Source organism: Trichomycterus rosablanca, chromosome 2 (genome assembly GCF_030014385.1).
Source record: "Trichomycterus rosablanca isolate fTriRos1 chromosome 2, fTriRos1.hap1, whole genome shotgun sequence".
NCBI classification, from domain to species: Eukaryota; Metazoa; Chordata; class Actinopteri; order Siluriformes; family Trichomycteridae; genus Trichomycterus; species Trichomycterus rosablanca.
The window spans coordinates 29,776,019-29,836,966 of NC_085989.1; the positions used below are offsets into that span (position 1 = coordinate 29,776,019).

The 60,948-nt window shown below is 38.3% G+C and overlaps 2 protein-coding genes across 2 annotated transcripts in view; both read right to left on the bottom strand.

Moving 5' to 3' along the window:
• fam133b (family with sequence similarity 133 member B) overlaps positions 1 to 4,571 on the bottom strand; it is a 10,052-nt gene extending 5,481 nt beyond the window's left edge. Inside the window, exons 1-3 of the mRNA XM_062990688.1 lie at positions 4,457 to 4,571; positions 2,286 to 2,383; positions 1 to 52 (exon numbers count right to left, since the gene is read on the bottom strand). The exon at positions 1 to 52 is cut by the window's left edge and continues 27 nt beyond it. Coding sequence (XP_062846758.1) covers positions 1 to 52; positions 2,286 to 2,383; positions 4,457 to 4,480 — 174 coding nt within the window. The 5' untranslated portion in view covers positions 4,481 to 4,571. The remainder of the gene's footprint in view (positions 53 to 2,285; positions 2,384 to 4,456) is intronic.
• A 4,662-nt stretch (positions 4,572 to 9,233) lies between these two features.
• Positions 9,234 to 60,558, bottom strand: cdk6 (cyclin dependent kinase 6). Its single transcript, XM_062990690.1, has 8 exons — positions 60,096 to 60,558; positions 58,287 to 58,638; positions 53,622 to 53,757; positions 42,728 to 42,895; positions 20,142 to 20,251; positions 12,187 to 12,237; positions 11,928 to 12,063; positions 9,234 to 11,001 (listed from the first exon to the last, which is right to left on the bottom strand). The coding sequence occupies exons 2-8, from the start codon at positions 58,505 to 58,507 to the stop codon at positions 10,852 to 10,854; spliced, it is 972 nt and encodes a 323-aa protein (XP_062846760.1). The 5' UTR covers positions 58,508 to 58,638; positions 60,096 to 60,558; the 3' UTR covers positions 9,234 to 10,851.
• Positions 60,559 to 60,948: the final 390 nt, after the last annotated feature.

Sequence of the window (60,948 nt, forward strand, 5' to 3'; positions counted from 1 at the left end):
CAGAGCTCTTGATCCTTTCTTCTTCTTTTCCAGCTGCTCTTTCACCTCCTCCCTGAAGGAGGATAGATATGATCCAATCTAGCACCACATGCTGGCCATTTAACTTCTATAATGTGGTAATGTAATAAATCTGATTGGTCTAGCATCTCCAGAGCATTACATACTAAACTTATTTATTGTTTTTGAAAACTAACGAGTAAACCACCATATTAATACATATGGTTTTAGAATTGGGAGATACACTTATCGGCCATAACATTAAAACAACCTTCTTGTTCCTACACTCACTGTCCATTTCATCAGCTCCACTTACTATATAGAAGCACTTTGTAGTTCTACAATTACTGACTGTAGTCCAACTATTTCTCTACATACCTTTTTAGCCTGTTTTCACCCTGTTCTTCAATGGTCAGGACCCCCACAAATCTACCACAGAGCAGGTATTATTTGGGTGGTGGATCATTCACAGCACTGCAGTGACATAGACGTGGTGGTGGTGTTAGTGTGTGTTGTGCTGGTATGAGTGGATCCGCTCACTGTCCACTCTATTAGACACTCCTACCTGGTTGGTCCTCCTTGTAGATATAAAGTCAGAGACGATCGCTCATCTACTGCTGCTGTTTGAGTTGGTCATCTCCTAGACCTTCATCAGTGGTCACGGGACGCTGCCCACAGGGCGCTGTTGGCTGGATATTTTTGGTTGGTGGACTATTCTCAGTCCAGCAGTGACAGTGAGGTGTTTAAAAACTCCATCAGCATTGCTCCGTCTTATCCACTCATACCAGCACAACACACACTAACACACCACCACCATGTCAGTGTCACTGCAGTGCTGAGAATCATCCACCACCCAAATAATACCTGCTCTGTGGTGGTCCTGTGGGGGTCCTGACCATTGAAGAACAGGGTGAAAGGGGGCTAACAAAGCATGCAGAGAATCAGATGGACTACAGTCAGTAATTGTAGAACTACAAAGTGCTCCTATATGGTAAGTGGAGCTGATAAAATGGACAATGAGTGTAGAAACAAGGAGGTGGTTTTAATGTTATGGCTGACAAACAAATGAAACCCATGACATTATAATTTCATTTCATTTTCACCAACCCCTTTAGTCTGGTCAGGGTTGCAGTGAGTCAGATTCCACAAGGAAAAACTGGGTGCAAGACAAGAATAGCTTGGGCTTAGCCAATCATGTCAGTGTAGACCCCCAGCTGACCTTCTTGACACAACCCTCCCATTTTTATCCAGGGCTGAAACTGTCCCCGAGGGCACACTGACAAGTGCACCTCCCAACGGCATGGCTGTTTCCTGTCTGTGCAAACGTCAACTGGCAGACAGCATCGCCATGATTCGAACCACAGATGCCAGGATCTCAGGGCTAGTGTACTTAACAGTTGCATTACCTGAGCGCCCCTTGGGCATAACATTAAAATAATATTTAATAATAATATTTCCAACTGATAATGAGAAAAAAGTAGTAGCCATAAAGCCGTGTGAAACTAAAGTGATTTAGTTTCGTTTGATACATGGTTTTCTGTATTTTTAAAAAGTATAATTTAATGCCTGATGTCAGCATAGTTTTAAGATCTACTTCTTAAAATTTCAGGGTCAACAGTGTCAAAAGGTGTTCTGACTAGTGTGCTGTCATTTAAAAGCCTGAGTCAAACTATGATTATTAGACAACAAAACCACATTTATTTTCTTTCTTTCTTCAGCATTTTTCTTTAAAACTACAGGACATTAAGTTTTCAAAGTCAAAAACTAAATACTTTTACTCCCGCAAGAAAATGGCTTTTTTTTTTTCTTGTTCATTTTATGGCATTTTTCTGGTCTGTTAAATTGAACAAATAATTACGAAATCTGATCAGTAGAATACACTTATATACTTAAAATGACTATCTTTTTATTATGTCTTTAGAATCATGCTGTTGTAATTATTGGGGTGCACTTATCAGTGTGATTTTAATGCTGGTCCTAAGCCTGGATAAATCGGGAGGGCTGTGTCAGGAAAGGCATCTGGTGTAAAATCAGTGCTTAATCAAAAATGCGGATCAAAAGTTAGTTTTTCCCATCTACCATACTTTTTAAAACACATCCCTAAAAACATGTTTCTGTAACCTAGCCACTGAGACAGAAAAAGATGTACAGAACATGCTAAATGTGATGTCAGAAATCTACCATGTCTCTGCACACTGGCAGCTGATTAAACATAACACTCATAAACCTTGTTTAACTAAGTATTTACTTATTGTGCTGGATCTCTATCACAAGTTAACACTACGTACCATGTTGGCCGAGGCCTGCTGAGATAGTCCTGAATGGTGGGACCGGAGAGAGGTGTAGGTCCTCTGGCTCTAGCAGCAGCTATTGGGTTTAGGTAGGGCTGTAACGAAACACAATTACTGACATTAAGGACACGTTGTCTTCTGCATGTCCAAGGTTTTCCACATGCAGCCTGCAGACTTTATCTAGCCGAAGAATTCTCTTCTAATCATTAGGTGGCACACCATAGTTAGTCGGCTTTCACATGATATGCAGCAAAACTGCTTCCTGCTGGCTGTGCCACTGAGCGCCAAGCTTAAAAACAATATACAACTTTGACAGTATTGGCAGTTTATTCACATGCACTTAATAAAATGAATTAAAGTTTAAAACGAGATAAAAAAAAAAGAGAAAATTAAAAACAGCAGAAAAATAAAGTGGGTTGATGAAACTTTATTGTTTTGTTTTCCCCCCTCACAATATCATGCTTGATATAGGGGTGATTTAAATAATTTAAGGTTTTGTAAAACAGTAAGGATCAGTTTCTCTCCACCACGTCTGTGGTTTGCTTCTGTTTACATCATGTAAAGAATCTGTTTCTTTGGCAGTTCTTTTTAAAAGGTCAGAGACAAAATGGGTTCAATCCGATTGGATATTAGGCACAGAAATAAGCAGTAAAATCAGAGTGTCAAAACGGCATCAAGAATGCACAGTGGCAAAGTAAATGGCAGCGCCTCACTCCATAGAAAACAATGGCACAAACCGTGCAACGTGGTCTGCCTGCCTTATGCAACATTGTGGTACTGTACTAGCACCAAGAGATGCTCAGGTCAAAAGCTTCCTCACTGCCACATTTATCTGTAAATAGATCTGCATTAGATACATCCTTTTCACCAAAATGTTTAGGTATGTAAAAGAATCCACCAAAGGCTGAGTCTTTGCCAGCATGATAGTTTGTGTCTCACCACTTTGTGCCAAAAGTTTTGTACAAGTAAAAAATTAACACAAGTAATTTTGATCTTTCACCATCTTACATAATACTGTTAAAAGATCCAGAGAAATCTGTCTGTGTAGGACAAAGGCTGAAACCTTTGCTGAATGTGTGTGTGACATTAGAATTCTAAGACAGCATTGCATGAGACACCATCATGCTACTGTGATAATTATAGCCACATGGGTTTAGGCATACTTTGGAAAACAATTGTCGCTAAACACAGTCCGCCACTGCATCAAGACATGCAACTTGAAACTCTATTAAGCAAAGAGAAAGCCAGACATCCATCTTATCCAAACTGGCATAAATGCTGCCAAGTTCTCTAAGCCTGAACTCATCTCACATGGACCACAAGACAGGGGGAACTGTCACATTTCAAGGAACCATCCAAATTCTTATCAGCAAAAGCCTACTGAAATATTTAACACGTGAAATACCAAAAATACATGAAACTGAAAATAGAAATAAACAACATACAAAGAAATCCAGGACTGATGAAAATGATATTCATACTATAAAAAAACCTTGTCATACACTTGTTTATATTTTGCATAGGTTGTTGTATGTTTTTTTTTCCAAATTAATAACACTTTCATCTAGGGTTTGGCCAGTGAAAATACTGGAAATATTTTCTTAGGTTTAATTAAAGGTTTGTATTTATTTTAGTTTTCCGGCTCGTTTTCTTTGAGAAATTTGAGTTTTGGTTTTATGTGCTCATAAATCATTTAACGTCTGTAAGTTGTTGATAGCATGGTACGAAAAGATCGTTTTGGTGCTTAAGTAGACTATTTCTGCATTATAAATGGTTCTAAGTAAAAAACATAATAATGTAAACAATAAGTCATTTCTAAATTAGCTATGGTGCAGTAAAAAGGCACCGTTAATTCAGTCAGAGCTAAAAGCTAAGCTAGTTAGCCTAATCTGGTAAGACATGTAGTTATGACTGATATAGTAAAGAATATTCTCACATTCTTATTTAACACCATCAGTCTGTTTAAAGATTTTCCAAACATAATTCATGTACATCAAATAACTTGCACACATTTGCAGAAATAATCTTTATTTAATTCTAAGCTAAGCTAGCTGGGCCTCGCTGAGCTTTAGTTTTGCCCCTACATAAAATAGGCAGAATGTGTGAAATGTTATCTTTGCACTTACATGATTATACATGATAATGTATTTCATGATATTAAAACTTACCACTCTGTTATCCCGCTTCCCCATGATTACAGAAGCTCCATTTATCACACACAGTGGAAGTTACACGCTTTGTTTACATGGCTGCTGCGGTGGCATCGCATCTGAGGAATGAGAAGCGTTTTGCCACCTAGCAGTCAGTGGGGACATTACAATCATTTATTTATTTGTTAATTGATTTATCCATTAATTTATTCATTCCTTTATTCATTGATCCGTTCCTTCATTTATCAATTACTGTATTTATTTATTCATTGATTATTATCCATTATTTTATTTGTTTATCCATTTATTCATAGTAAAAGTTAAAAGCATTTCACTCCACCTGGGAATCGAACCCAGGACCTTCTTGCTGTGAGGTGAGTTTAAGATTTTAAGATTTTCTATGAATGCATTTTTCCCAGTTTTCCTCCCAATCTAGTCTTATCCTGTTACAAGGTTGTAATATCACCTCTACTTCTGCATACCTCCACTCCTGTTCTAGAACCACAACAGTCACACACACACACACACACGTGTGCAGTACCGATTGTTTCTTTTCACCTGCTTGAGGCAAATTCATATATGGTTCAGTATCACATATGGAGAGTTACGCACCGATATCCATTATTAGTCTTTGTGCAGGTGCCATTAATCAGCCAGCAGAGGCCGTAATTGCAGCAGTTATGAGGAATCCCCTCCAGCAAATCCAAGACAAGCCAATGATCATCCATATAGGCACCTGACTTGCCTGTAGCAGAGCTAAGATTAAAACTCACAAGTTTGGCGTGTTTTACCAATGCACCTGAGTTACTAGAACACTGGACAAAAATTTAAATGCAGCACAGTTATAATTGTTCATATTTATGCAACCATATTATTGTTAGTTCCTAATTAAATTGTACAGATTATAGGTCAAATTAAAGCTGGAAAAAGTTCTGGTCAGATTTTTTAAACGACACAAATACCTGGCATTGAAACAGGGGTGCAGAATTTTATATCCAGTGTGATATGTAACATAAAATTATGCAAGACAAAAGAAAGGCACTTTTTATTTAACTTTTTAAAGCATTTTATTGTATCATGTCATAAATTTGTCAACCACATCAGCTGCTGAAAAAAAATTAACCATCTATCTACTAGCTTACTAAAACCTATAGACATAAATGAAGCACTGAGCAAATCTAACTCTTAGTTCATCTGTATGTTTAAAGGCTGTATGACTGAAAAATAGCGATAATGTATAAGTGACATCAGCAATAAAATATAAATGCAAAAAAACTGTCTATTTCTTTTACATTAAGCATGAAAAATCTGAGAAACAAAATACAAACAAGTTTACACTGTTTGCTTAATTTTCCAGTGAAATACAAAAGCACATTGTGTGGTGCATGCTAAAATAAACATGGTTATGAGGAAAACAGAAAAACAATCAGATTATATTAAATACATTTCAGCATACAGTTTCTAACACACAATAATTGGGACATTTCTTTTAACTACAGATAGTAAATAATTATATATAATTATATAATTAAGCATCACCACAAATGCTAAAATTATATAAGTATATAGTTTAGCTTTGCCAATTTATATATAATTTATATATAAACTGATTAAAATGATTTCAACATAAGAACTAAAAATAAACATCTGATGTGTGGATTTTTTCTGTTGTCTGTTTCTGTTTTTTGAAATACAGATTTGCCTCATAGATGACTTTTTCTCAAGTTGAAACAATACAGCATTGATACCAGCCTAACAGACAGGTTTTATGTTTATGCAACAATCATTTGCAATGTATCAGTAATACAATCCCAATAAATAAAATACAATGAATAAAAGTATTATTGAGGGCAAAGTATATGGAGCATAGTAAAAACAAAGTACCATTATTCAGTAATAAGATACAAAAACATTGATAACAAGATTTAATAAAACAATCAGACTTGATTTCCAATTAAAGCAAACAAGTACAATTAGTTACAGTTTATTTTATTGTTTTGTCACTGTTATGAATTCATATTGAAAATTTCAAATATTGAAAACAATATAGCAACCCAATCACACATTACTTTTTGTTTTCTTTCACAGCAGAAAAATAATGAGATTGGTCATTTCAAGGTGCTGTTTGTGTCAACATATCAATTTATTATTAAAAATGTACATTCCAAGCCTTGAACTCAGCTATTACAGTATGATCTATGAAATTTGACTACAAAAAGCATACTTAGTAAAAGCCACAATCAAAAGGCAATTACTCTTTTGACACTAAAATGCCCACTGAAATCATAACAGGCCTCTTTTACTGTCTGGTGGGAGCTGGAAAATGTTTTACTGGTGGTAGATAGTTGGAACGCCACTGTAGTACTGAGAATACTGAGTTTGTTTTATCTGTTTAGCTTTGTTAGAAAGTATTAAAACATGAACTAACAAAAACATTTTTAGAAATACTTTAGGAATGCACTACTCCAAAGGTCAGACAGCCTATGAACTTTTTTTAACATGTTAGTACACTGTATGGCCAAAAATATATGAATAGTTCAGGTGTTTCAGCCACCATTGCTATCAAGAGTATAAACTTGATCATTTACATGTATCCAGCTTTGTGGCAACACGTGAAACTCTAGTACGCAGCACAGCACTCTGACTTCGTCCCTACTGAACAGCTCTGAGATGAATTGGAACATCCATTGTGAGGGCTTCTCGTCAAATATCAGCACTAAGGTTGGTAAAGCTGGAAAGGACAACTACATATCAATATAGTTTTGAAATGGGATGTCCAACAAGCTCATAGTTAAGTCTCCATATACTTTTGACCACATAATCTTTTGTTGGTTGATTGGAAACACAATTAAATTAAATTGACAGGCTGCTGCAATGTAATTACTTTGCTGATAAACATTGTTATGGTTGAAAATCAACTATAAGGCTGTATACCAAAATCTTTATTTTGGTATATACTGTATGTTGGTATATATGAGCTTAATAACCTGATATTTGTGCCAAATCTCAGATCCATTGGATTTCAAGGAATTTAATAAAAAGCAAACTTAACTTTAACTTAAAAGGTCTTACTCTAAATCATTTTTGCATCATGCTGTTTACACCAATAACAAAACAATCAGATAACTGCCTCAACCAAATAATGATTGGATTATTATTATGAAGGTGCACACACAACCTATGCTACTGACGTGGTTTTTAATGACATTGACATGGAACTGAGGTTCGACGCTGCAAACTAGCATAAAAATGCCAGTGTCCGGACTGCACAGCAAATATGTGACACAGATTGCTACCAAGATTATTTTTGCCAATTTGATCAGAATGTTTCCATTGTTGTCCCACAGAATGTTGTCCACTGTTAGTCAGGTACACAGATACTCCTGTAATAGTGCTACAGTGGGATATGGGCAAATCAATATATTCTATTTTACTAATGCAGAAGCCCCTTAAGATAAATGGCTAAATGTCTTCCAAGAGTAAATTGATCTAAACCATCAACACAACTATATGACTGAAAGACATATGAGTCCAACACATAGGTTTTAAGTGATAAAATGGCTAGTAATACCAGCAATCTAATGAATATTTGTGTAAATACAGCAATAAATAGTCTGACAGCAAACATTTATTGCACTATATTATGTTAATTACTACAGTAAATAGTTTGCAGACTAAATTTATTATTCACTAATGTTACCTGAAATGTAATGAATGTAAAACTACAACCATAAATAGACCTGAGAGTGGAAAGTGGAATAGAAAAAGTTGTAATTATCAGAAGTTTTAGTCCTTGCTATGAAGGGATAAACCAGATCACAGAGAAGTTGTGACATTGGACATATCTGATAAGTACCAACCAATCTAAAAAGTTTACTAAGATCCTGAGTTTCTGAAGGAAGCACCAGTGTGTATTGTGGTGAACCTGTGATTAAAGTCTATAATACAGTGACTGTGTAGCATCTCCTTTGTTTAGTCTCCTCTTTAGACCAGGCTTCTGGGCCACAGCCCAAAATTTGAAAGCAGCATCCTTTCATCTTTCCTTTCAAGCCTGGATGCATCTGGGAGCCATTTGGCCATCATCTGTCAAAGTGGTCCTTAAATATTGGATCATGTACGACAATAACAGTAGCAGAAAAAAGTCTTGTGGGCCGCATACATGCATTAGCCAGCTATAGCACAGAAGAAGCGGCCCGGGGGAGGCATGTCGTGAACCACTGATGTATCCATATTTTAAGTGAAATGTATAATGGGAAAAATATTATTTAAGGTCTGAATGTACAATCCTGGGAATCCAGGAGGATCTGAATTCCAGCAATCCCACATTTATCAAATCACCTTCTAAACCTTCTCATCAGCGAACCCTTCACGTCACATTCACATTTTCTAAAGCTAGTCTTTTCTACCTGCTTAAACATTACTGATCATCTACTACAAATCAAACCACTTGTCATTTACAGCTCTTTCTTTTTTAAAACAAACAAGTCTAACAGTAAAATACTATTAGATGCCCAACATGGGGCATCTGTCTAACTACATAAACAAGTTTTTTACAAGTTTTTATACCATTTTACCAACAAGGTACATACATACAGTACAAAGGTTCATACAAGTCCCTACACCTCAAAGTCAACTAAAATTAAGACTTGAAAAAACAACCACAATAAGTTAACAATCAACACTGATATAAAGAACAATAGTGTAGCAGTGATGTAGCATTACACTATAAGATATTGTACAGTTGCAAGAAAAAAGAAATAAAACTTTGTAAACCCTTTGAAATATCCTGCATTGCTATTCTAATTACTCATAACAATCTACCTAAACACACAGATGAGTGTACTTTTTATGTCTTTATTTAATACAATAGCTATCAATTACAGGTCACGATAGCAAAAGTATAAAAAGCTCTGGGCAATTGACTTCTTCAGAGGTCAAGCATTCCAAATGAATGATATGGTGGAGATTGGAGGTGTAATTTGTGTATTGTCCTGTTAAAATTTAGAGCAGCATAAAGCTGAAAAGACAATTTTTTATTATCTAAGAGGGTGCTAATCCTGACAACCTGTCTACAGATGAAGGAACCCTTCAAATTTAAAGTGCTACTCTCAATTCAAAGTCAGCCTTCCACCAATGATGATATGAATGGCACAGTGTGCAATGCAGAAGGATGTGAAAGTAGCATGTGTTAAAAGCAAAAGACCTGCAAAAATAGGCTAAAATCTTTAGAGCTTGCTAAGTCCCTATTTATGTTCCTACTATTTAAAATAGTGGAAGGCCACTTTGGGAAAAACAGTGCTTTCCAAAAAGAAAGACAGAACGATTTAATAAGCAGAAATGCACAAGGCACTGCAGACTCAACCTCAACCCAACTGTGAGGTATAGTGGTGGATGCATCTTGGTTTGAGGTTGATTTTCTTTATAAGTTGCCAGGATAGCTTGTAATTTTTGAGGAAACAATGTATTCATTAAAATGGTCCAAAATTTCTCATCACCATTAAGTATCTAATCAGAAGCTGGACATTGATGCTAATCCATTTAAATATATTTTAAACCTGTATTGTGAACAATTAATCCATGTGTTTAAAAAAAGACATAAAAAGTACAATTGTTCGTGTGTCATTAGTTTATCCAAAATGGTTTATCCATTTTCAAGACTTGGAAAAAAATCAAACAACATTTTATGAGTAATTAATGCAGAAATCCATTTTAAATTGTTTAAACTTCTCTTGCAAATGTATAATATCTGAGCCATTTTTTCAAACAAAGTTCAGTTCTTGACTTGGACTAAACTGTTGATTGGTGCTAGGCTTAGTCTATGGGTAGAAACCCAGCCCACAGTGTTGGGTCTGTCCATAGTGGACACTGTCACCAAAGCTTTGACACTGGAAATTGGTAATTAATGCCATGAAGGTCCACACAGATGAGCATTAGCTTTGTGGTGACAGGCAATTACACAAAATGATTAGACCCATGATTATAGGAAGTTAAAAAGCATGATGACAACAGTTTTACAGTTTTTCCAGGATGTACGTGTGAGATTGGGTCAGTCGAAGGCAGTGAGCTTGATGAGTCGAGGCAGTGACCGAGTTCTGGCAGTTTCATCATGACAACACTGGTAAACCAAAGCAATCCCTGGCATTGTGGTGTAGCAGCCTCCGTATCAGGTATGTGGCAGTGGAGTTTACTCTGAATAGAGGGACTTCCAATGTAGGAAGGTAGGCAGTGAAGCAGCTTCTGACATTCTTTACATGTCCTGGGCAGTGACAGAAAAGGCCTGCTGCAGTGAAAATGCATCGACCAAGATTTGCTCTAATACTTAAAACCTAAAAGCAGCATGTAACATGGCGATGGAAGACAAGTTTAAAACAGGCTTAGGGTCTGTGCTGGTGAATCTGTATTAAAACAGTCTTTTAAGCAGCTCTTTCCTCCAGGATGGGCTTTTTGCTAGGAATGGGTTGAGCATACAGACTCTTGCTGGTGCTATCCAGACTTTGGAAGTATGGATGAGACAGAGCTTCATATGCGGATATCCTCCGAGCTGGGTTGAATGACAGGAATCGCTGAAAGAAAATAAGAACATTTTGTTATTATGCACGGTGTACTTTAAAATTAACACCATAAGGAGTTGTAGAGTAAGTACATCAACAGATATGGAGGAAAGCTTGTTTCCAGTTATTGGCTGATATTGTGGATGGCCCATTGCAGTACCATTCTATTTATCAGTTAATACTGATGTGCAGTTTGTGTCTGCCAGAGCTGAGTTTGTTATTTGGAAAAGGGTGTAACATAAAGCATTAATGCCATGATCTAAAGCACTTCTAGAATAACCCTTATTTTATTATTTATTTCACTGGTTTATAGCCAGTGTCTCTATGAAGCAGGAGCATTGCCACCCGAGTTTTCTAATGTTTGCTGAGGACAATATAGACAACATTCCCTGTAAGGTGAATGTTTCTTTTTCCTGGGCAGGTGTGTGGAATGTGATAACTACTAAATAATGCGCTCATCCATCCATTCTGTTGTGCCTCTAGTTTTGGTTTAGTTTTTAGTTTCTACTAATCTTGGTGACATTTTAGCCGCTGTTTTGCCTTGGTTAAGCATCCTGCATATTGGGTTCATCCTCCAGGTCTTGCAGGTATGGGGCTACACCTGCCAATTCAGTGGCAAAGCCACTCACTCGGACTTACTCTGTTACAAATTGTATTTATTTTAATTATGCACTTAAACTGCATGCCATAGTTGTGTGTGTACTTTAGTTTTATTGGTCTAGACATAATTTGTTTATAAAGTAATATTGTAATTACACCGAATTGTCTTATGATGGTAACTGACTTAATACTGCCAGCAGAGCACATATTGCACACAAAGAAAAATCACTTAAGCACTTCTGCACTTTGAATTCAGATGTGTGTTATTGAGTACTAAGGTTAGTAACTTAATTTAGGCATGATTAACCCTCAAAAACTTTAATCTATGCAACACTTACAAGTAGAAGGGATTTTCCCAGCTCATCCATATCTGGCACCAGGTCTTCTATTGGTTGAGAAGGGCGAGGGGGGAAGGCACTCTGAGGCAAACCTACTTCCTGGGGCCAGTCTTCCGGGGAAGGAACTCCAACCACACTGGAATAAGCAACAACATCCAAATGATTGTCCCCATCATTACTTACCATTAAACATTACTAAATTTTGCATTACTGATTCATTTGTAGCTCAAAAATATCTGGGAATAAAAACTGTACTCACTCAAAAATCTTGCCTAATTGGTCAACATCCGAGTTTCCACGGAAAAGGGGTCTGAAAGAGATAAAGATAAGGTGCAACAGTTAGAAATGTAACCCGTAATTCTAAAATGTGTATACAGCAAACAAGTATCACAGTCTAAATGAACCTACAGGGAAAATTGTGTGTGTACATCAAAACATGCAGGCCACATTATAAACCACATTTTAATGCACTCTATTAACACTGCATACTAGTGGCTCTCACAGATGTAAATTTTCCATCCATTCCAATAAAAAGGAGCAAGAAAGGAGAAAAATCCCCTGGAAAAAGCCAGTCAGATCATACAGCACTACTGATGTAACAAGCGATGCTAAAGTGAATGCTGTAGTTTCCTGGCTGCACTGAAAGGAAAAGAGGACTGAACTGAGGGCTTTTTCAGCACATGATTGGATGAAGCACCACACATTCCGGAGTCCTGCTGACGGGACCGCTACTGGTTTCTGTGGCTTTGGCCTGTTTGGATGCCCCTGGAGGGGCATGCTTCCCTGGCATGTGCGCAAATTCCAATCAGCAGCACTGGCTTCTGATTCCAAACCTTATATACTATGAGGGGGTGGAATGCTGTTTATTTGTGCCTTCTGTTTGGGGAACAGCAATAAGCTACGGAAATAAGAGATAATCTAGCCCATTTATGATATTAAGCATCGCTTATATATTGCTTTATATTACAGAAAATGTTTGTGGACAATTCATCCAGGAGCTTAAAATACAGTAGACATATTCTAACATTCTAAACTAATATCACACAAACCATTGGACAACTTTATTAAAAGTATTGATTAACCAGTCACAGTTCAGGCTGGAAATGAAATGTGAACCTCTGGGGGAAAAAAAGTCTCCAAGTCTCTCCAAGAGTTTGCTCTACTTAGGAAATATGCTTGTTTGACCCAAAATTAAAGGACATTAAAAAAGAAGAATTGTATTGAAAAGAAGAATTGTAAAGATATAAAAATCTACAAAAACATCAACTATCCCTGGGAGAGTGCATCCAGCAAAGGTCACACCATAAGCACACCATGCAATGCTGATGGAAGAAAACATACCCCAAATTAACAAAAATATTGCAACTTTCCTTCCGGCATCCACTATAAGAAAACAACTGAACAACAGTTACATGTATTGCTTTAAGGGATCATTATAAGCAAAATGGTAACAGAAAAATACCATCAGAAAACTGGATAGTCTTTGTTCATTTAAAAAAATACAAGAAAAGCCATTTTTGGTCTCCAAAACATCAATGCACTTCTCAGATCTGCGAAAAAGACTTTTGGGACAATATTTTGCATATATCAAGGATATTTCATCAAAAATATATTGTTTGGAGAAAAAAGGTACAGCATAGCAACATCAAAAATGATCCATACTGTAGAGTTTGGTGAATGGAACATCATGATTTGGAGCTACAGATTTCAACAAATAAGTTTTACTTAATTTACAAGTAAATAAATTGACTTTTAGAAAAATGTTTTGGACAACAGTTCATTATTGGTGAAACAATACATTATGTTTACCCTATGAAGATCAGAGAACGATAATTTATCTCTTATACCTGCATGGCAAGAAGTGTGACCAGGCAACTGTGATTAGTATCCACCAATGGTGGTCAAAGGTGGGAGAAGACACAAACTGCTGACAAGTCAGTGCATCTAGTCCTTTTGTGTATGGGGCAGAGTAGTCAAAGGCCAATCAAAGAGCCAATGCTTACCCCGCCCACCAACAAAAACACCTGGAATAGGCACAGAGGCGTTGGAACTGCACATCTGAGCAAGGGAAGAAGTGTTATAATATAAATTATTATTGGGCATTAAAATATTGGTCTAAAAACATTTAGGTATTCAAGGAATGTATTTGGAAATGGGCCAGACCGCCACGTGGCATAAAACCGGTTAGAACTGGCTGAGTGGAAGCCTGGAACAAAAGGAATACCTTATATGGAGTAGTACTACACCTGGCCACTAGGGGGTGGTGGTAAACTATAAATAAGAGCTGCGCGCTCTACACGTGGTCTGTTGCATCTCTTCACTCAGAGGCTTCAGAACGCAGCTGCTTTGTGACTTGGAGGACGAACCAACCTTTTCTGAATAAAACTTTTAAAGAACGTCACCTAGCTTCCTGATAAATTCGGATCGATTCTAACAAAAGATCCACGTTCTAACAGAAGCTCAACTTCAAATGCTCAAAAGAATGCTGTTTTTACCAAGATCATGAGGATGGCCTGGAATGTCTGCATCACTCACCAATGGGAGATGCACCAGGAGGCACTTTAGAATGATCCACCTCACAACATGCAAAAGTTAAAAGACCTGCTGGTAATGTCCTGGTACCAGATACCAAAGGGCTCCTTTAGATGCTTTTTAGAGTCCATGTCTCTCCGAGTCAGAGCTGTTCTGACAGCACATTAGGCCGGTGGCCTCAGTACACTTTACAGTAATAAAACATCTAGGATTCTGGCTGCTGCTACTCTCTATTTTTTCACCAGAGGTCGCCCTACTACAGGATGACCATAAATGACCATGAGTCTTCACAATCCGAAACAGTTGAATTCTTTCTAATGATACGAAAAGGAAGCTTAGACCAATTCTTCCATTCTTTCTGATGTGCACTTTCTTCACTAGTTCTCAAACTGGGCAGTTATGCTGTCTACATCTACTGCTTGTTATACATAAGAATTTTTGGGTGTCTTTATTTTAGATCTTATGGAATCTTTACAACGCATGATGATGCACCAATTAGTAGCTTGATTAGTCATTTGCCAAAGCGAAAAATCTATTGAATTGAAATGATCGTTTAACACTGCATCTTTTAGACAACATGATGCATAAATAACATGATAAATTGTATTAGGGATTTGTATTAGGGAAAAGGGGATGCTTAGGTGGCACAGGGATACATTACGCTAGCCCACTACCCCTTGTAGTATCAGTAGGTCAGAAGCCTATATAAAGATATGATTGGGCATGTCTGATGGGGAACTGGGGCACTTTTTGATTTTGTGAAGACCTGACCCACTGTGACCCTGACCAGGATAAAGCAGTTGTAAAACATGCCCAAGAAAAAACAAAAAAAACAAAACAAAGATGCTACCACCCCAATACTAAGAAGTGCAGATGGGATACAGTCACAACACCAGTGTATTAATTTTGTATAATTTTTAGCATTTAGCAGTATTTCTGCTAAGGGCTCATGTGCATTTATCCATTTGCAGTTGTGTGGCGGAATTAAAGCTCCACACTTGTTTCGGATGTGCATTTTCAACTATTTAAAAGCATCATGCAACTGTAGAAATGGTAGCATCAAGCAGGCTTGAGTGGACACTGCCAAAGCACTGCAGCTGAGTCACACTCCACGTGCCAGTCTCTCAACCACATTCCACCCTGACAGCCACAGGAATGTCTGAGCATCTCATGTGTGAGAGAATAGAAAAGAGAGCAATTACTTTTTAAGACGTTTGTAGGATGTGTAGACACAATGCATGTACGCATTTGTGGGAAAGTAAACAAGAGTAACTTCTTAAGAAGTATATCTTCACATGACACATTCAAGCTTTGGATTAGTGGAATGTCAACAACACTTTTATTATCATTCATACACCTCGTGACTAATCAGTCAGCAATCTAATGATACAGATACAGACTTGCATGGAGGGTTATAATTCCCATTAGCTTAACTGAATATTTTACTGAACCAACACAGCATTCAACTGAACTGAGCTGCCCAGCTGAACTGCAAAGCTCAAACTTTAGAAAATAGCTCTCTAACAAACTTAAAAAGACAGGAAATACAACACACATTTAGCTATGATCAGACCTGATCTACTTAAAAAGACATGCTCCCAATATGTAATTTCAAAAGTAAATAACAACTATTTCAATAACCCTTTAAAAAGCCAGACAGAGCATTGCTAGCTCAGGTGTGCCATGTCTCCGGTGACTATTAAACTCACATTAGCGGCATTGTAAATGCAGCGCAATTCTCTTAGAACAGAATGGAAGCCGTGGAAAGGTTTGTCCCAGGTGCCTTTTAATCTGCAACAGGTGGCCTTTTTAAAACTATTATAAATCACCTACAGGAGAGAGACGGAGAGAGAGAGAAATCAAAGCACCTCCTTTTAGGCCTCTAGCACTTTTGGAGTTTGGCCAGGAGACCGACATGATGGCTTTTTAGGCCTTTGTGTTAGAGAGACAGGCCTACCTGTAGCACACCTCACATTACACAAGCTACCAATGACCTGACTCGTGTGAACACACCTCTTAGTCAGTCTGTTTTAATAGCTTATACTCTTTTTTGGGAGGCTCTCCTTCTGATTTTGGAACACAACTGTGCTTTTTTGTGTTACCCATAAGAGCAATAAGCCATGAACATAAAATCCTGGCTCACAGTTGTTATTTCAATTTATTTAGGTGCTGAATGAGGCTAAGGCAAACACTTTTTGATAGACCTTGCTTTGTGCTTAAGGACCTTTTCAAAGCTCAAACAGAAAACAGGCCTTTGCCACAAATCTGAAAGCATAGATTATTAAGGAATTGCATTGTATGCTGTAGGATTTTCTCCACAACACATAAAGGACGGCAGAATGTAAGGAAATTCTAGCTTGAAGATGGGTAGAAACAAAGACATAGTATGGCAAAAATAATCTAGGTTGATATTATTTTAATGGTCTTTACAAAGTGATATTTTGTAGCCTAACACTACATAGCTGGGCATTTAGACTCCAGAATTACAGCACGTATTGTTAATCAAACATCTCTAGCAAGGCAGAAATCTGGTAAACGTAATTATGGGACTTGTGGCATCCTATTATGGTGCTCCATTGAAAGTCACAGTGCTCTTCAGTCAACATTTGCATGCCTGTGTAAAGGCTGTATTGCAGCACCTGCTAACAATGGCTGAATTAGCCACCCTGTCAAATCAGAGAGGAGGTCTACATACCTTTGACTTTGTGTACTATTCTGAATATTTCCTAATTGGATACTTTGTTATTTTAAATTTCAGGTTTAAAGGCTGAGGTCTGCATGAGTAAACAGACAGTTAGGATGTAAACCACAGGATATGTTTAAGCGGAGCTGTGATCTGGCCTCGCCTTTACACACTTTACCCTCCTCATGGTGTTATACACACGATCAGCGAGAGGAAGACATCGGCCCCCGCATCCTCCCCAGCACAATGAGGGACACTCAGCCAGACATCAAGAAGGAAACGCACGTGCACCAAGACAAATTTGGTATACATTACACATCACCCACGCTATTTTATTATCATGTAAAACCCACCTGGGGTCTTTCGGTCGTCACACAGTGGGGACATGTGTCTTACTGGTGGCAGTTAGGGGAAGGAAATTCAGATTGCAGATTGAGCTTGCCTATTAGAATCCTTCCCTCCTTGTGATTACTTATTTAGCTTAGACAACACTGTATTTCCTGGTGCACAGCTGCAAAAGAGGTTTGAGAATCTTTCGCAATTTTTGAATTTCTACATAAAATGCGGTCTGATCTTTATCCGAGTCATAAAAATAGATAAACACAGGGGACAGTGCTGGTTTTTTGTTTATGGCTCTGGAATGGTGAGGGTTTAAATCCTATGTGTGGCAGGCTGCCACTGTTGGGCCCTTAAAAAGTCTTTTAACACTCAACTGTTCAACTAGATTGTAAGATGTTAAGATTGTAACATTTATTAGAATATGTTAATTAACCATCTATAGTATAGAATTCTATAAATCATTGTATGTAATAAACTGTGGCACCAGCAAATACATGTTGAGCAGAATACATCAGTAAGGATGATTTTTAGACTGTTCTGGGAATTGCAGGAACAACCGTAATAGATTACGCAACTAGATGAAGACTGCAATATTACCCATTTAATTTTTTAACATAAATCATCCAGTTGTACGTTTACATGTTTTTGTCATTGTCTTTGTTCATCTCTTTTTAGGCCTCAAACAAAATGTATGTACAATGTGTCCATAACTTTTTATTAATTCAAGAGTTTCTTCATTATAGTTGACTAGGCCTTGTGTTGTGTGCACCACCTGTGGGTTTTTTTCAATTACTGATTGTCATTGGTCACTGAGCTACTAATATTTCTAACACAGTGATTATAAAGAGCATGTGAAACATGGAAAAACATATTAAAAAACATATTAAAAAACATAGTAAAAATTTAAAGTTTTAGAAGCACATTATAGGGTGCATGTAATTGTTCCACCATTAAATATTGTATTCATGATGACACTCACTGTATCAGACGGCACAAGGAGCAATAAATAGATGCTGTGTCCGCAAGAACATTTGTGAAAAAGTGTGCCAAATTATGGAATATACAGTGTCTACAATGGTAAGCTCAGTCTTCCAGCTGAAGCAGTGTATTCCTTCTGCTGTATGTGCAGCCTAATATAGCAAGTGTTGGATATTATAGCCAAATGTTTATGCTGAATAATTGCATGCACTCTGTAAAACAGTTCTTTTAGTTCTCATTTTTGACCAATCTATATGCCTTTATAGAGGTTTAATCCTGTATTGTACTAAATGTTGTTCTATGCTTTCTCCCAATGTCTTAAATGTCCCAAATACAGCTTTTCTCTTTTTGTATTATTATGTTGTGCTTCTGCACTATTTCAGTGATTATATGAAGTGGTCCTATTGTTTTTTTCATAAGACCATCAGTTGAAGGATCTCATCTCATCTCTCCTGTACTTCCAAAGTGTTTATATTTTTAGTACAGTGTTTAAGACTCACTTTTTTGGGGACAGTGGGAGCCTAGTAGGTAGAGCTGAGGGGTTGCCAACTAGAAGGTTGTGGGTTCAAATTCTGCCACCGTTAGGCCCTTGAGCAAGGCTCTTAACGCTCTCTTTGTACTGTACACGTACGTATGTACTGTATGTATGTATGTATGTACGTATGTATGACAAATAAAGGCATTTAATGTGCCCTAGATTATCATTATCTGAAATGTATTATAATAAAGTATAAACACCTTGCACTGTTGCCCTGAGAGAATATTATATTATTAATATTATATTGTCTTATTCAAACGTTCAATAAAAACATAAAACGTTCACTTGTTTGTGTTTTATTACTTCAGTTACTATAGAGTTTATTATTATAACTTAGATTAAGATAAGACCAAGTTTTGTAAGTAGCTATGCAGAAATCCTGATAATTGAACAGGGTTCAGACCTTTCTTATTCTTTACAAAAACTATTCTAACAATGTCACTCTGTGAAACAGAAGGAGGACTGACTTTTGCAAATGACAGAGGAACATGGCACTTGGACTCCTCACATGCCTTCTGCAACCACAGCAAGCAGTATTTCTTCAACAGTTTAACAACCCTAACTGACTGCAAAAAATGTGGTCTCTATGAAAGAGCTTTCTTTAAAAAGCTTATCTAGATTCCGTCAGAGCTCTGAGAAATAGTTGGTAATAAAGAATGGTTTGACAGGTCATGTTGTGTAGCATAGCTAACACAGGCTGACCCAAATTCTTCAAAATAAGGGACATTGTGATGAATATCAAGAATATTATTTTTTAAAAATACAGCTGCATGTTTATTATCCAGTTGGAGTGCCTAAAGCTGTACTTGCCACTAACTAAGAAGCCCAACACAGTAAGGTTAGATGGTAGGGTGTCAACTCAATACGTGTTCATGTAGGCATGTAATCAGTTAGTGAAATTCTAGTACACCTGACTATTTAATTTTATAAAGATTATACTCCAATAAATGTCTATGGTAAATATCACAGTTAGTCATTCTCATATTTTTGGCCAAAATCTTGCCGCTCGCATTGAGAGTCATGGCTGTATCACTTAATTTCAAACACATATGCAACAGTATGTGGAATTCTATATGATCTGTGGGTAAAGAGGTATAAAGAGCTCAGGGGCTAAGGAATGCTACTAGACATGTATGCGTCTCACCTTCTTCTGAACATCTCAGCAAAGATGCAGCCCACACTCCACAGATCCACTGGAGTGGCATAGCTGGACTGCAGAAGCACCTCTGGAGCACGATACCATAAAGTGACCACCTACAACAAACACATACAAAGATTAAAATAAAAGTGTGGACAATCATAACAAATGTTGTGAGAAAACTTTAGTTTGTTGTATTAGCTGTATTCAAAGAGATACAGGTTAAGTTTAGTAGCCAAAACCTTTAAATATACAATAAACTGCAAATACTGACTCCAATGGAAGTAAAGGAGCCAAGTTTACAAGAGGCCAAAAAATAGAGGTGTGTAAACTAGCAATGGTAATTAGATCTTTTTCTATTATGACTGACAGTTATACAATTTAAATCACCCTCAAGATGTCCACGCACACATTTATTAGATATTTCATACTTTCTTCTCACTTAAAGCCATGTATAGCCCTTAAACTTAGTGACACTTGCCTCAGCAAAACGCATGCACAATGTCCAGCCTTGGCAGCTTGGACACACAGCAGAGCAGCTACAGTAGGGAGAGACTCCAGACAAAACTCAATGACCCTGCTCCAGTAAAGTGGACGGTTTCCAGGTGCTTTCCCTCTCCAGTATGCCGTCCTCCTATGGGCTTGGAGCCCAGAAACCCTCAGGCTTATCGGCCAAAATCAGCTGCCCCTGTGTTTGTAAGCAAAGCCTGGGGTGTATGTCCAGGGTGCGTACAATAAAAAGTGTCAAAAGATGTAGTGCTAAAAGGATGTGATAATGCTACGTTCCAATAAAGCTAGTAAAAGAGACTAGGGAAAAAAACGAGGAATGCATCACACTGGCTGGGAATTCCTTCTGGAAACCCATGATTTTCCCAATCTTGAGTTAGAATAATGATGTCTTATCAACATGGTTGCTCACACTGTTAACAATAATGTCACAGTGATAATAAAATCCCACTTTTTATTGCAATTACTGCAGTGTTTAACCAAATATACAAATGTACAAATACAGTCTTTTAAATCTATTTAGATTTTGATGCTCAGACAGACCAAACTAATTAGAAGCTTTAGTTGTTGCATCCATATTTTTACTACTTTGCAGCTCAAACCTGTGGAGGTGGTTATTTAAGTAATTAAGTCAACTTGAAATGCTGTTACAGCAGAAACAGCAGCTCAGTTAAAAGGTAATAGGTCAAAACAATCCCACGAAAATGGGAACATTAATCCCTGACACAGCACAACAAATATCTTTACTATGTTGCATGTGGCAACAGACAAACAAAGGCATTTAATGTGCCCTAGATTATCTTTATATGAATTTTCTTTTTTTTTTTAAAGCATGATTTATATAAACAAACCTTTCGTTGAAAAAGCGGACTTACTACTTTTTGTGGCTTTTTATAGTGCAGGGCACCTTTACAACCACATCTCCAATCCCATTGTATTCGTTAAAACACCTTGCACTGTTGCCCTGAGAGAAGTTTTATTAAAACGTTCAGTAAAAACATAAAATGTTCACTTGTTTGTGTTTCATTACTTCAGTTACTATAGAGTTTATTATTAAAAGAACTGAAAGAACTGTAATCTTGGTGCATCACTGATTGGGTTTCTATGGTTGGGCAGCAACACACAAGCCTACGATCACAATCCGCAATGCCAAACAGCGCATTTATTTATATAAGCAGTTGCTTAGGAGTATCAGGTGCTCCCACAATAGTGAAGAATACTATTATTATTATCATAATTGGTATTATTATTGATTGTGGTGGTGATGCCGTACAAAAGTGATGGTTAAAATTGTACCAATAATCTTTGTCGCATATGATCTCAACCCTGAAGGAGCAGCTCTTTTAATTACATATTACGTATTAAAATGCTGTAAAACAGTAACACAATAGGTGTGGAAAAACCCAACACCGTTAGACTCTGAATCACTGGAAACATTTTCTTGAGGTATGAATCATGAATCATTTTGGTAGATTCAACATTTCTCCTGTCAAATCTATGTTGGTGGAGGTCAGGAATGATTAGCCCTAACGTCAACCCTGTCCGACACCTTTAGGATCAATGGAAATGCTGATGGTGAGGATATGAGTCTTATCACTGCTTCGACTTCACTAGTGTTTTTGCAGCCAAGAAAAAAGTGAATCTCAAGAATACGGTTCTAATGGAAAGCTTCCACTATGATAGCAGTAACGTAGGTCTAACTTCATAATAATGCTAATGTCCCCAAGTCTTTGTCCAGCGAGTGTATTTTGTGAATATATTTCAATACCAAGGGAACACATCAGTTAATCATTTTGACAATCTGACTTTAACACAGTGGCCACTTTTACAGTCTGACTGTCCAGATGTACACATCTGAGTGCACAATCTGTAACAACAGACATAAATTAGGCTTGCATGTGTCGGGTGTTATAAAAAAAGGTTATTTTAAGTGGTAGCCCACATGTGCTATGTTGACAATTTCTTGTCTGGGTCTTCCTGATTAAGAAGAATTGAAGAGGAAGTCACATGACCTCAACACAAGCAGATGATTCATTCTAAAATAGCTCCCTCTTCTACAGTGGGGCCAAAAAGTATTTAGTCAGCCACTGATTGTGCAGGTTCTCCTACTTAGAAAGATGAGAGAGGTCTGTAATTTTCATCATAGGTACACTTCAACTATGAGAGACAAAATGTGAAAAAAAAATCCAGGAAATCACATTGTATGGGAGCAATTGTAAGAAAATGGAAGACATACAAGACCATTGATAATCTCCCTCGATCTGGGGCCCCACGCAAGATCTCATCCTGTGGGGTCAAAATGATCATGAGAACGGTGAGCAAAAATCCCAGAACTACACGGAGGGACCTGATGAATGACCTGCAGAGAGCTGGGACCAAAGTAACCAGGCTACCATCAGTAACACACTACGCCGAGAGGGACTCAAATCCTGCAGTGCCAGGCGTGTCCGCCTGCTTAAGCCAGTACATGTCCAGGCCCGTCTGAAGTTTGCCAGAGAGCATATGGATGATCCAGAAGAGGATTGGGAGAATATCATGTGGTCAGATTAAACCAAAATGGAAAAAACTTTTGGTAAAAACTCAACTCGTCGTGTTTGGAGGAAGAAGAATGCTGAGTTGCATCCCAAGAACACCATACCTACTGTGAAGCATGGGGGTGGAAACATCATGCTTTGGGGCTGTTTTTCTGCAAAGGGGACAGGACAACTGAGCCGTGTTAAGGGAAAAATGAATGGGGCCATGTATCGTGAGATTTTAAGCCAAAACCTCCTTCCATCAGTGAGAGCATTGAAGATGGAACGTGGCTGGGTCGTCCAGCATGACAATGATCCCAAACACACCGCTCGGGCAACGAAGAAATGGCTCCGTAAAAAGCATTTCAAGGTCCTGGAGTGGCCTAGCCAGTCTCCAGACCTCAACCCCATAGAAAATTTGTGGAGGAAGTTGAAAGTCCGTGTTGCCCAGCGACAGCCCCAAAACATCACTGCTCTAGAGGAGATCTGCATGGAGGAATGGGCCAAAATACCAGCTACAGTGTGTGCAAACCTGGTGAAGACTTACAGGAAACGTTTGACCTCTGTCATTGCCAACAAAGGTTATGTTACAAAGTATTGAGTTGAACTTTTGTTATTGACCAAATACTTATGGCTTAAAACAAAACTATTTGACACAGAGCAGCACTAATTCAACAAAAGCTTCGATTAAATTAGAACCTACTTTGTCTGATTAACAATTTCAGAATAAAAGTTTCATTAACATGCCATTGTATTATGGAACAATTTCCAAATTAATTAGCATTCAGATTTCAGTTTGTTTTTTTCCAGAGTTTTTTTATTGGTTTCAACATCTGCTGATGTGTTGTATGCACTATATTTGATAAAAAATAAATGTCAAGAGACTATGCAGGCAACACTAGTAAAGAGATGCTTTTTGACTTCTAGGAAGAACCACAGCTGAAGTGTATCCGCTTTTCTCAAAGCTATGTGTTTGTGGTGTGGTCTTCTAATAACACACATATGCACAGTCTTTTTATATGTTGCACATGGTGTAGCAGTGCACGACATGCAAGCAAAGATTTACTTCAAAAACAGAACTGTGCAAGAATTATGAATGTGATTAAGTACATGATATTAATTTAGTTATGAGTAAAAGGGCTTGGTGACTCATTTTAAAGATCTTGTCAGATGATTTTTCTTAAGCTAGAGCATTCTTAATGTTTCAGTTTGACACTCATATAAATTAAACTGTCAAAACTGTGTGGTGTGACATTTACCCACAAAGGAGATTCTCTGTTAAAGAGTGCATGCCATCAACTACTAAGGGGGCACAACACTCTTCTTACTTAACTCTAAACATCTTAGTAAATATTACACAATAAAATGCAGTGGGTGCGAGGTAAAGAATAAAAATGCCTTTCCCCTGCATTCCTCACTAACTGCTGCTTTTTGTGTCCCCTATTTCATTACAACACATATACAACACTCTCAGATTTACTGGGCAGCCAGTTAAAAGGAAATTCCAAGGTATTTCTTAAAAACATATTTTACACATATTTCACATGGTTTATGACTTGTCATTTCTGAAGTGCATGCTGTCAAAAGTCAGACAGGCTGCAAAAACCCTCCCACTGTCTTTATAAGCACATAGACGCTAATTTAAAGCTACCCTGTCCATTCATTCCAAGCAGTATTTGGAAATTTGCAGTAGTGGCAAACATTTGTGACCATGGTTCTGTAAGGCCCATTCTACACTCTTTAACTGGTAATGGCACAGCAAATGTGGAGTATATGTATGTGTGTGTGTGTGTGATTGTATAAATTGATTTACTATATTTACTCATATTACATTTCAAATGTGTTGTTTGGAAACCAACATCCCTTTTATTATTCATTTCATTTTCAAGTTTTACCACTGCTTTGAATTAGCCAGTGTCGCGGTGGGTCCAGTTACAGACATGACTGCATGCAGATGCCAGAACAGGCAAAAACACCACTGGGTATTCAAACACTGCACCCCAGAAGTAGTGGGGTAGCATAATTTACTGCTGCACCACCGGAACAGTCATCATTAAAAATATGTCACTCATTAAAAAATGCAGACGTTTCTTCTGTTTGGGATCATTTTACATGGGAAGGTGGGTAGTGCCTGCAGCAGAAACATCTCTGCTAGGGCGGGATGACCGGACTATGTGGGTGGGTTGACCGGACTATGTGGGTGGGTTCTTCAAACGCTGTGTAAGGACCCTGATTGGCAGACAGAGAGGCGCCTGTGCATAGGTGAAATATGGTTCCGCTAACGATTGCAGGCGGGTCGGAGGAGGCATTAGAACCAATAAACCCCCCTTCGACTGCAATCAGGGATCCCCCAGCAGCGAAAGACAAAATGACTACACTAAATTGGGAGAAAATGCATTAATACAATAGAAAAAAAAGAACTGCTTCCTCTGTGACTGAGCAAATGACCACTACATTAACTTTTTTATTTTTCATAACACAAGCCGAGAGACTGAATACTGTGATTTTACATTATGTCCCACTCTACATGGTATGTACATGTTGAAACCTTAAGTAAAGGCAGCGTTATATCCTCCTGTAATATTACTTCGCAGATACAGACCAGGTACATTTTTATTGCTTTATCCTTTTGCTTTTTTACTGTGTAAATGTTTCAAATAAAACATCTAACCAGGTAAAGTACCAGGGTAAGCATGCATGGGTGAAAGAGACTTTCAGAGTTTATTTGTTTGACGTTCCCATGCTCATCGTAGTTAACTGGTGCTGCAGATCTCTGTGTGGCATTGCTTGCAAATTGGGGCCAGATAAAGTAATTCATCGCCGCTTCAGATTAAAGGACAGCATTCTGTGCATTCCTATCTGATGAGGTGGCGCTGGCCCACTCAGCCCGAAGGAAGAAGAAAAAATGAGATTTACAGCTTCTTATAGCAAAGCTGCAGAGTTTAGCTGCTGTACTGTACCACCCTGCACTTCACTCACACGGTTTCAGCTCACACACTTGCGCCATGCAACTCCAACCTCTTTTTAGTGCCTCCCCACTGGAATTAAAACAATAGACACACAATGTGATTAGAGCTAAGGTTGGCCTTTGGGCTTGGCCGTGAGCCTGTGTTTACATTCTCTCTCTCAAAGGAAGCAAAGGATGAAAGTCCCCTTCAACACAAAAACCTCCATCCGCATTCTTTTAGGCTGTCCTGGACACTTTAAAGGGACAAGTCTACCAACTTGGCAGAGGACAAAAGCATAAAATGAGCTTCCAGTGATAAGCTCTTATTTAATTACTAACAGATCTGAATAGAAATGATCCGCACAGCCAAAAGTATGTGGACGCTCCTTTTATTGATTGAGTTCAGATGTTTCAACTACACCTGCTGCTAACAGGTGTTTAAAATCAAGTACTGTATATAAAATAAATTATACTCTTTTCATTTAGTTGCATCAGTTTGAAGTCCATTAAGTTATAATTTGATGCGTTATGTTGTAGTCATTTCTGAGGCTTGAATAAAGCCCTTAGCTCAATCGAATTTAAAATATTTGGGATGAATTAAAAACATCGATTAAGAGTGGGGCCTTCTTATCCAACATCTCAATGTCTAATCTCATAATTGCTCTTTTAACTGACTTCAATGCTGTTTTTGTGTGGAAAGCCTTTCCAAAATAGTGGAAGGGGTTTTAGTAGGTAGGATGGTGTTGTGGGATGAAGGGCGGCAATTCTATATTAATTGCCATGGTTTTAAATGGTATGTCGACAAGCTTATGTTCAGGGTTTTACATATTTTTGGGTATAAAGTGTATAAACCTATAGGTGAATTGAGTATTCATTATCACAAAAAAAGAACCCAATCTGCAGGATGGGGGCAAAACAATACTGATAAACAAAAATGATAAACCAATTAACAAGTAGAAGACATAAAAACATCTGCAGCCTGCAATGGAGAATGTGAGTAGAAAAGGGGTAGTGCAGAAATAAAAACTGGTTGTCACAATATGCCAAGCTGTTCAGAGTGCTTGTGACAACCCTGTTCAGAAAAAACAAAGAATGATAACCCAGAACAAGCCAGGAACATCAATGCTTGAGTGGCACCCCACCACACCAGTTGGAGCCCACTCAGCTTGCTCATTCAGGGCGGTTCCCTTGTGATAAGGGAGGAAGAAGCCTTGGAGCTGGCAAATCTGTGAAACAGTGATAAATAGAAACACTTCCACCTGGAGCAAATTACCATTTGCAGGTGACTAGAAGACTATCGGTTAAGAGGAATGACAATCGTTTGGCCAGAAAATCATGATTTTTTAAGCGATTCTTTGTCACACTGCCAATCAAGATCATTACAAAAATCTACTTTCTTTTTGGAAAAGGTAACACCAGTTTTACAAATCACTGTTTTTAAGAAGCTTAACTTTTCCTAACCTCAAGTACTGTTTTGTGTGAATGTAAGATGAAACAGACAAAATTATGTTTTTTTTTAATCCCCATGTTTGTGTTGACAGGACCTAAATTTGAGGAAAATATAGTCTGGTTCTTCAAGGAACCATGTAGAAATTCACAAAAAATATTTGGCCCTACTAAAAATGTCATTAGAACCATAAGGTGTTATTTTAGAAATTTGTAAAACCAAAAATTCTTCCTTGAAATAGCAATTTATAGAACCAAAACTGACTATTCTATGACATTCCTTCAAATAAGGTTTTTTGGTATCCTTTTGCCAACTTTATTTCTGAGTCTACACTAAGCAAACCCAGTAGTATGTATTTACTTTCCCCTCCCGTCCTGCCATGTTTTGTCTTGGGACGTTTCATTCGGCACCTCATGTAAACACTATTGTAAAAGCCCTAGAGTCATCCAGGGGGTTTTCACCTCTCTTTTAAAAGACCATTTACAATAGCAGTCATTCCGTCAGAATGACCGTGGGGTGGAATATATATATATATATATATATACTGTATATATACTGTATATATGAAGTCACAAGTGAGCAAAGTGTGCAAACTGTATACAGTTAAAAAAAAGTCCCATAACTGCTGCCAAAGCATGCAGAGCTTACAGGAATGCTGTATGGGGCCCTCTCAGAGCAAACAAAGAGAGTACAGTCAGCCTCTCTTTCCCCTGTGCTACCACATCCGCACATCATTAGTCGGAAAAATTCCTGATATATGCCGTAATTTTTTGCTGGTACAGGGAAAGCTTTAACATCCAGATGCCATTGCTCCCCCTGTTCGGCCTTCCTCATGCATTGGCCAGTTGCCAATACAGCATTAACAATTTATCCAGATGGGGTCTAAGAGCGAGGACTCACCTCTCCCTGTGGACAGCTAGCAGGGGTCATGGTGGAAATACTGAATAAGATGCTCTACATGTCTGCTCTGTCATGTCGTGTGTCTATTCCCATACAAACTCAACCCTTCCGCTTTTTCCTTTTCCGATTTTTTTCTTCATTACTTTGAAATACCATCTTAACATTCCCAGAGCATGCTGCACGTGCTCTCCAGCGTGCCATGTTTTCTTTTTTTTCCAGCCATGCTGCTGCTTGTGTGGCTATGCAGAGTGAAAGCATATTGTTTGAGTCCAAGCTGTTGTTCTTACCTCACTGCACAACAATCCACTTTCAGTTCACTTATACAGTATATGAACTGCAATATTAAGAACACTTCAACTTTCTGGAAATAAAAAAAATATTTTTTATAATGTGAACTAATGTGAGTTTTCTCAGCTGGGCAGAGATGTTAATATTTATGTTAATGGAAAATGCTTTAGTATAGTAAGTGCTTGTCATGGCTTTCCATTTTCTCGTGGGATACAAACATCTAGGGATTTTTATGAAGCTATTTATAGTGACTTCTTTTTTCAGAACCTCTAGGCCCTGATTTACTAAAATCCCAGCCAAACAGTACTAATTTACTAAAGCAGTGTAATTAATTGCATTTGTGGTTGGTGTGCACAGTAAAATTATTTTATTCCTTTAGGTAGGGCATCAGTTATGGTACTGAATTATTGATCGGAAGGTCACTGGTTCAAACCCCATTACCACCTAATTGCCACAGCTGAACCCCAAAATCCTTGCTAGAATTTTATTTGGCTAGAGCTGTGAGATGCTTTGGATAAGTGTCTGCTAAATGCCAGTAAGGGTTCTGTAAAGGCCAGTAAATGCAGTAAGGGCCAAATGCTTTTATTTTGGACTTATGCTTGTCATTACAAATCATATAATCATCAAAACAATTTGAATATTTCAGTATTGTATTGTATAGTATTTGTTATGGCCATATTTTGATAGGTTGACAATAGCTACAAATTCTGATCTATCTTTAGTAACCACTTCATTCTAATCACAGTCACAACATTGACAACATTTGACACAGGGCAGGAATACATACTGGACATGGCACCAGTCCATCACAGGACAAGACACATGGGTGTAATAAAAAAGTACCTAGAGGAATCCCATGCCAGCATGGGAAAACATGCCACACAGACAGTGACCCGAGGCAAGCTTTTTTATTTTTGACATGAAAGTTAGGTTAAAGTTATAAAGTAACCAGGCATAATACCTTTATTTTTAATATCACTCACTGATGAACCAAAACATTAGAACCAGCCATCTAATATGCTGCCAAATCAGGTACATGACATAGACTCCTCCTCCATGACAAGACATCTGAAGGAGTCCTGTGGTATCTGACTAAATGATTTGTCCCTCTTAATGCCTTAATACATACAGTGGGGTCAAAAAGTATTTAGTCAGCCACTGATTGTGCAGGTTCTCCTACTTAGAAAGATGAGAGAGGTTTGTAATTTTCATCATAGGTACACTTCAACTATGAGAGACAAAATGAGAAAAAAAATCCAGGAAATCACATTGTAGGATTTTAAAGAATTTATTTGTAAATTATGGTGGAAAATAAGTATTTGGTCAATAACAAAAGTTCAACTCAATACTTTGTAACATAACCTTTGTTGGCAATGACAGAGGTGAAACGTTTCCTGTAAGTCTTCACCAGGTTTGCACACACTGTAGCTGGTATTTTGGCCCATTCCTCCATGCAGATCTCCTCTAGAGCAGTGATGTTTTGGGGCTGTCGCTGGGCAACACGGACTCCACAAATTTTCTATGGGGTTGAGGTCTGGAGACTGGCTAGGCCACTCCAGGACCTTGAAATGCTTTTTACGGAGCCACTCCTTCGTTGCCCGAGCGGTGTGTTTGGGATCATTGTCATGCTGGAAGACCCAGCCACGTTCCATCTTCAATGCTCTCACTGATGGAAGGAGGTTTTGGCTTAAAATCTCACGATACATGGCCTCGTTCATTCTTCCCTTAACACGGATCAGTCGTCCTGTCCCCTTTGCAGAAAAACATCCCCAAAGCATGATGTTTCCACCCCCATGCTTCACAGTAGGTATGGTGTTCTTGGGTTCTTCTTCTTCCTCCAAAAACGACGAGTTGAGTTTTTACCAAAAAGTTCCATTTTGGTTTTATCTGACCACATGATATTCTCCCAATCCTCTTCTGGATCATCCATATGCTCTCTGACAAACTTCAGACGGGCCTGGACATGTACTGGCTTAAGCAGGGGGACACGCCTGGCACTGCAGGATTTGAGTCCCTCTCGGCGTAGTGTGTATACTGATGGTAGCCTTTGTACTTTGGTCCCAGCTCTCTGCAGGTCATTCATCAGGTCCCTCTGTGTAGTTCTGGGATTTTTGCTCACCGTTCTCATAATCATTTTGACCCCACGGGATGAGATCTTGACCCCAAGGAAGATTATCAATGGTCTTGTATGTCTTCCATTTTCTTACAATTGCTCCCACAGTTGATTTATTCACACCAACCTGCTTGCCTATTGTAGATTCACTCTTCCCAGCCTGGTGCAGGTCTACAATTTTCTTCCTGGTGTCCTTCGACAGCTCTTTGGTCTTGGCCATGGTTGACTGTTTGAGGCTGTGGACAGGTGTCTTTTATACAGATAACGAGGTCAAACAGGTGCCATTAATACAGGTAATGAGTGGAGGACAGAAGAGCTTCTTAAAGAAGAAGTTACAGGTCTGTGAGAGCCAGAAATCTTGCTTGTTTGTTATTGACCAAATACTTATTTTCCACCATAATTTACAGATAAATTCTTTAAAAATCCTACAATGTGGTTTCCTGGATTTTTTTTTCCACATTTTGTCTCTCATAGTTGAAGTGTACCTATGATGAAAATTACAGACCTCTCTCATCTTTCTAAGTAGGAGAACTTGCACAATCAGTGGCTGACTAAATACTTTTTAACCCCACTGTAACGGTCATTAACCCAACATATAAAATATCTCTGACCATGACACACAACTGTTACAAGCTTTTTATAGGCTTTGCAGTGGACATTTTGGGTGGTCCTAATGTTTTGGGTTATTGGTATACTGTAAACCTACTAATAAAATTGTACACACAGTCCGCCTCATCCTCCCCCATTTTTTAAAGATTTTGCATAAAACACCAAAAACATTTTCAACATGTAAGTTAAAAACACATTAACGTTTTCATTCTGTTGGAATATTAAACAGGATGTAAGCACAGGGAAAAGCAAAGCAAATTACTAAATATACCCTTTTCTTAAGGACTCTTAGTGTTTAAGATTGAGTGCAACTGTACCATCACTTTTATGGTCAGTTCACCTCTTTACCATGCCAAAGACTTAGCACTGACACAGCCGTTCTGTTATTGCACACACAGGGTTGTATTCAGAATAGAGTTTGTATATGTGTGTATAAGCAGGTAATACTGAAATGATCACGCCAGCAATAGGATTGCAGAGAGTGTCTTGGATTCTGCTTGTGTGATTAAGTTTAAACTTAAACCCCTTTTCCCTGAGCCTTATTCCATCTACCAATAATCAGTGTTGATTTCAGTGCCACTGTTGGAGGTATCCACAATATATTAATAATAATGTATCACACAACATACTACAATTACAGTATGTAAATTAGATTTAAATATACACTATATGGCCAAATGTATGTTGACACCAGGTCTAGGTGTTGTATCCACAATTACAGATGTATAATATGAATTATATCAATTATTTGCTTTCAACTATGGCAACAGTTTAAAGAAATAGTTTGATGAGTTGGTGTGGAGGAACTCCTGTCATCCTGACATTAACTCTAATGAACACATCCGAGATGAATTAATGTCAACTGTGAGCCACGCCTTCTTATCCAACATCAGTCCATAAATTGTCACAAACACACTTCTTGTTAAATCTTGTGAAAAGCCTTACGAGTGGAAGCTGTTATAACTACAAAGTGAGGGGGATATTGATGTTAATGCCCATGATTTTAAAAAGCAGATGTCCAGCAAACTCAAGGTCAGGTGTTTACATACTTTTAGCCATCTCATTTATAAAGAGTTTCATTTAAACTCCATATTCTTTACATGATCTTAAAACGATCTAAACAGCAACTACAATAACGCAACATCCTGCACAAAAAGTCCAAAAAGACTTAAAAGGATTATTCATTGGTGAAGTCTGTGGGACATTTAGCAGAATTACTGTAAGTACAAAGCTCTCCCAAACATGGCTTTTACATAAATTGCATGGTGGCAATTTTCATAATTTAACTGGGCTGCTCAGAAAATGCACTTGTACGGCTGCATTGATGTAAGTTATGTTACAGACTCCAAAAATGGCTCATGCTACTTATTCCCTTTTTTGCAGTTGTCAAGTCAAGGTAAGGTGTAGGAACAGGAAATGCTCCTTACTGGATAAACACTGGTTGAACAGCAAAAGTTTCAATGGCAAACTCAAAACTAAAATAGTTAAAGGTTTGATTACTGGTGTTGAACATTAAGGGATTTCTCCCACCCACACTTGAAGATTAAACCAGCTAGTACATTCATTTAGGGAAACTTAAATGAAACGTTCAGTTCAGTATCAGTTCTAGGCTTTAAAATAGAAACGTTAGACAGTGGAATTATGTTAAATTACTCATTTCATAACTCGTGAGCTTGTGTGGCCCCACTGCTGATGACAGCATTGCCTGAGTTCTGGGGGTTTGAATTCCAAGCTGAGCTCACAAACACAGAAGGTGCATGGTGTTATGTGAACCTGGGCATTGAGGGGACACATGTCAGTGCACCCTTAGTGCCAGTACCAAAGCTGGATATATAGGAGTGTTTTGTCAGAGAGGGCATCTGGCATAAAAATGGTGCCAAATCAAACATGCAATGGTGGTGACCCTTAATAGGAGGAAAGGGAACCATTCATTCACTCATAACCCAGCCATAACCCATACCTGAGGTGGTATTGTCATGACGGCCGAAAGTACAGTGACACCGGCAGGGTTCTCAGATAAAACGTTTTAGCAGACCAGATTTAGTTGAAAAACAGGTTGCCAATAGGGGAACCAGCATTACTGTGAAGAAGAATCCGTGATAAATACACATTCATCCACATGGAGCAAATCAGTGCTCATTGAGGTGCAGGTGAATGCCAGTTAAGAGATACTAATTTATGAATCACTGGCACCTCCATGCGCCTCTGCAGACAATAAATGGAATGGCAGATAGGCATAAGTCTGCAACCCATGCCCCTCTGCTGATCTCCATAGCAGATTACCCTGCTACAGATATATTAGCTAATAAACATCTACTGTTCTGACAAATTATAAATGCTTCAGGTTTTTAGAAGATTGTTTCAGTGGCTTTCCGAGACACTTTTAATAAAGCTTGAACTCAGCTTTAAAGGTTTTGCACAAAAACCTTGAGCTCACAGTAACAGAACCGATTTTCCATGTGACATATCTAAATACATCTGGAAATGATTCCAGAAATCGCCTCCCATCAACATGCATAAAACAGTTAAAATGACTGATATATTTGTTCCATTTGATGATTAGTTGTGTTATCACCGCACTGCCTGTGAAAGCTATTAGACTTTAATGTGGAGAGGGTTGGTTTACAGAGGTGTACAGACTGTGTAAGATTTTGGGGGGAAAGAGCTGAAGTCGACTGGAGAGGCGGTGGTTAGGTGTTGCCAATATGAATTTATTCCAGTGGAAGAGAGGAAGGAAGAATCAAGGCCGAGAGGACCCACAGCAAAGGCTGCTGTAGAGTTTGTGGTAGGTGTTGGTGAAAGAAGGATTCTTTTTAGACCAAGCACTACATGGGCTGCATCACACATTTTGCATTGCTTGTAAATAGAAAGGTTCAGGTACAGTAGTAAAAAGGTAAACATCATATTACTTTTATCAACATCTTTCTTTGCAGCAGCATTGCTATAATTCAATTGTATTTAGCTAGCAAGCAAGCTTGTCCTAGCAAGCATAATCAGCCCTGCTCTCTTGGTAAGGAAATTGATAATAATCAGATCTGTCTCCATCCTATTTAAGCTTAATATCTGTTAATGTTTAATGTTTTATAATGTTTGTTCTTACAGCATAACTCTTAAACTGGTACTGACACAGAACATGGGAATGCTAAACAAATAGTTACCATTAACCAAACAGTCAGATACTCAAAAGCTCAAAATAAGTTAAGTCTGTCTTTGACTGCTAGTAGCCAACAAGTGTGAGCAGACAGGCAGGAATGCATGTTTGGGCAGCTGTGTTAACCATAAAACCTAAGACATGGTTAATTTCACTTTCAATTATATTTTTATTTTGTCTAAGCAGTGCCTTTATTAGGCTTTGGAAAAAAGCATAATTGTAGCAGCCAATCTGAGCATAATATTAGCCTTGAAGCTGAAAGGATTGTTACTGTCCAAGCAACAGCCAATCAAAGTTTAGAATGCAAGATCTAACAATTACATTTTTGCTACTGAAGCATTAGGTGAAGCCATGCATTTACAAGAATGAAAAGAATCCTGATGTAAGATGTTTTATGCAAGGTAGAACAATACTGTTGCTAAAAGCCACTAACAATCAGGGGATAATCACAAATAAATAAGGTGGCCAAAATAACGGAAACAAAGTAACAAATTAAAGAGACTAAAATACCTGCAGTGAGATGAGCTCCAATTGGCCATGACTGGATTTGGTGAAAGAGAGGAAAAATGAATACATAGAAAATAAAAAAGAATCAGTTGGGACTAGCAATGTATGTGCAGCACCCCAAACCCAGCAACAGGCGCTGCCTGCACAGGCCACCTCTAGGGCAATCTGCTCTCCCAGGCGGTTCTGTTGTGAGGCCTAAAAACAACTGGGCAAGTTCCCACAAAGAGATAAGTATGCTGGCATCACACACCAGCAGAAAACTGGACTGTAGCAAGCCTAGTATCATGGCTTCAGAGAAATAGCAGGTTTGCCAACAGAGGAGTGTCACGCTTCCCAAAAGCTCTACAGACTTATCCACGGTATCGGACACCAACTCCCAAGATGCACCACTCGGTCCTGTGACGCCGCTAACCAATCAGAACTTGATTGCGAGATCAGCCTCACCTGAGTTTTAGATTACTTCCGGTATAAATTCTCATTCCAATCTGTAACGTTTCAAAGAGCTGACAAGTGTGACAGAGAGAAACCAAACTATTTAACTCATTCAGCAGTTGACACTTTACATGGGTGCTCGGGTGGTGCAGGGGGAAGTCTGGGGGAAGACAATGCGGGTTAAACATGAAACTGATTTTTGCACTACAGTTAAAGTGTTGCTTTTAACTTCAGTAGTTATGATATACAGTGTGTTGTATCATTTTCACTTCCCACATCAATCCTTCACTTTAGAACAATCAGACTACTTTACATAAGTAGCAATAAAAATGCAACAGCAGTTTGTCATATTAAATAATTCAAGGAAAATCCCTTCTGTAACCCAAATCTAATGCAATGCGCGTGATGCCTACTCGAGTGCTCTCTTAATTGCTTTCATGGGACAATCTGGTATGTTTAGATTTTTTTCAGGCTGGCTCCAGGTAGGAGCTGGAAACAATTTATGACCCACACCATTAGTGTTACTTAATTCTGAGCTCAAAGCATGTGGAAGGCAAAGCAGCGCTTGGTACAATATCACCATCGTGGACAGTCCGAATTCCTTTGGCGAGCTGTAACCTAGTAACAACAGCAACCTCCCCTTTCTTCTGTCTGTACATGACCCAGGATAAAGACCACTTAATGTAACCAAAAAGGCAAGAGGAGAAAAAAAGAAACATGGCTGCAGTTTGAGCCTTTATGTGGGGGCTTAATGCCGTCAATCAAAGGTGGACAATGACCACCGGGAGAGTGGAGGCATTATAATAATCAACAATGCACTAGTCCCATGAGATTTATAGGGTCAGGCTAATCTCCACATCGATAGCACCCAATGGGTGGTCTGCCCAGTTAATTGCCCTCAGTCTTTCATCTACAGGCTGTAAGCCAGAACAAGATGACTGGCAGATGCAAAACAGCAGTGTGAATCAGCTTTAATAAAACGTGTTTAAAGTTATAAGTTTATTCATTTATTCATTATCTGTTTAACCCCTACTTTATTCTACTCAGCGTCACAGTGGGTACAATTCACTCGACAAAGGGTTGAAAACATACTGGAAAGTTCACCAGTCCATTACAGGGCAAGTTCTAAGTTTTTGTTGTTGTTTTTTTGCTAAATTTTGGATAACCTGGATATACTGTATGTCCTTATAGGAGAAAATTTTTTAATTAGCAGTACAATTTACAGTTGATCCATAAAGTATTCAGACCTCTTGACATTGTGTATTTGATTTTTTTAAATAGATATAATTGCCATTTTACTCATCGATCTACACTTATTTATATATAATGACTAAATTAAAACATAGTTTTAATAGTATTTTTTAAATAATAAAAATAATTTAGATGTAAGGATATGAATAGATATCTAAGGTTTTGAGTTTTTCTAATAGCCTTAGTCATTTTGAAATAAAAAAAAGATTGGCATGGCCTTAAACCTTTTAACTGTACATCCCAGGCAAGAACGGCCTTAATCAGGAAGGCAGGAGGAACCCAACAGTCACTCTGACAGCCTGATTTGAGTTTGTTAGGCAACGTATAAATGATTCTCTGCTGTAATAAGATAAGACATTAACTGTTTGGGCAGAACAGCAAGCACTGTGTGTAGCAAAAACAGGCAGTGCTTATTACCTAGCTTATAACATGCTTACAGTGAAACACGATGGTGGCAGCATCGTGCTGTGCGGGAGCTCCTTAGTGGCAGGGATAGGGAGGCTGGTTAAAAATGAGGGATACAGGGTCTGAATAGTTTTTCAGTTGTCAATTGAAATAAAAAAAAACTCTAAAACATTGTTACAGTCATTATGAGTGTCACCAGCACCACAACACCAGTTTATATTAAATGAATAGTTCAAATAATTTAATCCAGTTCACTTTAAAAATAAACATTGGCATGAAGCAGCTTAAAAGAAATATGTACCCATATACATTGCATAGAAGACAATGACTGAGGAACATTTTACTAACAGGAATTCCACACACATGTGGCAGGACATCCAGCACATTACCAACTACAGTGCTGCTACATTAATACTGACTACCAACAAACAGTCTTACTGTACAGACACAGGAGGTGAGATAAATCCTGTCAAAAAGGCTGCAGGGCCTGATGGGATCCCAGGAAGAATGCTCAGAGACTGTGCCCACCAGCTGGCAGAGGCGTTCAATAAAATCCAAAACATGTACAGTTCTTACCTGGTTGATCTTTATATGATATTACCATGATCTTTCTTAATGATTATAGGCCAGTAGCACTTAACACCTTTCATTGCAAATGTTTTAAAATACTGAGCTTAAAACATATCAAAGCCATCCTCCCTCCAACACTGAACCAGCTTCAGTATGCCTACAAGGCAAATAGTTCCACAGAGGATGCAATTGCCACGGCTGTTCACCTAGCACTGACCCATCTGGAACTACAGAGAATGTATGTCTGGATGCTCTTTATTATCCACAGCTCTGAATTTAACACCATCATCTCCAGCAGGCTAGTCACCAAACTTCTTGACCTTGGTCTCAGAAAATTCCCTGTGCATGTGATTTAAAGACTTCCTCTCCAACCACCTACATGAGGTCAAACTTGTCCTCTATTTTTCCGCAAGTCTGGCCCTCAGCAACGGAATGCCACAAGGATGTGTACTGAGTCCCCTCCTATATTTTCTCTACACATTGTAGCTTTAGAATACTATTTGGACATTTACCATTAAGAGTATATAGCTGGAGTAAATGTAATTTGAAAAATGTGGCAAATATAAACAAATACCAGATAGAGAAAATGAATGAGTTGAATGGTAGCTTTAATTCTAAATACTTTTTTGCAGTGATTGATTTACTTGTAATTAACTCTCCCAGTCTTGTCAGTTTTAGAGGGAAAACACTCTGCTTTACCACAAATTTAAAAACAATGTCCTCTGGATGTGTATTCTTGGTACAAGATCACTTTGGCATTGTACATTCTTATTAATTTGTTTTTAGCAGCTTCTTTATGCTGTCAAGTGGCTGCTGTGAATCCAAAACCTATACTTGGTAACACTGGGTGCAAAGCGAGAATATGCCCTGGATACAGTGTCAGTCTATAGGAAGGTATCAGAAAATAATTCCCTACTACCTTTACACTGCATTACATGTATTTTAAGTCTCTGAATATATTTGTACTGCTTTCACAGCTAGTTTTGGCATTACTGGCAGGCATGTTATAAGGCATTTCTTATAATGTCTGACTAAATGTGTGAAGCTTGCTAAAATATGGCCTGGTATGAGCAAAATCCCCAAGGGACATACCTTCATTCTTTATGTAAATTAGATAAGCAGGCCTCTCTGTAAATGATTCATCTAACGTGTCAGACACTAGTGTTTTTTTCTTAAGAGCCGGTCACAACTGTTCTCCCCTGCATGCTCTAGAAAACAGTCAGAACTGAATATTGCCCACCTCAAGGTAGGGTATAACTCAGCAGCAATGTTGCAACATGAAAGGGATATTATGAGAGATTTACAGTCAACTCAAAAATTACTGGCAGTCTTGATAAAGAAGGCAAAAGAAATTTGAACAATTTCTTAAATTGTAAAAAAAGAATGTTTTCATTTATTATTTAATTTTTAATCAGGTGGCACGAAGGGCAAAATGACCTTATTTAGTCAACAGTATGGGAAAACGTATACAATACACAAATAAAATAAGACCAAAAATGGTCATGACCTTTCTTCAAATCCCAATTCCAGAAAAGTTGGGACATTTCGTATATGATAAATGATGAATAATCTGGGATGTTAATCCTCTTGCACCTGACAAATGTAAAAAGAAATTACATGTTTACACTGACCAAATTATTCAGAATTTTAATGCCTGCCTTTAAATGGTTTAGGAACTAAGACACTAATTGTTGTAGTTTTGCCAGTGGAATTTCACATATTCTTACTTGATTCAAGACTTTAGCTGCTTAATAGCCTATGGTAGGTGTGGTCTGACTTTTTCAAATGAGGAGAGATCTGGACTGCAAGCAGGCCTGTCAATCACACACGCTCTGTGTCTATGAAGCCACGCTGTTGTAGCGCATGCAGAATAGACCTGACATTGCCTTGCTGAAATACCCATGGGCTTCTTGGGAAAAGACACTTAAGAGACCACTGTTCCACATAGTTTTAACTGGTTGCACACAAGTTAGCCTGATTGATAGAGGAGTCGTTATTTATTTGAGTAAATAAATCTGTGTTTTAGTCATTCTGTCACAGAAAAGAACAGCTAAAGGAATCAGTAAGTTTTTAAGACTGCTTTGACGTAAACATCCGTTACATGTATGTAAACTATGAACTTCAACTGTGTATTAGTAACCAATAAGTAAGTAAACAAGAAGCCAGTGTTAATGTGTTTTATTCATGTGAAACTGATACACACCCATTTTTTCAGTTAAGTATTTGCGTACACAGAAGAATATGATTCATTTATCTGGTCAGACTCAAAGAGGAAGTGTTTTTGCCACACTGGAAGCAGGTGAACAGGGGGATTCCAAACTTAAAGTAGTATTCACCTCTTTCTTTTAGGTTCTTTCTTAGGCTTTCTCACTTTTTCACCATCTCTCTCTACCAACGTCTCTGTCTCATTCCTAACTCTCTATCTCACTCACACTGTTTCATAGCAGATGTGAGGGGTATTTAGGGTGGAGAAGGGGTTTTCTAATATCTCTGGTGGATTCCCAGTTAAACTTACAGAAGCTTAACTGCCTAACCACTAAAACCACAGAACTGAAACTATACTTTAGCAGCCAAACAGAATTCAAGATAAAAAAAAGACATTGTTAATAAAAGACTTAAAGTTGTGCAATATTCAAATTGTCCTTTGTAGTATAAACAGCTACAGATAAGTGACAAATATAAAGGAAAATCCAGCATAACATGGTTGTGGGTCACTCCAAGCTGCCAAGAGAGCTTTTATGCTGACTGGCACATACAAGTATGGAACTGTATTAGAGACGTCATCCTCGAAGAAAACACACAGGATAAAAAAAGTCTGTCATATTAATTATGTGATCTGTCAGATAACTTTGAATGGATTTGCAGTGAGCCTTCCCTTGAAGGGGCTAAGTGACCCCATAAAATACCGATCGTGGTATATAAGTAACAGCCCCACCTAGACCATGAAATGAGCCGTTTCTAATGTAATATGCATTTTTAAGGTTTGTGTTTAGCGATTTAACATTTTTCATTCACGTAGTATTCAAGTGCCTTATGTTTACTGGTTAATCTGCGCTATGAGGTGGTCCTAGCAATCCTATGGCAATTTAGTTAGCAATCGCTTAGTCAAAATGTCCCAGATGTCAAAGTCAAAAAATGCTAAAAATACAACTCGGATAGCTGAGTTTGGAAAACTCCCAACCAATTCTGTGGACGCAGATGGGGGTAAGTCAAAACATGGACAAGAATTTACGAACATGAAGCCTCGCACCGTCACTGGATGTTCTAGGTTTATATTTAGCTATTAAGGTAGGCTGTGCTGTGTATTATATCCATTTAATTTATCATATAATTAATAAGTGTTATTTAATGACTGCCTTGTGGCACTTTTCTTTAAAAACATGGTCAGTTAAACTCTACTTATTAAGAATTACAAAACAAAATACATCACTTTTCTACATGGTCACCTTCCGGTGCATTTTCCCAGCGTCGTACCAACTTTTTAATGTCATCAGCAATAAATGTTTTTGATTGAGTACGTAACCACTGATGAACCGCTGCTTTAACATCATCATCACATGAAAATCTTCTTCCCCTTAAAGCTTCTTTAAGCGGTCCAAAAAGGTGGAAATCAGATGGCACTAAATCCGGACTATAAGTTCTCTCTTTCTCTCTCTCTCAAAATATAAAAGTGTGGAAAGTTTTTGAAATTCCTTATATATAAGTGACGGCTGATGTCCCTCCTCAAAGTGTGGTAAAGAATTCAGCTGCCATTGTTCTGATTTATGTTGCATATTTTATGAATTTGCGAATGAATAATCTTGAGGTCACTTTATTCTTCGTTCTTTTGATTTAAGATGAACTGTGTCTGTTTGGTGTTTTTACATGTCACGAAGCATGATTGGATGGTAACTGCTTAACTGTATCATGCCGCTCAGATATTCAGTAGTTAGAAAAGATGTCCCAATAAATTTCTCCATATAGAGTATTTAGATTTTCTTTGATCGCTTGCCAATACGCCTTACAGGGAAACAAAGTTCATACCTTTCAGAAACGTTTTACGTTCACAGTATGTGTTCATTTATCAACTTGACATCAGAGCCATCTTCAACTTCAAATAAATGACAGAGAGAATTCAAATATTCGATCACATGATCCATTTCACTCCCAGATAACTCTATAGGGTCGAAAGACGTGTAGCAGCCAGCTGTAGTCTCACTTTACACTTCATACACCTGCTTTTGAAATCACAACTGATAGGTAGCATTCAACTTTTCTGGTTTCTGACTGGGAGATATCCATGTCTGTCTCAGGGGAGTGGACGATCTTCTCATTCTGACTTACACAAACTTAACCAAAAATCCCCCATATATTCTGAGCTTTCATAGTGTGTGCCAAGTTCCTGTAACTTCTATCTTTGTACAAATATAGACCAGGGTGAATTCACAAATCAGAGAGGAAATGTAGGGAAAAGGTAATGTGAAGTAAAAGATTAGATACTGTATCAGACCTATGACAGGCTATTCATAAAGTGATCAGTGATTATGAGATTTATTCTTTACAGTATAATTTAAGTCTTGGCTAAATGTTCTGTTAATAAGCTCAGCTTTTTGTTAAACATACTGACAAAACAGCTGAAACAGTAACTCACCCACAAAAATACCCAAAATATTCATCATAGTCAGATATATATTATATCTCATAGTTATTTTTATATAAACATACCCTTTACTATTTTTTTATTTAAACAAACCCTTTACCCTTTATTTAAATAAAACCCCTTATTTAAATAAAAGCCTTAAATGTGCATTATGGGATCATCAGTCATTAGTTTTCATCAGGGAACATATCATATGAACTGATCTTTTAGCCTGTACAATCCACCCTATCAATCTCACCTGCGTCTACTAATATCTGAGCCAGTTTTAACCATGAATAAGGTAAAATTATAAGTGTCGTGCAATCTGACTTACCACTGAAGTAAGCGCCATCTGAAAACTGTATATGCGTGCCAGACCGAAGTCAGCCAGTTTGATCTGTCCTCCACTGGTGACCAGAATGTTCTGGGGCTTCAGGTCTCTATGAACCACACGGTGTGAATGCAGAAAGTCCAGACCCTGAAGCAGTTGGTACATCATATCCTGCAAAAACAAACACAGAAAACTCAGGTAATCGTAACAGGTCAAGCTCAGAAATCCTAAATATAGTCCAAAAGAGTGCAAATAAAGAAATTCCAAGGGATTAGAACAATATGTCTTGTAAACAAATATAGGTTGCAAAAAATAACAGAAAGCGGAACACAGTATGCATTCAGAATAAAAAATTAAGTACAATATATGGGCAAAATATTGTTGCCATTTCTCTTATTTTTACTTCTTAAAATATTTTCCCCAATTTTCCTCCCAATGTAGTCGTACCCAATTACCTAATTAGTATTTCCACCTCTACTGCTGCAGACCTTCACTTGTAATCTAAGAGAACCACAACCGACACATGTGCAGCACATGTGCACTTCTTTTCACCTGCATGGGGTGGGTTGATATGGAGATCCATCACACACATGTAGAGTCTTGCACCGACCCAAATTCTCCTCTGTCCCCGGTCAGAATCATAATTGCAGCAGTTATGAGAAATCCCTACAACCTTCCCTTTCTCAGATGAGCCAATAATACTCTACGTAACAGAGCTGAGATTCAAACTGGCTAGCTTAAAATGTCAGCAATGGTGGGATACCATGCTTAACTGCAGCACAACCCTCGAACCTTCTATTAATTAGAGTTTAGTTGTTTCAGCCACATCCATTGCTAACAAGTGTAGTAAATCAAATGTATAACATGGACCATCAACCTGGCCAAGTGGTTGATTGGGTCCAATTGCGTTTTCTGCTGTATTCAAAATCTGCTGTATTTGCAGACTTTATAGAATGGCTTTCTGTGTGTGGTACAGCTTTCTGTAAGGCTCTGTGTGAAAAAATATGATCAGAGGGCAGGCATGATAGTCTTAGCTTCTCTTGACCATTATGGGGTTGGTACAAGTGGCAAGAGAATTGCAACAGAGGAATTGGTAATAATCCGATTGTGTTAAATATGGAAAAAATGCAACAGATAAATGATATGCCTCCACACTTGTGGAGGTTTGGACAATACTCTTTCTTGTTCTAGCATGATTGTGTCTCTGTACAAAAGCAATAAGCATAAAACAAGTTTGTTGAGTTTGGTGAGGAGGAACTTATGTATTTTTGTTGGCACAGTGGTAATGACCCTACTGGATTCTACAGAATTGCTTTTGTCAGTTACACTGTAATGTAATGTTTTTTGTTATTCTAATTCTAGTTTTGGCCATCACGGTTCGTAAAGCTATAGATATCAGGATTTCTGATCTTGTGATCTGAAGCGGAAACCAGGACTGTATCCCTTTAAATCTGAAACATGGCAGATGTTGGTAACGGACATTGATGTGGGGCCGGAAAGACGACATGTTACTTTAAAGCACTGTTCTGCTGAGGATCTACTTCCCTGCAGCTGTCTCACAAGCACTTGCTCAGTCCGAGGGGCAGGCAGAGAGCCCCTGATGCCACAGACTCGGGGGAGAATGCAGAGGAAGGGAAAAATAAGAGACAGAGAACTGCCCAACTGCCATTTCCTCTGGTGGGACTTGCACAACAGTTAAAGAAAGCTGCTGGCTCTGGGGGCTGCTTTAAACTGTGATTACACTTAGAGAGAAAAAATAGTCATTAAAAAAACATTTGTTCAACCAAATGGTAAGAATACTGATGCAAAGAGACTTTACAAATGAGATGAGTCTTGGTAAACTGAATACTGAATCTATGTTCTTAATGAATAGTAAAGCTGCTTTGCTGCAATCTGCTTGGTATGACAGCAAAATGCAAGGACTAATTTTCCCAGTTCCCAGTTCAGGTGAAACCTTCAGATAATACAAAACATTAACTATACGAAGACATGTTGCCAACCTCAACTTTCAAATAAAAAAGCCAATTGCTTGTAACCAATCAAAAAGCCGGCCTTTCTTATATTCTTATGGATATTCTAAAAAACTATCAATTGTGATTGAAATAAACATAATAGATGTGGCACTTTCTTTCACTGGAACCTACATTGTGCTCCAAAATTCTTTGGTAGCCTTCAGATTTAATGAAGCACACAGTCAAGCCTCCAGTACAGGAAGCAGAAACAAAATACGAGGGATCTTCCAAAAGTTTCAGCACTTTTATATTTTCATTGGAAACAGTGAGGGTGGGAGCAGTAGTAATTGGTTGTGTCTGAGAGACAGAGAGCCTTTAGTCCGGATTTAGCACCATCTGATTTCCACCTTTTTGGGGAAAAAAGTTTTTCCATGTGATGATGATGTGAAAGCAGCGGTGGCATTAAAATGTTTTTGAAATTCTTAATAAATAGAGTTAAAGAAAGTGCTCCTGGGTCTCCTTCATCCAGATGATACAAATAGTGCAAGCTGACACTGTTGGATCTTGTACCATTTTCGCACGTGGCAGATAATTAATGATAATTATCATTGCATTCTAAGGGCAGCTTAGTGGGTAGCACTGCTGCCTCACAGCAAGAAGGTCCTGGGTTCGATCCCCAGGTGGGGCGGTCCGGGTCCTTTCTGTGCAGAGTTTGTATGTTATCCCCGTGTCCGCGTGGGTTTCCTCCCACAGTCAAAAAATATGCCACCAGGCTAATTGGAAACACTGAATTGTCCTATAGATACCTAGCCACTAGATGAACAAACCCGTTCATTGTAGTGCCGGTCCCAAGCCCGGATGAATAGGGAGGGTTGTGTCAGGAAGGGCATCCGGTGTAAATCCCGCCGGCGACCCCAATGGGAAGAAGCCGGAAATGCCGATCCCGTAACCAAAAAACGGGACAAAGGCTGAGGAACAAACTGAACTGAATCAAATTTCAGTATTTGGTATTTAAAAAGCTTTCAAGTGTATCAATAATCATGGATCTGGCCACAAGAAGTCATGAGTTAATTGATAACTTCACCACAGTGGAGGTCTTTGTCCATTGCCAGTCTTCTAGTCTGAACCTAATGTGGCTTTAATTCGATGTGACTGAAGTGAAAAAGGGTGACTAGATATTTGCGAGAGGTGTTCGCAGCCCTCAAATTGAACAAATCAAGCAAAAGCAGCTCTTAAACAACCTGCCTCCGAGACCTCACAAGTGACGTGGCTCAGGGCCCACCAGTCTATTCACTTCCCAACCAGCTGCTGAGTAATTAAAAGCACTAACACAATAGTGCGCACACTCAAGCAGAAAACATTCGCAGGCGGAACAGATCTGGTCGTGCCGAGGAAGGACGCGGGGCCTTTAATAATGCAGATTGAGGAGGCTAGGTCCAGGAAATGCATGTGTGAGAGTGAGGCCTGTGTGCCTGGTGGCAAGCAGAAACAAGGGCTCTTTCTAAATGCCCATCCAGCCATGACCTACCAGACCTACCAAGCCGGTGTGGCACAAGCAGGCTGGTACAACACCATTATGCTTTATAATTCCCTTTGCATTGGCTTCAAGCCATGTTTCTACATTTCTTAAGAATTAATACATAAAAACTCATCCCAACCCTTCTTTTTTTTTTCTCACAGATGAGTAAGCCAGACTGTCTATTGAATGTTTCATAGATTATTATTCATATAAGATCATGATTACCCAAAGTTGTTTTTTAACCAAAATAACAGGCACATCTATTTTCTGTAGTGGTACAAAAGATATAAATAATCAAACTACAAACAATACCCAGCAGTAATCATCCTGGTACTGCTTCTGTGCTCTTATGCTGGCAACTAATGATATTACAATCTGAATTATTACATCATAACACAAGCTATGCCAAAAAAGCAGCAATATTTTAAATGTAAAAGTTAGTTATTAGACGTGTTGTTGTTACAAATGTAACAGCTCCTGTGCCTCTATTATCCAAGAATCCAACATGATTTTTCTTTAGGCTTTTAATCTAAATGACTCTTAATGTGAAACGTGTTTGAGTCGTCACTAACAGCCGCCAAGAAAAATTCTAAATGACTGTACTTGACTTGGGGCAGCACGGTGGCTCGGTGGGTAGCACTGTTGCCTCACAGCAAGAAGGTCCTGGGTTCGATCCCCAGGTCTTTTCTGTGTGAAGTTTGCATGTTCTCCCCATGTCTGCATGGGTTTCCTCCCACAGCTCAAAAACATGCAGTCAGGTTAATTGGAGACACTAAATTGCCCTATTAGTGAATGGGGGTGTGTGTATGAGTGTGTGTATGTGTGTCTGCCCTGCGATGGACTGGCACCCTGTCCAGAGTGTTACGGTGTGTCTTGCATCCATTGAAAAGCCGGTACTGCTTTGGGGATAGGCCCCAGCACCCCCCGTGACCCTGATTGGATAAGCGGTTAAGAAAGTGAGTGAGTGAGTGTACTGTACTTTATAGTGCACTACATAAAGGTGGATAAGCAGTATACGTTGTACCCTGTGTAATGCATGTTAGTACAAACTAGAAGTGAATTTGGAGTTCAGTTTATGTCAGCATGGACAAGACCGCTGCCATCCAGTTGAGGTTTTTTAGGGCAGTCCATGGTTACTTCAGTAAGACAAAGCCAGACCTTATTCTTCACACAATACAACAGCAGGACTTCATGGACACATGTTCTGCCTGCCCCACTGGCCTACCTGCCATCACAACTCACATTTTGTCACTGTTTACACTTATGTACAAATGCCTTGATTCATAAGTGCAAAGTCAAAAAAAGTTGTTGTAAGTAAACTGCATCTACATCTGTCTTCTGGACCACCTCAAAGATACGCATGGAGTTCTGACAAAAGTGACACCGAAAACATAGTTCCCAAAAATTCAACAGTCAAAACAGAGCCTCCAGAAGGTACCAAGTATTCACATGCTAATTTATGAAGGGCAGCCATATTGTTTATTGTAGCTGGACACAATGCTAGACATCTGCCAGTTAGCGTTAGTTGTAATTCCCTCACCATGCTTCATTAGTCTCTCTTTATGGGGCGGAGACAAGCCTCTGAGAGACGCTGAGCCTGGAAAGGCTGGCGGCACTTGACAACACAGCACCAGGCGCTTGATGTCCCTCCAGCCGGTTTGATTCCTGGGGCCTCTTTCATCAATTAGCATGCGGTGGGTCCAAAATGGGACAGCAGTGGACAGATTGGGGGATTTTGATGTGGTCAGGAGAGGTGGAAGCTCTACAATCTGGTGTCCTTCTGGGTGGGGGGACAATAAATGAAGTTGTTGGGGGTCTTTAGGAATACTATACTCAAGCCCTGTCCCTAATGACCTTTATCTCATAATCGAATAAGAAATTTAATCTGTGTAGCCTAGGCAAATAAAAAACGACTATGGAACTTTCCAATAAAAAATGTTTTATTTATTTAACGCTTTATTATTTAACTAATTATTACTATGGTGGTTTGTGGGCCAAAATAATCCAATATGCAACCCCTAAAATGAAAAAATGTTGTATAGTACTACAAACCCAATTTCCAAAAAGTTGTGACACTTTCTAAAAATGCAGTAAAAACTGTAATATGCAATTTGTTAATTCACTTAAACGTTTATTTAATAAACAAAAGGACAAAGATTTTTCATGTTTTCAATGACAAACTAGAAATTGATGCCTGCAACACACTCAAAAAAGCTGGGACAGATTCCTGTTTATCACTGGGTCATACTGTATCACCTTTTCTTTTAATTAGACTTTTTAATTGTTTGGGAAGTGAAGAGACTAATTGTTGCAGTTTTGCAAGTAGAATTTTTGCCGTTCTTGTTGTGTACAAGACGTGAGCTGCTCAACAATTTGTGGTAACCTTTGTCTCTTCATGATGCGCCATACATTTCCAATAGGAGGCAGATCTGGACTGCAGGCATGCCAGTCAAGCACACACACTCTACAGACCAAAAAACAGGTTTTCACTGCCTTTCGATCCATCTCAGATGACTTCAGGACTTGAGAACCCATTAGTGTTTTCATGCTAAATTAATACATGGCATCCTTTTTGCATAATACAGTTTCAGGCTGTATTTCTTGATGCAGTTCATCATGGTAGCATTCTCAAACAGTACTGCCTAAAGGCTCCATAATCACGCAAATATAACAGCAGTTTCCGCTCTTGGCATTTAGCCACCAATATTTCCTCGTACTTCCTTAACCTTTTCATGATATTATTACTGTTTATGGTGAAAGACCTAAATTCTTCGCAATTTTGCGCTGTGCATCATTCTTTTTGAACAGACTGAAATTCTCTCACAAAGTTTGGCACAAAGTCATGAACAATGACCCATCTTTGTCTGCATGGACTAAGTCTTTAGTGAATGCTTCTTTTATACTCAATCATGATGACCTCACCTGTTACCAGTCAAACTGCTCATTGCAGAAACTTCCAGAACAGCGTTACTTGCATTACCTCAGATTTATTTTGCATAACATTATATTGTTTTTATATATTTCTTTGTACTTGTATTAGTTAAATAAAAGTTTAAGCAATATAGCAAATTACAGTTTTTATTGCATTTTTTAAAAAGTGTCCCAACTTTTTTGAAAAGGGAGTAATTGTGCGTGTTATGTTTTGAAACATTCAGAATACAGTTATATACAGTCTAAGTCTATTGCTACACGTATGTTTGCTTTTTCCTCACATGGAAGCTCTTTTTTGTACAGTATTCTGAACAGGATTGTGAGGTGTAAGGTTTCTGTGGAAATGGGCTACTTCTGACCTGTTGATTGGTTGGTGGTTGGCTGTTTTGCATAAATTTGCATTGCAGGTGACAAGTAGACTCAATAACTGTCAATTGCAAATTGTTTCATGCAAATCTTTTTATTTAATAATTTAGTATCTGTTTTTTGTCACCATATTATTGATATTTCGAACAATGGTAAAAAGCCTGGTGTGTAACACTAAGCCAGTAAGTGTTATTAATAGTGGAATGTAGAATTTTAGACTGTATTGTGAATGTATTATGAATACAGTTTAGATAAAGTTTACATACACTTGAGACATGTATGCTATTGCAGTGTTGAGGTTTTGATGTATGCAACTAAATGACTAATGAGTAGAGCACAAACTGTCCATACAAAATATGATTTTGAGTGAATGTTTTAGTGATGATAAAAATATACAGTATAAAGCACACAATATTTGGCTATATGTTCCTTATCTCACTTTACCTTTTATTAGTCTGATAGGCATCAGCAAGCTTTAGGCACAATTCTTGCAATCTTTAAAAACTATATTTAGGTTTACTTAGCTTAGTTTTTGACATGGACTTCACTTTTTAGTATAGTACAAAAATCTAAATAGGGTTGGGGTCTTAGAGGGGTTATTTTAAAAGCTTAATTTTAGTTTCAGTTCTGTCAAAACACCCAACCGTATCCAAAATTTGAGGTAATCCTCTTTATTATTTATTCAGTTGATTCCTGCAATGCACAAAAAGCTCCATAAGGTAATTCTACCACAACCATGCATGACAGTAGGTGCAACAATGTTGGGTTTGAATATCTTACCTTTGCTCCATTAACCATCTAGTCATTCTGGCCATAAAAAACAATTTTGTTTAATTTGACCACAAAACTGACCTATTGGTTTTTTTTCATAGCCTGACTGTGTGTTAATAGACCTGTATTAATAGTTTCTGACTATCCAGACAAATGATAGAATCATTCTGACTATGATTTCTGACTATCCAGACAAATATTCTTTTAGAATATGGTGATTGTTTGAGTTTTCTTCCCAACACTGACTAGGAGATCATTGCTTCATCTGTACTCTGAGATCTTTAGATTCTTGACTTCTTTAGTGTAAGTGTTTTGTCTCAGTCTAATGGGTGCAGTCAAATTAGCTTTACCAGACAACAAATTTAAATATCATTAATAGGGCTGTCAAACGATTTAAATTTTTAATCGCGATTAATCTCAGAATTTCATATAGTTAATCGCGATTAATCGCATTAAAAAAAATCTGTGTAAATGTTATAGAAAACAAGGATTTTTAAGTGAAATGTTACAATTAAAATGGTGAACACATTTTATGCTAAATGTACTTATGTTAAAAACTGCTGGGACAAGAGAAAACTGTAAGGTTGTTTATTCACTCACATACTAGGCAGTAAATGTCAGATTGTAGGTTAGAATTTCTCCATCAGCAAACATTGTAGATCAGCGGTGCTTTAGGTGGGATAAGGCGTAGTTATTGTATCAGACTTGTCTGTGGTTGTATCGTGACGATGGTTTGATGGACGTTTCTACACGAAGTGAGTGTGTTTTGACCCTTTGAGGCTTCCATAGTTCATGAACTAACGTGCTCGACTCAGCTTTCCGGTATTCGGTACAGAAGAAGAAGTTAATTAAGTGTAATAAAGTGTTCTGCTCCCGACAACTTGTGAATATAGCGTGTATTTATTTCTTTATTATGCAAGTGCATCACTACCACGATCGGTTACATTATGTTAACAAACCGCAAATGAAAAACGGTGGCAAGTCCGACATTAAAACGTTTGTTCTACCAGTCAAGTGTCAACATGAACTAGAATTTGCGTTAATGGCACTAATTTTTTTAATCGCGTTAAATTGAGGTCGCGTTAATGCGTTATTATCGCGTTAACTTCGACAGCCCTAATCATTAAACAACTTTCCACATCAACAAATTCATAATCTTAAATCCAAAATGGTAACCATGTGGCCACTGTTGGGCCCTTGAGAATGGTCTTAACCCTCTTGGCTCCAGGGATGCCGTACAATGGCTGCCCCTGTGCTCTTACTCCAGCTTCCAAAGAAGCTGAGATATGCTAATAAAGAATTCCATTGTACTGTACGTGTGTACTTGTATGTTTAACAAATAAAAGCATTCCACCTGCACTAGATTATCCTTATCTAAAAGATTTTTTTATATTTTCAGATTCCCACAAGAAAGTTTGTGTATTATGACAGAACAGGTTACTGAATGCAATATCTTAGAAATTATGCTTATATAAGTGTAGATTAATAGTGATAAAAGTTCAGGATGACACAGTTTAACAGTACAAGAAAAGCTTGGCTGACTCATTTTTTGAATAATTTTATATATCGGTGTAAATCTAGGTATTGCTTAGGAGTAACTATAATTTTGGCATTTGGGGTGTACCCCAATATAGTGATGGCTGCAGCTACAAAATTTCTCACGTATCAAACCACACTGAAAACACTTTGTTTTTCATTTAAATGCAACAACATTAATTACAAAAGAAGATATTCGCCTTCAAGACAAAAGCCGAGACTAACGACTGGAAACAACTTTGATGAGAGAGTAGGTGATCAGAAGAAATTAGCCAGCATTTCAGCTCTACAGCTATTGATAAAGGTAAAAAAACACTGATACTTCTGACATTAAAGGATTATCTATGGACGAATGAATAGTATACGCATCCTAAATAAAGATCACTTACTTACTTGCCCCTCACGGAAGCCTCTTACATTCAGCTTCTCTGTTCACAACAAAAAGCAAGCAACTGAGAGGGCCAAAGCAGACAAAACCACACATACACACTCTGAAGCAACATTCCTCTGGCCAGTCTTCAGTGAAAGCCAGAGCTGAATGAAAATAGAGGCACACACAAGAGCCTGACTCTTTAATTAGAAGCCCATCTACCACATGCACTGCCCATCAAAAGGCCAAGCCTCACCCTGATCTTTAACTTCTATTCTCCATCTGCTTCTTTAACTCATGGCAAAAGATACCATTTATATTCTTATTCGTGAGCTTTAGAGTGGATAATCAAAACACAGGGTTTACTCGGTTAATACCAGTCAGATAGACAAATACAATTAAGCTATATATTAAATCAAAATGTCATTTGCTGAGAACTGGCTTATTGTATCAATTAGCAGTAATCTTTTCAACAAAATTACTGTTAATGTTTTGAATAAAATATGTATTTTCTTTATTAATGATGATAGCAAAATAATGCAAAAATGCAAAAGAACAAGGGAATTATCACCACATTCACAAATAATGCAAGTATGAAGGTTGCACCTTTTGTGATAAGCAGCTATAGGTTGTTTCCATTCATTTCTATTTCTGTAGGGTTGTTAGATTTAAGCCATGGAATATTTAGGCATACAGAAGGGGTGTACTGAATGCTTGACAGTCTAAAAAACGTGTTATAGAAGCATACCAAATGTAACACAAAAGTAGGGCAGCTAAAATAAAAATCTGTCTTACTGGTCGAAAGCCTAAAAACCTCACAACCCTAAAGCAATCTGCGTGCTGACTGACACTGTGGTTCATAAAAATGAAGTTTAACTTTTTGAAAAGCTTTAATTTTATAATACAAACAGCTGGTTTGTTCTGTTACACTCACTCACTTTCTTAACCACTTATCCAATCAGGGTCGCAGGGGGGTGCTGGAGCCTATTCCAGCTTTTCAATGGGCGCAAGGCACACAATAACACTCTGGACGCAGGGCAGACACACATACACACACCCATTCACCTATAGGGCAATTCAGTGTCTCCAATTAACCTGACTGCAAGTTTTTGGACTGTGGGAGGAAACCGGAGCTCCCGAAGGAAACCCACGCAGACACAGGGAGAACATTCAAACTCTACAAAGAAAGGACCCGGACCGCCCCGCCTGGGGATCGAACCCAGGACTTCCTTGCTGTGAGGTGACAGTGCTACCCACCGTGCCACCCTTGTTCTGTTACAAATTTATTTTTGTTGACTAAAACTAGATGCTATTTTATTCAGGGTAAACTGATACAAAATTAGTAATGTTAATATGATCAAGTCAAGGTTATTTTTAATCAATGGACCACAACCAAATAAATAAGCTGTAAAAAGTTGACAGTTCAGATGATAAACATCAGCTGCAAAATACCTTAATGGTTTCAGGTGGCACTCCTGGATCAGGTGCTTTCTCCAAGTATGTCGTCAAGTCTTGATCCACATGCTCGAAGACCAGAGTCAGTTTTGTCTCCCGATCAGTTCTAGAAACTGTGCAGACATCGAACAACCTAAGGAAACAGATAAAGAGAATATATTATAAACATTTTCATCCTAAAACCTCAGCCATTTATGTAAAACCATTATGACAGTATAGTTTTTTTCCTGTCAACCTCAATTCACAATGTTTATTTAATCAAATAAAGAATTGTTGACATTTGTCAGTGATTAACCTGGTTTTTACCTGTTATCATTTCCTTATTATTACCTGTTTTATCATTTCCTTATTTTATCATTTCCTTATTTTATTCTACTCTATTTTTATTTACTGTATTTACTGTACTTACACTGTACTGGAGCTGCTGTAACACTCGAATTTCCCCCATGGGGATCAATAAAGAAATCTTATCTTATCTTAAATAAGCCAAACAATGTGAATCAGAAGGGAATGCCCAAGAGTCATCTTGCTGTCCAGACTAGTTTGCCTGACTGTTTAAAAGAATGCTTGTGATGCTTTAAATACCAAAGCTTTGTTGGCCAGGAACCAATCAATGCTTCTTTTCTTTTAAGATCACGACTGCTCAATTTATTTAATGATGCTATCAGAAACTGTACACTACTCAAGCTGTATGCTTCACATTACTTGACATAATTAACTATTTAATTTTACTTTATTGTCTAAAGACTAGCCTCAGTGCACCTTTTACCTAACAGCAAAAAATGCAATGGACATGTGGCTTCTAGAGTAGTTTACACAATTGTTTACAAACTTTGAAGCTTATCGCCGGTCCTAAACATAATCATTTAAAAAATCTATAGAGTTTATCAGGAGTATAAAAGTCTTTTTTATCTACAGACTGACACGTATCAGAAACATGCTAACAAAGAAGTGCATAAGAACTGTTTCTGTCAGTGACTTAACAAGCCAGTTTTAGAAATTTAAGTCATTGTTAAAAATCCTACAAAATAACATTTTTACTGGAAACTATTCTCTATTTCTGATGACATCACTTGTTAAGGTTTTCCAAGAACTCTTTCTCCAGGAACCCAAACTGTTTCTTTACAATGGAGCCTCTCAACAGACATAGAACATATGGAAAGAATAATGTTCTTAGGAGAAACATCCACAAGTGGTCTGAAGTTACACAGAGCTCTGAATATGCTACACACTATGTTCTCTGAGTCCTTATTCTGCTTTACCTCATAGAACACAGTATTAAGTGTGCGGCTTTAAAACATCTTTGTTTTCCCCAAATTTCCCCCCGTTTCATTTATGAGAAAAATTCTGATGGCTTGATACAGAATCTGTCAAATTCAAATACTTAAAATAAGTATGCTTATAAGAACTTATATCTGATCTATACCAGTTTATATCAGTTATCTGATTACAAATATGCAAAAAACAGGCAATATATATGTGATTATGTATTAGTCTGTTGTTGAGTATGTATACTCTTATGTATACTCTTAATGTTTAAATTTGTACAACAGTGCATGTGCAGAACAATGCAAAGAGAAAAGATCTGTCCTAATGAATGGGATGAAAAAAACAAATCCAGGTGTACAAAGCTCGTAGCGTGTTGCAACTGTAATTTCTGCCAAGAGGCTTCTACAAATTATCAAGAAAATCTTTAAAACAGCAAAATGAACAAACTGTCCTTGGCTATTCTTGAATATTTACCTCCTGCAGAGTTCACTCCAAATTATCCAATAATATCCAATTAAACAAATGAATATCTTTAAAGGTCTACGCTTATGTAGTCATTCATATGAGAAAAGTGGAAACGCAGGGCAGAGAGGGTTAATTAATGAATGAATCCACGTGTGGTGCTAATTAATGCCTATAAATAAGCCCTGTGTTTTCTGCAGAATTTACTTTTTTATCCTAAAGTGTTTAAGTTTGATTGATAATACTAATTGTAAAGGTTGAAGGCCAAAAGGTGCCATGGGTTTTCTTGCAGCCTAAAAACATGTCACAGAGGCATACCAACACTTTACCCTACCTGATCCAAAATACCCAACATGCTCTGCACTGATTAAAGATTACACATGACTTTTATCTTGTAGGAATACATAGACAGGATACTGAGAACTGGTATTCAGGCTAATTATAGTCTAAAACTTGATGAACGTGGGTGAAGATCTACACAACACAGATGTTGTACTAAATATGAGACACACAATGTTGTAAAGGATACCACCATTATGTTTGTAATGTTTTATGTCAATTTAAACCAAATAAAATAAAAGCTTGCAAAAAAACTGATTTGATTAAAGCCATGATGTCAGTATTAGATATTGAACAGTGTACATAGTCCTGCATCTTCAATATACGGTAAATACAAAAAACACAATATTTTATCTACAAACCCCAATAAAACGAATATGTGATATGTGATTTGATAATGCTCTTCAGTCCTTATTCAACTGATAAACGTAGAAAAAAAATGTCAATGTTTTCACTGATCAGCGTATTTTGTAACTATAAGCACATTTTGAATTTGATGTCTGCAACACACTCCAAAAATGTTGGAACAAGGGTGTGTTTACACCTGTGTTCCATCGCCTTCCCTATTATTGACACTTTTTAATGGTTTGTGAACTGAGGACACTAATTGCTGCTGTTTTGCAAGTGGAATGTTTGTCCATTTTTGATTGTTGCTCCACAGTCTGTGGTCACCGTTGTCTGATTCTCCTCTTCATGCTGCACCATACATTTTCAATAGAAGACAGATCTGGACTGCAGGCAGGCCATTCAAACAGTTGTAGCACATACAGAATGGGGCCTGAAATAATATGTATGGGAGCATATCGCCCTGATGACAGCATGTGTCTTTTTAAAATTCCAATACACCTCTGTGTTAATGATACCTTCACACATATGCAAGCCACCCATGCCATGGTCACTTATGCACCCCCATACCATGACAGATACTGGTTCTTGCACTTTTTACTGATAACAGTCTGGATGGTCCTTTTCATCTCTGGCAAGGAGAACTCGAAGTCTGTTTTTCCCGACAACAAGCTGAACTGTGGACTCATCTGTTTGTTTGTTTGTTTATTAGGATTTTAAAGTCATGTTTTACACTTTGGTTACATTCATGACAGGAACGGTAGTTACTCACCACACAAGGTTCATCAGTACACAAGGTTATATCAAACACAGCCATGGACAACTTAGCATCCAATTCCAATTCACCTCACTTGCAAGTCTTTGGACTGTGGGAGGAAACCGGAGCACCCAGAGGAAACCCACACAGACACTGTTCTCCGCGAACATGCAAACTCCACACAAAAAGGACCCAGACCATCCCACCTGGGGATCAAACCCAGGACGATCTTGCTGTGAGGCGACAGTGCTACCCACTTAGCCACTGTGCCACCCTGGACTCATCTGACCACAGCACTTTCCACTGTCTTTTGGGCTATCTGAGATGAGCTTGGCCCCACAAAATTAACATAGCTTGGTGTAATACAGTTTCAGTTTGCATTTTTTGATGAAGTGAGTTAAGAGACGATGTTTTTCTGAAGTACTCCCTAGTCAGTGTGACTATATGTATCACAGAAGCATGATGGTTTCCCATGCAAATGCTTCCTGAGAGTTCAGAGGTCACACACATTTAACAGTGATTTCCGGCTTTGCCTTACACAGACAGAGATCTCTCCAGATTTCCCTTTTCATAATATTATGAACAGTAGATGGTGAAAGGCTAAATTCTTTGCAATCTTGCATTGAGAAATGTTCTTTTACAGTGTGCCACAACCCATGAATGCTTGCACAGACTGAGACTTTGGTGGATCCTCCTTTATACCCAATCATGATGTACCTGTTACCAGTTCACCTGCTTAATGTGGAACGCTGTAGTTTGAATATTCTAAACCTTACACTGTTATTTTGCCTCTGTCCCAACTTTTTTGGAGTGTGTGGCAGGCATTCTAAATGCTTTCTATTCACAAAATGCAATGCACAAAATATAATGAAGTTAATCAGTGAATGACATTACATTTCCCCCTGTTAATTCTAGAACAGTAAGTTCTTCTTTTGCTTTATACAGACATAGTAATGTCTTTTAAATGGTTTTAAGAGTAATTAATGTGATTGGTTTGCGCATTATATAGCATTTCTGCTATTAGAAGTAGCCAAAATTGACTATTACTCTTTACGGTTACAGTGGCAAGTTTACATTTGGTGGAGGGTAAGTGTTTATTTTACACCATGGTTGAATCCACAATGTAACAATGTGTGTAATCATGTTTAGTTTGTAGTTTGTTTAACTTGTTTATTGACCAAATACTAGAATCTAGCCAATAAACACCCATGACTTTTTTCAGCTACTGCTTTATCCTGGTCAGAGTCGCTGAGGGCCTGGTTCCACCAAAAAAACACTGGGTGCAAGGCAGGAATACCATGGACAGGGTGCAAATACCCAACTGGCATTCAACACAGCCAATCATTTACCCTTCACCCTAATTGATCAGTCCTGCACCTCAACTTTCTGGTTGGGCATGTGCCAGTGATTAAACCCCACTAAAATAAAGATTCAATATTCATTCCAACCTTATAAGTGATTTAAGAAATATATCCCCAAGCCCAGTTTACCTGACCACATTGGGGTGCTCGAAGGACTCGAGCTGCCTCAGTACTGCCACTTCACGTATGGTGGACAGCGGCATGCCCTCTTCCTCAGTCTGCACACGCACCCGTTTCAGAGCCACGAAGCGCCCGTTCTTCAGGTCGCGCGCCTTATACACCTTCCCGTACGCACCCTCTCCGATCTCAGCCACCGGCTCGTACTGCTGGTTCAGTTCTTCTCTGTCCATCTTGTCTGAGTGGTTTGCTTTTAAGCTATTCAAGGGTGCAGCCCTATTAGCACAGGGGGAAATCCCGAAACAAGCCAAGCTCTTTCACAAAGCCATGATCGAGAGAGCGCTGCTGCTGGCACGTGGACTGCCTGTAGAGAGTGAGCACAGGGCACAAGATAAACACGAGAATGAATGAGTGGAGCTCAAGCACAAACTAAAGAATGAGCTGTGTCATTCTGAACATCTGCCCATGTGTGAACAAAATCCCCCTTTTGCACAGTACGTTGTCTATTGAACCATCTGGAAATGGATCAAATAAAGCATTTGGGTAAGATTAGATGAAGTGAGACTCTAGAAAATGTCAATTTGTTCACCACTTTTACCAAATGTCCAATGTCAGAAAGTCTAATACTTGTAAAAGCTAATACACTTAATATTTTTGTATTTATTTACAATTTATGCATTATATTTTTTTATTATTATTTTATGTATTTATTTTTACTTAATTCTTCAGTACTTTTGCACTGTTTAAAATCCCATTCTTTGTTTCTTGTAATGTAATACATGCACAAAAAATAAGAAAGTTTGGAATTACTGGAATATTATATTGCAAATGTATAGAAATATTGCTATTAAAAAAATACCACATTCAAAACATGAAAACTGAAAGTGTCCACCAAGACAGTCTAGCATTTTTATCAGTTTATTCTACAATACAATAGCCTGTATATGTTTTGGGTTAGAACATTAGACTATTCTAATTAAGTGTAAATTACTAAATATACTCCTAAATGTCCTAAACTTAATTAGCATATATGAACTAGGCTTATATTATACTACTATAAAATGTCGTAAATAAATTAAGAACGTTCACTGACTGACATGAACCAATGTGTTGTTGGTAAAATGGGACAGAGAAAAGATGTTTAATTGTTATATATCTGTAACTCATTTTACTCGTGCCAGTGTGGGCCTGTCCAGGATGTGACATCACAACCATTGCACATCACCCTTGCCATTTATTTTCCAATAATGAACTCCGAACTACATTTCAATTGCTTGTGTTTGTATAAAAGATCAAGGATCAAGTTTTATTTGCCCTATTTTACTCTGTCCAGTTATACTAAAACTGACCCTATGGTACAAACTGGTTATGATTAAATGCACACCCTTTCATACAAGCTGTGATTTAATAAAGTCCAAAGGAAATGTGCTCATCTTATAGCATCAAGGCACAAGAGATTACAAACCATGCATAAGAAAGCATAATTTATAAATGTAGCTTAGTTCTGCTTTCATTTCTGTTATCTGTGTGTAAAGCCCCTGACATGATGTGCAGAGATGCTCGTGCTTTGTAGCCCGGAGAAGGTCGAGCACGTGGCTGCTTGACTTCATTGTTCAAGTTTTACAGCCTCGATAAAAAGTTGTCAGCTGTTAATAAACTCTCTCCTTCTGTCCTTCTGCCTGTCTCTACTAGTATACTTGTTCCAATATATCCGCAATATCGTTAGTCCGATATATTAACCAATAGTTTGTGCAAATAGGTGCGTGGGCAAATGCAAAAAGTTGCAAACAAATAGAGAAAGCATGCTGTATATTTACTTACCCTTTAAGTTTCTCACAGAAAACTAGACTGTATTGAAGCGTTGGCGTTTTCCAAACTGCAATGAAGAAGCAGCAGGAGTGTATTTTCTCCCCCTTTCTACATCCCACGGTGTCCAAGCGGGGCCACACAGGTAGTCAGAGGCTGCAGCGCTTTAACCCCCCATCCTCTATCACTGCAGCACACACACACACACACACACACACACACACACACACACACACACTGACACACACACGCGCGAACCAAAGCTCGTATTCCTACGCTCCTATTCTCCGCTTGGCTAGTTGTACTCCCGGTCCGCCCGTGCGTCCATGTGCCCCCACCAGCAGCACTAACAGCAGCAGCAGCACCGAGCGCTTTTCCCAGACAGCCGGAGCGAGTGTCGGTGGCTCTGCGCTGCACGGTGAGCTCGCTCTGGCCGCCGCTTTCCCACGCTGGGCTCAATGTTGCCTCGACCCCCTCCGGAGAAGTTTGACACAGAGCAGGGACGTTTCCGCATTCCGCGGTCGACTACAAAGGCCAGCCGCTTTCTCTCTCTCGCCTTTTCTCTGCCTGCCCTCCCATGCTACTTCACCATTCACAGCTCTCGCTCTCTCTCTCTCTCTCTGTCAAACATGGATCAGAGCATTGAGGGGTGCAAATATTTGTCACTTAGAACGCAAACCTGTCTTAGTGGCTTTTACAGTTGTTTAAGCACTCAGGACAGTTAGGGTTTTTTTTTGCTTTGCAAGGTCATGTTCAAGGCCCAAAGTTAAAACCCAAATGTCCTAAAGTCATTTTCACTGTACTACATAGCATGTCAGCAGTATGCCCACGAGTCCCTTTTCTTACCCTTAGAGTTATTATCTTCAAA

Bases quoted from the DNA above. Each gene is read 5' to 3' on its own strand.
- cdk6 (XM_062990690.1), bottom strand. From the start codon at position 58,507: ATGGACAGAGAAGAACTGAACCAGCAGTACGAGCCGGTGGCTGAGATC. The intron at 20,252-42,727 runs GTAAGTCAGATT...TGTTTGTTGTAG, and splicing joins AGATGGCGCTTACTTCAGTG to GTGGTCACTTTATGGTATCG. The intron at 11,002-11,927 runs GTAAGTGTTGCA...ATTTTCTTTCAG, and splicing joins TGGGAAAATCCCTTCTACTT to CGATTCCTGTCATTCAACCC.